Source organism: Taudactylus pleione, unplaced genomic scaffold (genome assembly GCF_031769625.1).
Source record: "Taudactylus pleione unplaced genomic scaffold, aTauple2 ptg000037l, whole genome shotgun sequence".
In the NCBI taxonomy this organism is placed as follows: Eukaryota; Metazoa; Chordata; class Amphibia; order Anura; family Myobatrachidae; genus Taudactylus; species Taudactylus pleione.
This window is the reverse complement of record NW_028284439.1, coordinates 5,554,242-5,626,330: the sequence shown is the minus strand read 5'-3', so window position 1 is coordinate 5,626,330 and position 72,089 is coordinate 5,554,242.

Below are 72,089 nucleotides of genomic sequence, written 5' to 3'. Positions count from 1 at the left end.
GACTTGATGGGCTGCATTCTCAAGACTATTGTTTTATTCCAAAACAAAAATGTTGGCTTTCAAATTATTAATTGAGGTATGAGAAGATGAGCCTGTGTTAAGACAATATCGGGCCTGATTCCAAGATTCCAAGATTTACGATATTGCAATCGCAGCTGAGATCTCTCACGGATTGCAATTGCGAAAATATGCTAATGATTTCCGTAGCTTCCCCGAGCATAAGAACACCCATTGCTGCCTTCTCATATCTGTCTGATGGCATACATCAGCGTAAACATCAATGCTGATCAGACAGCCACGCAGCTTCTGAGTGAAGTCTGACTTGTCTCAAACACTGCATTTTTCCTGACATGCTGCAAAAGGAGATCGCAATGGCTAAACAACATGCCTACGTATGTCTAGACACCACCTTTACCTCCCCCAAATGCTGACTACCCGTCACTCACTTTGTGAATGAATCTCCAGTGCGAGCATAATTACAAAACAATTGCTGCATGTGCGCAGTATGGTTTACAGGCATGCACAATGGCTAAAAATCGCTCAATGTACGTAAATATCGGCATCTGACTCAGGCCCATAATTAATATTAACAGTGTTATAAATACAGAATCTGTAAAAAATGTATATTGCACTATAATACTTCAAATGTGAAATGGAGGACTGTGCAGTATATTTACTAAGATCAATTTTAATCAATTTAACATTGATGAAAATTGATCAAAATCAGTCAACGTCGATGTTGATTTTCTGGGGCTAAATTACACATGTAAAAACAGACAATATTTGATTTTTTTTTTTTTTTTAAGGTATTAGTAAATATGTTATGTATGGGTCCATTTACTAAGCTTTGAATGGCGATATAGTGGGCGGAGATAAAGTGCAAACCAACCAGCTCCTATCATTTTTCAAATACAGCCTTTAACATGGCTTGTACTTTATCTCTGTTCACTTGATCTCCATCCAAGGTTTAGTACAGTAAATAGAGCCCCTTAGCCCCAGAAACACAACAATTGCGATCGATTTTCATCTATTTTAAATTGATTAAAATCGACCTACAATAAATATATCCCATGAGAAACATATTGTATGAAAACATAATCAGTACTGCTTCTAATGAACATATTACTTCAATAATGCATAAAGTCATTAAATGCTTATAACTTATACACATTGGCAGCTTCAGTATGAAACTGATTGCATCAAACCTACAGTATATGAAAAATGTATATATGTTTAGATATACAGGCTATGGGTCTCATTCAGACCCGCTTGCAAGCGCCGATGCGCTCGCAACCGGCTCGATGGTCCCCACAGAGCTTGCGCACGACAGAGCCGGCTCCGTCGTGCGCATGCGTGAGATCCGGGTAGCGACGGGCGCTCCATCGCTAGGGGTCTCATAGCGGACGGGGCGAGCTGTCCATGTTGAGTGACAGCTCGCCCCGTTTGTTGGGCGGGCCGGGGGCGTGCCCGGCCAAACAGAGGCGTTGGAACGCTTGCCGTTTGGGGGCGACCCCATTGACATCATTGATGATGTCAGTGGGGAACTTCCTGCTCAAACAGAGCAGGAAATTCCCTGGGGCTTACGAGTGCCCAGACCCAACCTTAGGGTCTGGTCGTAAGCCCCGATGGTTGCGATGGTGATGACCATCACCCTGATCGCAAGCTAAGCTGTGGGTGGTAACCCACAGCTTCGCTTGCGACCTGGAGGCAGCACTTCAAAGCAAGAAGTGCCCGCCCTCATTCAGAGTGAGCTATCTCTTCTTGCGATCGACTCTGAATGAGGGCCTATATGTGTAGATTACAATGCATTGAACTGAGAATTATGAATGCACAGAAATGTTGCATTTAGCAATCATACCACATTATTGGTAGCAATAAAAAAACATAAAATGGGAATGACGTACCCAAATAAATGTTCTTTCTTTGTTTGCCTTGCAACTTTGCTGTGCCAAGCGTCCCACCATATAGTAGTCTTTTTCACAAAATATGCATCTTATTCGCATCATGACAAAAAGTACAATGCATACTGACCATGGAAATTAGCAATTGTGTGCAAATCAGTTGCTAATTTTGGTAAACAGGCAAAAGAGGGAGGATAAATATGAGTTACCCATGCCATGCCTCGCACAATGTATGGTTATGCTGAAACTGCAACATTATACCAATTTTACAACAAAAGTATAGTACTATAATATGCCTATAAGTGACTTTGTATGTGGTTTCGATGCTAAGAAGATTCAAAATTTAGGAGAAAATATATGAAATTATGAGTACTCCTACCCTTGATGGAGTGACTAAGTTGTGCCAAGCGTCTCATTCCAGATGGTGCAAAAACAGTAAGTGAAAGAGGACACGTGTACAGTATATACAGGGAAAGTTGTCAATGGGAACTATGTGTGCCCTAGATTCCTGACTTCTGTGTGGTGGTACAGAAACTAACTGGCAACATTGTTTGTTAGAGTCCCTGTAAAAGGCGTATATAAGGTGTGTGATTTGCTAGTCTCAGTCTGTGACACTGTGATTACTGGCTGTAAGTACTGTGCTAATGCTGTCATTTTGTGAGATGGACATTAGGTTCCTTCACGCTGAGAGAGAGAATCATTTGTTTAGTTAGAGCTGGACAGGATAGGCTTTTCTGTTATGTTATATTTATCTGTATACTGCAAAATAAAACTCTGGCAACAAACACAAGAGCAGACGCAGTACCATCCACCTCTGGATCAGGCCCTTAGATGCAAATGTGTCTCATGGGAGTGAAGAGAGATGTCTACTCTGGGGGCCATTTAGGTAGACAGGTGCAAAGCGAAACTATATTGTGGTGTGCATCACTTCCTCTTTTAAAAGACCTCTGGTGTCAGAGCCAATGCAAACATCTGCAACAATTGCAGATTAAAATCAAAACAGTCAATGCATGGTGCGACTGAATGGTATTGCAATTGGAACTCAAGGAAATGGCAATGATGGCTATTATTTAGAGCAATCATTGAAGAGATAGCATCTGCACAAATGGTATTATTATTAAACACTTGTACGTCTGCCAAAGGATGATGTAATAAACCTGGTATTAGGGGAAAGACAGTTAAAGGGTTTGAACCAATCCTTTCCTGAAAAAGTTGATATTTGACATGATTGGCTGGGCGATACTCTGATACCACCTGACATTTCAGGCAGCAAGGGGCATTACTTGACTAAATTATGATCACATGACAGTTATATTCAGTCATGTGCCATACTCTTCAGCCCAACATCCCCATTGCTTCAGTTTAAGTATCTCATGGCTGATCTGCCATTTCAGGCTGGTGGGAGGTCAATCACTTAATATGTAGAAAAAAATCCTGACCCCAACGGATACAATAATATTATTAAAAAAACTTACATTTGAGTGCTAGATAAACATTTATTTTTGCACCAATTACAGAGGCAGGAGGGTGGTAGATAGAAAAGCTGGGCTCCAACTGAGAACTTAATACTATACATTCTCTACGCTTGGTGCAGGGTAAGGAGTATATTTATTAGCTTTCTCCCAAATCCCTGGCTAAACAGTCATTAGAGCTAAATCTAATATATAGCTATAGATGGTTTGCTGAAGGTTCCTCAGTGGTGACTGGAATTGATGTGAAGCCATGAAGACTGACAATCAATTTGATTGCACTACTGGCAGCGGTGTACCTCTGTTTTAATATCAATAACCTCCTATGGTTTGGATTCAATGTACAATACATCTAAGCAGAATGCATAAAATAGATTATACAGTACCTTATATACATTTTTTACTGCACCAGATTCAACAAGGTGTATAAAATAGAAATAATTGTACTTAAAAGTGCACAGTTTACTGTCATAAAATCCATTATCTGTTTTTTTTAATATCCATGGATGGTTAAGTAGACAGTGTTAAATTATATAAATGTAGCAAAATTAAATGAAAGCATATTGGGGCTCATTTAGAATAGGATTCATGTATGGTGCACGTAGAAAAAGACAAACACAAGAAAAGACATGAAACTTCAAAACCATACTACTCATGCATAAAACTCCAAAACGGTACTACTTGTGTCAAGCATAAGCTAGACATACCAGTGGGTGAATGCACACATGATTGAAGCATGGGATATGCAAGCATTAGAAGCATATGTTAGAATTAATTTATAAAACTAAATTATGAAATCAGTGTTTTACATTTGTGGCACTGAGTATAATTATAAAGCAGGTAGAGATGGAAATTGATGACAGATACACAGATTCATCATGGCCATAGCAAAAAAACAAAACAAAAACAAATCTAATATTGTGGCTTTCATAGTCATCTTCATTGTGGACTTGTGTAATCCACAGTTATATAATGCATACATTATGCCGCATATCCACTATGCAACATCACTGAGCAATTGCACGATTACGACATCGTAATCGTGCAATCGCTCAGTAATCGGGCACAAATCGTGCACATAAATGTCGGAAATGACCAGTGATGCGCGCTCCCGCTGGTTGTTTCCGACATCAATCATCGCCCGAACATGCTGGTCAATCTGATGATAACGTCATTTTGAGCATGTTAGGGGATGATTGATGTGCCTACACTGAACGACTGAACGTTCAGTGTAGGCACAGCACATGACTGTGAAATGACTGCACGATTACAATGTCGTAACCATGCAGTCGTTTCTATGTCTGCATGTGGATGTGCCCCTTTAGGGTCAAACAAACAATTACAGTATGAGAGAAAAGGGAAAACCTCATCTTACTGAAAGGGTTGGTGCAAATGTGATTTTAGGCAAAAGTTTAAAATATGTTGTTACTGTTCCTGACTATGCACATTTCAGTCACATTAAGCATCCAACAAAATATAATGCTAAAGATATGTGCAGATGCATCATGGCAATATGGAATGCGAGCATTCACCAATGTAGGAATACAAAATACTGCAGGTGTGACTGCTTATAAAATATCATTGTGTCATGGTTAAATAGTGGTAAAAACCAGACCCTATTCTCTGCCGGCAGAGCTGCTTTACCAGTTATGCGATATAGAAAAAGTCGACATGGTCACAAACTGGTGACAATCCAGTTATCAGGTATGCCTAAACTTAACCCTAACTCTAATGCTAACCCTAACCCCTAACTCTACCTCTAACCTTAACCCTAATGTCAACATATACACTATATTGACATGCAATATGTTGACATTTTCCAGATGCCGACATATTAACCATGTTGACATCTTTACTGTCAACATTCTGGTGGTGACATACATGTCGATGTTATGACTACATACCACAATAAATGGGTGATTAAGTCAAGTGGCCCTCAAGGGTCCGTCTGCTCTGCCAGCCATTTGACTTTTATTTTTCTGCTAAATGACAAATAACTTAGAGCAGGGGTTCCTAACCACGGTCCTCAAGGCACACTAACAGTCCAGGTTTTGATTATAGCAATACTGGAGCACAGGTGACTTAATTAGTACCTCAGTTATTTTTATTTAACCATCTGTGCTCAAGCCTGGATATCACCAAAACCAGGACTGTTAGTGTGCCTGGAGGACCGAGGTAGGGAATCACTGACTTAGACGCAAGTGAGGCCCAGATTCTGTGGGTGAAGAGGGAGGCGGGGTTGCATATACCATTAGGCTGCCACCTATAGGGTTAATGCCAGCTGTCTACTGACCCAACAGCTATTCTCAGGGCCGTAACTAGGGTAGTGTGACCTGTGCCATGGCACAGGGCACCGCAGGGCAGGGGGCACTGTTTGGGCATGTCAGCTATCCTGTTTATTACCATTCACACTTGTAGCTTCCTCTTCTTTTATCCCCAGCATCTCCTGGCCTCCCATATCTCTTCCCTGGCCCTTCCCCATGATTCCATGGCCCTTTTTCAGGTGCACTATCTTATGTCCCTATTTAAAAAATGGAGGGGGGGTGCCAATACCCTCTCTGGCACAGGGCACCAAAAAGTCTAGTTACAGCTCTGGCTATTCTAACAATGCAGCAGGGGAAGTTATTCCTGCTGTACCACCCTCATGCTGGGCACTGAATAGAGAAGCTCAAAACATGCTGATTGGAGAAGCCCTTGATTGAAGGAGTTGATCATATGCTGTTTGGAGGTGTAATTGATTGGAGGAGCTCAGCCTATTATCCTCTTACTCCTGGAATGGTTCAGGTGTACAGGCCTTGGTATTTTGCCTGTCTCCTCTATTTTGTATCACTATTGTACAGCTCTTTCCTCCTGTTTCTCCCTTCCTCTTCCCTCTCTGCCCAGCTTCAGCCAGTGGCACTGAAACAATTGTCCAAATGCTGCCTAATGTCATATAATAATAGAGTGAAACAACTCTGTTTAGACATTCTGCAACCTCTAACCCCCATATCTACTTTTCCGACACTGGGTGGATGGTTCCTCAACACCTCTCATCCTCCTGCTTTCTTCATTGTTCCACAAACTGAATTCTGGACTCCTCCCCATGTGTACATTTATCCATCTATCGACTCCATCTATATATCCCCCTTTATTTAGACAGCTCTGGCTTCAATTTTGAATGTATACATCTCAACCACCCAATGTTCCTCCTTTTCTGTGTGCCTGTACATCTGTCTCCTTTGTGTGTCTGTACCCATGCTTCCCCCTATGTGTGTCAGTCACTCATTTTGTATGTGCACCTTTGTTTCTATATGACCCCTCCCTGATCTCTGCAATGTGAATGTCTGCACTTTCTTTCTCCTCTTTGTGTATGTGTATCTCTATACCCTTTTTTCATATGTATTCCTCACCCTTATTCTACAATTTGTACCCAACATCCAAACACAAATTACTTTTCCTCTTGCTCTGCAACTTATCCTACCTCCCTTTATTGTTCTCCCTCCATCCCTTACCTTATTTCTCCACTTTTGTAAAGTTGATGGAGTGTGATTACTGCCTACTAGAAGTAACATGGATGAGCAGAGGCACGGCTGTGTCCAACAAAACATACTGTACCAACCTGGCAATGAATGGCAGATAAGCACAATCATTTGATTTTGAGAATTTATGTTAGGATACTGCATACGAACCTTTTGATGCATTATGGGTTGTAGTCATTAAGCTGAAACCCTAATATAAAATGTGCTAAATTAGTTTTGAGATCCTACTGGTCAGGGATTATTTTATTAAAGAGGTATGCGCTAAAAATGAATCAAATATTGTAAAGCTATATTTTCAAAGAAAAATCACAAAATCCAAGATACAGTATATAGTAGCTTTGGCGCTAAAAAGGAAAACATCTAAAGCTGGTGCACACGTAAAGATTTTCTGTACAACCATCCAACTAGTTGATTGGTTGGAATGAAAATCTGGTAAGGTATGAAAGCAAATGACAATCAGCAATTTGCTCCTAAATGCTGGAAAATGGACAAAAACTGTTGTTTGAACAAATTGTTTAGATCAAACATTTAACAAATTTGTCTGACGACCATTTTCATCTGTTTTCTGGCATTTAGGAGCAAATTGCTGATCATCATTTACTCCCATACGTTACCAGATTTTCATGCCAACCAATCAACTAGTTGGATGGCTGGACAGAAAATCTTTACGTGTGTATACAGCATTATTCAGTTTTTCAATTCATGCAGCTGTTTAAATGGTGGCAAACCAAAAAATAGGAAAAATTAGTACTTAGAAAACAGTTGCTACAGTTTAAATCTATTAAATTATTGCTACATATTTTTATTGTATTGACGTGATTCTAATTCATTGTGATGTCTTTTATGTATTGAATATTCATCATTAGAGTGTTGATATATGTTTTATTAAAATATATTTTTATTAAACTGCGGGTACATTTTCATATTTTCTAAGAAAACAGATTGAGGAGAGAGCGCCCCAAACCAGTACCTTGCCTATTGGAACATGAGTTATTAATCCAGCTCTGATGATCCTAGATGCATCTAGTCAATGCAAAGTCTTACCTAGCATTACATACAGAAAAATATGTCTCTGATTGCAATACAAACTTCACAGTAACATAAGATTATATTTTCATCAAAAGAGATTTTTGCTACACTTTATTATTAATTTATTGTCTAAATTTTATCTGCAACGTTTACAATATACATTTCTTGACTGTCTACTTTCCTTGTGTGTCTTTTAGCTGTTTCTATACAATCAGGGAGAATCCTATTTTTTATTTGCTCTTAATTAGATATAATTTCCCCAATGCACAGAGCATATAAGAGCTGTGTTGTTCCCAGGAAAACAAAAATAAACAAACACATAAGGAAGGTAGACAATGAAGGGTAAGATGGAAAAATAAATACCCCAACCACCACACCTTTGAAGAGTGCCAGCACTGCTTCTCATTGGTCGTCTTAATGCCCCAACATACTGTGTGATGTTGCAGAGCAGTGTGTAACTTACAGGCACAGAAGAGCTCAGGGACAAACTATTTCCACTTTGCTGATTCCATGGGTCCATTTAGGGAAAGCAGCAGGTATGTGAAAGTCTATCAAAGATTGAGCACGCTAAGCTGCCTTAAAGCAATGTATTGATATTGAGTAAATATACATGAGGTGAGAAGCAAGTACAAGCCAATAAATTAAATAGTAATTTGAAGGAGGAAAACCTCTTCAACAGATTTTATGGGTAGCTTGTTTTACAGCTAAAAGGAAAGCAGATTAATTTATTTTGTAAATCTTTTTATTTAAATTTACAATGAACAAAAAAACAGCCAATAGAGGTGTGAATATTCCACTGCAGATATGAGAGGCATAAATTTTACCTTTACAATGCACAATGAAAACCGTAGATAGAGTCACAACAATTCTGAAATGCCTACAGTTGTAGATAAACAGGGTAGAAACCAAAATATGGAACATTAAAATAACAAAAACATAGGGAAGAGGGACTAGCAAGTATCAAAAAGGACAGAGTGGTGTATCCACAACATGAGGGGTTGTCATTCACCTGAATTGCGCACACTCCCGTGAGATAAGCTCCCTCCAAGGGAAAGGAAAATAAGACCAACACATATTGCAGTTACAATAGAAGTTTGGAATTCCGGGTTTTCTGGGCTGCACAGCTCAAAGTGTAGATATAGAACTCTTTGTTTTCCAGGTCACCCAGTGCCAGCAGAAAGTCAGCAGCACAGGAAGGGTTTATAACTCTCACACACCTGTTGCTCTTTGCTACGGATGTTGTACAAACTGGCCAGGTGATAGGCTGGGGGTGGTAGTTAGCATTAGGGTGCCAGGACCCAGAGGGTCCATAGACATTAACACAAGGAGTGCTGAGACATTCACTTTTATGTTGTTTGCTTATTTTCTGTTGTGCACCTGTGTGTGTCCAGGCCTAACCTCACGTATGCTACAGTGCAGTGTCTGCTACCATTAAAAATACACTGCTTTACCGAGTACCTGACTGTCTGGACTCCTCATTTCAATACCCTGAGTTACTATATAAATATATATATATATATATATATATTATATATTATTAAACTGTATGAACTTAGTCCATTATTTTTCACCATTGGTAATCCAGCTTCATTAGGCAACTCTTCATCAGCATTAGCCTCCTAGCACAATCAAATTCAGCAGCCTTCAGGCTGATCCATAGTCACCCATATTCGGTGAAACTAGAAGTCTGAAAATTATATATAACTGTTCAAAGTACAACAATAGAACTAGGAGTGCAAATATGGAGCAGTACTACTAAGGGGCAGATGTACTAAGCTCTGGAAAGTGATAAATTGGAGAGTGATAAACTAATAACCAATCAGCTCCTAACTGTCATTTTTCAAACACAGCCTGTAACATGGCAGTTAGGAGCTTCCATGTTAGCGTGGCTGGTACATGCTCACCTTTTCAGAGCTTAGTACATCTCCCCCTAAGTGTATGGCTGCCACGGCCAGGTGAAGAGTCCGCCTGAAAGTAAAGACTAGAGAGTATAGTGTTATAATCCTTGGCAGTGGATCATCTTGGCTGCAGGTCTCGGCCATATTAGGTGACTTAGGCCCTCATTCAGAGCCGTACGCTCTGAGCAGAGCGCACGCTCTGAATGAGGACCGTCCTCCATAATTATGGAGCGTCCTCCTGGACGCTCGTATAGCTGTGGGTCACCACCCACAGCCTATACGAGCGTGCAGTTTGATGGCCGTGATGGTCTTGACCATCGCGACCATCGCCACTGCGAGCCGGAGCCTGCGGTTGAGTTTCTCAACCACAAGGCCCGGAGTGATTTTGGCTCTATCAGAGCCAAAATCACTCCCACTGACATCACTAGTGATGTCAGTGGGCCGGCTTCTGATGGTAGGCGTTCCCTTGGGAACGCCCGCGTCAGGGAGGCATGCCCCCGGCACGCCCACCAAAGGGGGCGTGCTGTCAATCAACATCGACAGCACGCCCCCATAGATCAGACACAACGAGCGAAGGAAAGTCCTTCGCTTGTCGCATCTGGCGCATGCGCACGACGGAGCTCCCGCCGTCGTGCGCATGCACAGTGCACACCATCGACCCACTTGCGAGCGGACAGCCGCTTGCGAGTGGGTCTGAATCAGGTCCTTTGATTCTAGTTCTGGCTGTTGCAGGAAGCTGGAACTCTGTCTGTGTCTTTGCAGCTCATGGTTGCATTCCTGCCTCTCAGTCTGTGTGCAGCTCAGCTGCAAACCATTCAGTGATTAGGGAGGCTCACTGAAGGGATTGCTCTCATTGGTCCCTGCTTCTGATAAGTTACAGCCAGCGCTACACTTCCTGCCGGTGGTAGTTCTCCATGGAACCTTGTCATTCAGTCCCTGTTCATGGTTGCTGTTCCTAAATCTCTGAAGGAATCACTCAGCTAAGTGTTTCACTACTGTGCATTAACCCTGCTGATATATACACCTTAGTATTCTGCTGTGTGCATGAATTATCTGCTGAGCAATCCACCTGTGTTTGCTGGAATCACTATTTTAAATATCATAGTTTTTCTATACTAGGAATGCTGTGCTATGCTGGTGCTGCTGCAATAATAGTGACTGTGTTTAACCATTACTACTGCATTGAGAACTGTGGTACAGATCTGAGTGTTCTTTTACTTGTATTTCACCTGTGAATAAATGCTGTGCCACACTATAAGGATTGCATTATTCTACATAATGTTCATATTCTCTGTCTACATATTATACCCTGCTACTGCCTGTTCCAGTTTACTGGACAAAAATAGTGTCAGTACTTCAGTTAACTGTGTCCTTGCCATATTACTGTTGCTTATGCATTATTACTCCAATTATTACCTAGTGATATCCTGTATGTTGCATAAGTGCCTACTGTTTGGAGGTATAAGACCTGGCAGCTGCCTAAGTACAAATGTGTGCATCTAACACTAAGGGAACAGTGGTTGGCTGTTATAGGCAGAAGACCCTCTATAGAGGGACTCTAGGGGTCTTATGCAATACTGCAGGATTTTCATAACATTCCCTCCATAGAGGGACTCTAGGGATTTTATGCAATAGTGCAGGAGTTTCATAAAATATAGAATGTGGGTAAAGGTGAATAAGAATTATTTAATGGTATAATAGAGTAAAAAATAGGACTACAGGAATAAGGGATGGGATATCCATCACATCTAGATGAGCTACAAAACCCACTGCAGTGGACAGTTAACACTTACTAATTTTTGAATAAGCATAGAAAGAGTGTTGAGGTCCAGAAGAAAAGGTAAAATGACAAGCACAGGGGAAAATAACAGTAGAAACATTGGTATTTATGATCATAGGTTAGGCATTACCTTATAGGATGCCGGGTAGTCAAACAGGAAAAAATTACAGTGTCCACAAGTATTGGGGAGAGAACTGCAGATAGGTGAGTTTGCATACATACAGTCAAGTGCATAAATATTGGGACATTGACAGAATTTTCATATTCTGGCCTCTATTCACCACCACAATGGCCTTGAAATGAAACAAACAAGATGTGCTTTAACTGCAGACTTTCAGATTTAATTTGAGGGTAATTACATCCAAATCAGGTGAACGGTGTAGGAATTACAATGGTTTCTATATGTGCCTCCCACTTTTTAAGGGGCCAAAAGTAATGGGACTATCAACTCAAGTTATTTCATGGACAGGTGTGGGCTGTTCCCTCATTATTTCATTATCAATTAAGCAGGTAAAAGGTCTGGAGTTGATTCTAGGTGTGACATTTGCATTTGGAATCAGTTGCTGTCAACTCTCAATATGAGTTTCAAAGAGCCGTCACTATCAGTGAAGCAAGCCATCATTAGGCTGAAAAATCAAAACAAACCCATCAGAGAGATTGCAAAAACATTAGGTGTGGCCAAATCAACTGTTTGGAACATTCTTAAAAAGAAAGAACACACCAAAAGACCTGGAAGACCACAGAAAACAACTGTGGTGGATGACAGAAGAATTATTTCCCTGGTGAAGAAAAACCCTTCACAACAGTTGGCCAAATCAAGAACACTCTCCAGGAAGTAGGTGTATATATGTGTCAAAGTCAACAATCAAGAGAAGACTTCACAAGAGTGAATATAGAGGGTTCACCACAAGATGTAAACCATTGGTGAGCCTCAAAAACTGGAAGACCCGGTTAGAGTTTGCCAAACAACATCTAAAAAAGCTATTACAGTTCTGGAACAACATCCTATGGACAGATGAGACAAAGATATCCTATGGACAGATGAGACAAAGAGTATGGAGAAGGAAAGGAACTGCTCATGATCCAAAACATACCACCTCATCAGTGAAGCATGGTGGTGGTAGTGTCATGGCGTGGGCATGTATGGCTGCCAATGGAACTGGTTCCCTTATATTTATTGATGATGTAACAGCTGACAAAAGCAGCAGAATGAATTCTGAAGTGTTTTGGGCAATATTATATGCTCATATTCAGTCAAATGCTTCAGAACTCATAGGAAGGTGCTTCACAGTGCAGCTGGACAATGACCCGAAGCATACTGCAAAAGCAACCAAACAGTTTTTTAAGGCTAAAAAGTGGAATGTTATGCAATGGCCAAGTCAATCCCCTGACCTGAATCCGATTGAGCATGCATTTCACTTGATGAAGACAAAACTGAAGGGAAAATGCCCCAAGAACAAGTAGGAACTGAACACATTTGCATTAGAGGCCTGGCAGAGCATCACCAGGGATGAAACCCAGCATCTGGTGATGTCTATGCGTTCCAGACTTCAGGCTGTAATTGCCTGCAAAGGATTTGCAACAAAGTATTAAAAAGTGAAAGTTTGATTTAGGATTGTTTAGTTTGTCCCATTACTTTTGGCCCCTTAAAAAGTGGGAGGCACATATAGAAACCATTATAATTCCTACACCGTTCACCTGATTTGGAGTAATTACCCTCAAATTAAATCTGACAGTCTGCATGTTTAGATTCCGATGATATTGCACCATTCTAGATATTCCAGTCCTCATTCTCATTACGTAGCTCAGTCAGTTCATTAGTGTTTTGGTCCATGTCTCTATTTGTTGAGCCTTTTGTATGCTGTCTTGATGAGACTCAAATTTAGAGGTTTGGAATGCCAAAGAAGATATGAACGATTTGATGAAGGTTACTGGCTTGTTAAGCTTTACTTCCAGAGACTTCATGAAGTCAATAATAAGAGACAAAAAAGCTAAAATATCTTCCTTAGTAGATGGGAGAGGAATCCAGGAGTTGTCCTGTTACAATTAAGGTTGTGCGTCGACCCACATGTTTTGGTTTTGGATCTGTATCTCCTTTCGGGTTTTGGATTTGGTTTTGCCAAAACCACCTGTGCGTGTTTTGGTTTTGGATCTGTATTTTTAAAAAAAAATTACTTAAAACTGCTAAAATCACATAATTTAGGGATGTTTGCCAACCCCATGTTTTGGTTCTGTATCTCCTTGTGTTTTGGATCTGGATTTTGTTTTGCCAAAACCTCCCCTTGCATGTTTTGGTTTTGGTAAAAACAGCTAAAATCACATATTTTTTTGTTCCTACAGTATTATTAACCTCAATACATTAAGTTTCATTCACTTCCAGTCAATTTTGACAACCTCACAGCTCACAATATTGTTTTCTTCCGGTTTAGGCCCTAATTTGCAGCAAGCTAGCTGGCTGACTAAGCTAAGAAGCAGCAGTGCAGTGGGTGGCACAAACATTTGGCAGTTCAACTTTCAACATGGCACATAAGGAAACATATGTTTTCAATAATCAAGAGGCCTGAGGGAGTTGGAGTATGTATGTAGTTGAAGGAAGGGACAGGAAGGGTTGATTGGTAGTAAATATAATTACATTTTTTGATTATGAAGCAAATTTATGAGGGAGGAGGGGAGAGCATGGGTGAACAATATGCCCCATGTTTTGCTCACAAAATCAACTTGGTGGTTCAGAATATTTTTTTTAAATGAAAGGGGCATGCAGGAGATGCTGTCTGTGGCCATAAATATTTTTGGACATTTTTGGCATTCAGCAACTGCATGTCAAAGATTGGCAGTTCAACTTCCAACAAGGCACATCAGGAAACAAATGTTTGGCCTGAAGGAGATGGAGAATATATGTAGTTGAAGGCAGGGAAAGGAAGATTTGATCTGTAGTAAATTTAATACAATTTCTTTGATTCTGAAGTAAATTTATGAGGGAGGAGGGGATGAGAGCATTTACAAAAACTTTTTTACTCATTCACATCAGTTCTTGCCCCAGATGAATCCTTGAGTGCTATGCCTGCTGCTGCTGGGAGTGCATTTTCTTCCCAGAATGGGACCAGGAATACTACTAGTAGTACTTTAAAAAACAATTGTCTGTTAAACAATCCTTTGCAAGGAGAGCAAGTAAGACAGCAGTCATCCAGTTGCATAGCAGATCACTGAAGCCATAACATCTATGCTGGTATTAGATGTGTGTCCTATATCCGCCAATAATTCATTGGGTTTTAGACAGTTAATTGAGGTCCTGTGTCCCCACTACCAAATCCCAGCAAGATTCCACTTCCCTAGAAAAGCAATTACCAAGCTGTACAGGGACATTAAAAAACCTTAAGTGGTAGCCCACCAAAATGCCATTGTACCCACTGTCCACTTAAACACAGATATGTGGACAATCTGAAAAGAGCAAATGCAAGATTTAAGATATAAGGTTTAAGTCATACATTGTGTTCTTCTTCCCAATGGACACATCTGAAGAGATGCAAAGAGCTATTGGTAAGCAAATTGTCAGCTCAAGTGGCACGTGATGCAGCGATGGCTTCTCCTTCAGTTTCTCCAGCAAGTGCATCTGCCAAGAAAAAAAAACTTTCCCAAAAGACCCACTGGTGATGCAGATGAGTCAACACAAACCACAATACATTTTGGATGGCTGTGCTGCAGATGACCTAACAAGGAGGACATTAATAAATCGTTAAGGTTCCTACCTCTACTTACTTTGGCTTTACAAAGGGTACAGATGACTTGACAATTGTTGTCTGGATTTGGGTAGAAATAATTCCACACATAAGAAGTGGATTTTTTTATCTTGTGCCCAGACATGACAATGGGCCTTTCCTTATCATGGACAATAACTGTTTCTTCCACTAGTGCCTGATTTACACAACTAACATCCTAATCAACAACATCCATATTAGAGTAAGCTACACAAATATCCTGTTCATCCTGGTGCATTTCCAGAGAATCATCCTCGATTTCTATGTCAGCATGTTCATTTGTGCTTACATCATCATAAGAGGCAGAACCACCAGTCATAAATAAAGGCCAAGACCTTAAGTTGGCCACACATCTAAAGATTATCTGTCCAACCAGCCAACTAGTTGATTGGTTTGAATGAAAATCTGGTAAGGAATACAATCAGCAATTTGCTCCCAAACTCTGGAAAATGGACCAAAACTGTTGTTTGAACAAATAGTTTAGATCAAACATTTAACAAACTTGCCTGAACAACCATTTTCATCTGTTTTCTGGCATTTAGGAGCAAATTGCTGATCATCAGTTACTCCTATACCTTACCAGATTTTCATTCCAACCAATCAACAAGTTGGCTGGTTGGATGTAAGTTGGTCTAGTGTGTGGCCAGCTTAAGCCTTTACTTTCCACTTCATGTGGTGAAAGGCATATTACAAATTTTATGTCTTTCTGCAGCTAACTTTTCCTTTGCTGTTTTCTTATTTACCACTGTAAAAGATTGGTTCTGGATTTTAGATGTCCTGACTTAAGCCCTGTATACCCTTGGGCATCAGCTTTAGTAAATGATGTAGATGGATTAGTATTTTCATGACTGGTGGCACTGACAGCAGCTCCAGCAGTGGTATGTGGTTACTGTTCTCCTCTCAACTGGTTGTTCTCCATATCAACAAACAAGAATGAAGTGGGGTACAGCATACACATCTATCTGTACCAAATTTAAATATTACACTGCAGTATCAATGACCTACAGTGTCACAATATTTTTTTATGAATAAGAAAATAATAACACAATGCACTACAACTTAGTGTCACAAGACTATTTATGAATAAGAATAACACACTGCGCTATCACTTACTGTGTCACAATATATTTTATGAATAAGAATAACACACTGCGCTATGACTTATAGTGTCACAATACATGGACAATAAACTGCGGTCTGGCCAGCAGTGTCACCAAATAATATTAGCGCAGCTAAGTTGCTAATGCACACACACACAAAAAGCACTTTTATTTTTTTTACACTGGTGAAGAGCATCCCTGAATGAGGCAATAACCCCTTGATGAACAACACAGACAGCACCCCTTTTTTATGGACAACAAAGCACCCATGCCAAGTGCAGACAGTCCACCTGCAGAGTCACAAATACATGTACGATAAACAGCAGCCATGTCACTGAACAATAATAGTGCAGTTAAGGTGCTGTGGAACACTTGTGGTGCCATATAAATAAATGATGATGACGATGATGATGATGATGATAATAATAATGCAATATTATTAGGTTTAGCATGGTTAGAGTGTGCACTTGCATTTCTTTCTCTTTTTCTCTTTGTAGCACTACTAGTCTCAGCAGGTAGCACCTCACATTGTGCTTAGGGTATGCAGTCTAGGGCCCCTCCCCCTATGCGCAGTATATATTAAACAGGACATGCGCAGTTTAACAAACTAATCACTTCAGTGACAGGGACTGCCAATTGTGGCTGAAGTCATTGGTTTGTTTGGGCTCCCACAATAAAAGCTACCAATGGGCAGCTAACATTGCTGGAAATTATCTCTATGTGCACAAATTGTCTTTACAGAGGCAAGATGTTGTCACCATAATCCGATTCCTCACCCTCATCAGTGTGTACAACTTCACACATTAATTCATCCCTGCTAAAATCCACTATTACAGCCTTAGGTGCCTCTGTAATTTTTGTATGTAATTGGCAGTAAAGGTCTTCCTCGTGAAATTTGTAGTTCATTTTGATGAACCCACATTTTGAGAAAGTCGCCTCCTAGGCCAATCGCTGACAAGGTTCCCAGCTGTGCTAAAAACTTTCTGAGTACACACTGGAGGGTGGACAGCTCAAGTAAAGCAAAGCCAGTTTGTGCAAGGGCCTCCAATTTGCCTTTTTTTAGTGCCAGTAGTCAAATGGACTGTCTGACATGCCTATTTGGATGCTATCATTAAAATAGTCCTTAACCATTCTTTGAATGGTGACCATGTCAAATGGAGTCACGGTAGAGGTCTCATTAATTGTAGGCAATTCTTTTAGACCCAACCAGATGTCAAAACTTTACTCATCTGCATCACAAGTGGGTGTATTAGGAAAGTTTAGTTTTTGTCTGGCATCCGCACTTGCTGGAGAAACTAAAGGAGGAGCCATTGCTGCATCACATGCCACTTGTGATAACAATTTGCTTACCAACCGATCTTTGCATCTCTTCAGATCTGTGTCCATTGTGAAGAAAGACACAACATATGACTTAAACCTAGGCTCGAGCACGGTTGCCAAAATGTATTGCTCTGATTGGAACCTCCTGACAACCCTAGTGAAGCAAATAAAGAACTTGATCTACAAGTCTGACATACTTGGATGGAATTGCTTCGTTTCAGCTCCATTTTCAGTTTCTCAAGCTGCTTTTCCAACAGTCTAATTAGGGGAATTAACTAACTCAAGCTGGCAGTGTCTGAACTCACTTCACAAGTGGCTACTTTGCACTATGCACAACATGGAAAGTATTTTCCACTGAGCTTGAGTAAGGTACATTCCCCCTCCTCTTCCTATGTCATAGTTCGTTGTGTAGCTGTGGATGGCTTTTTGCTGTTCCTCCATATGCTGAAGCATATTAAGGGTGGAGTTCCACCTCATAAATACCTCTTGCATCAGCTGGTGACAGGGCAAACTCAACATTTCTTGCAGGCACTGCAATATTTTACATGCACCTGCTGAATGGCAAAAATGCCCAGAAATGTTGCAGGCCACAGAGAACATCTTCTGCACAGCCCTGTCATTTTTTAAAAAAAATTGCACCACCAAGCTTATAGTGTGAGCAAACATGGGACCTGTTGGAATTCACCCAGCTGTAATGCTCTCATAATATTGGTGGCATTGTAAGAAGTCACAAATCATGAGTATAGTCCAAGCAGCGTAAGCCATTTTGCAATGACTTCCCTGAGGTTTTTTAAGAGGTTGTAAGCAGTATGCCTCTTAGTGAAACCGGTGATACACAGAGTAGCCTGCCTCTGAGTGAGCTGCATTTTCTTCGATTCTGCTGCTGCTGTTGGTGCCGCTGAAGTCAAAAGACCCAGCCAGTGGGCTGTTAGTCATGTTTTCTTGCATTTTCTCTGTTCCACTTGACCACATATCTGTGTTTAAATGGACAGTGGGTCCAATGGCATTTTGGGGGACACTAATAACTTTATTTTTAATGTCCCTGTACAGGCTGGAAATTGCTTTTCTAGTAAAGTGGAATCTAGATGGGATTTGGTTGCGGGGACACAGGACCTCAATTAACTGTCTAAAACCCACTGCACTAATGGTGGATATTAGATGCACATCTAATACCAGCACAGATGTTATGGCGTCAGTGATCTGCTGTGCAACTGGGTGACTGCTGTCATAGTTGCTTCCACTTGCAAAGGATTGTTTAACAGTCAATTGATTTTTTTAATTATTACTACTAGTAGTCTTCCTGGTCACCTTCTGGGATGATGATCCACTCCCAGCAGCAGCAGATGTAGCATCCAAGGATTCTTCTGAGGAATCCAGGATAGGTGAGGACTGAGTTAGCCTTATCAAATTGAATGCAGGACTACTTCAGATCATGATTGAGGATATTGTTGATGAATGTGTTAGTAGTGAAGATGGCAATTGCTTGGATCTAGCAGAGAGAAGAGAGCTAGCTGATGCTGGACTGCTTGTTGTTAATTTAGTCACCAAAAGTTTCAAACACTTTTGATGGATGCACTGTAGATGACGTAACAGGGAGGAGGTTCCTAGATGGTTATGGTCCCTACCTCTACTTACTCTTACATGACAATGGGTACAGATGGCTTGACAATTGTTGTCCAGATTTGGGTAGAAATTATTACACACATAAAAATTGGATTTTTTTGTCTTATGCCCAGGCATGACAATGGGCTTTCCCTTATAATGGGAAACCACTGTTTCTATTGGTGCCTTATATACACAAACAACATCCTCATCAACAACATCCTCAACATCCTTATTAGCACCAGCTACACAAATATCCTCCCCATTCAGGTGCACTTCCACAGGAGCATCCTCGATTTCTATGTCAGAATGTTGACTTGTGCTGCTCATCCCCACATTTGCAGAGGATGCACAAGTGGTGGAGGAAGGCTTTTTCGTGAGTACAGTATTGGAAATGCCAGGCTCACACATGGCACCCGCCAACACACAGACTCTATTTAGGGATTTGTGAAATTTCTGAGCACACAGTTGGTTCCTGTGCCTTAACGATTTTCATCTTTTTGAAACATCTACAGGGAGATGGCAGAACCACCAGTCCTAAATAAAGGCCAAGGCCTTAGCCTTTCCTTGCCACTTTGTGTGGTTTAAAGCATATTGCCAATTTTATGTCTTTCTGCAGCTAACTTTCCCTTTGATTTTTTTTCTTTACCACTGCCCTGACTTAAGCCCTGTATCCCTTGGGTATCTGCTTTAGTAGATGATGTAGACATACTAGTATCATCATGTGGCACTGGTGGCACTGATAGCATCTCCAGCACTAGTTTGTGGTTCCTGCCCTCCTCTCAACTGATCGTTCTCCATATCAACAAACACATACGAAGTGGAGTACAGCACGCACATCAATTTGTATCAATTTTAAATATTACTAAGATGGTATCAATGACCTAAAGCATTAGAATATTTTTTATGAATACTCTGCACTACCACTTACAGTGATGCACAATACATGTTGAATATTACACTGCATTTCCACTTAAAGTCACAATATTTTTTATGAATACACTGTGCTATAACTTGCAGTGTCACAATACATGTTCAATATTACACTGTTTTCATTTGGAATGTCACAATATTTTTTATGCATACACTGCTCTACCACTTACAGTGTCACTATTGTTTATGAATACACTGCACTACCTCTTACTGTGTCACAATATTTTTCATGAATACACTGCACTTCCATTTAGTGTCACAATATTTTTTGTGAATACACTGCGTTGCCACTTTTAGTGTGACAATATTTTTTATGAATACACTGCGCTACCACTTACAGTGTCACAATATGTGATGAATATTACACTTCATTTCCACTTAGTGTGACAATATTTTTTATGAATACACTGCGTTTCCACTTTGTTTCACAATATTTTTTTTATAAATCTATTGCGTTTCCACTTAGTGTCACAATATTTTTTATGAATACACTGCGCTACCACTTAGTGTCACAATACGTGTTGAATATTACACTTTTTCCACTTACAGTGTCACAAAATCTTTTATGGATACACTGCATTTCCACTTATTGTCACAATATTTTTTATGAATACACAATGCTACCACTTACAGTGTCCTAATACGTGTATGAATATTACACTGTGCTAAGACTTACAGTGTCACAATATGTAAAAATATTATTTTTAAAATTATATTATTAGCTGTTTTTCTTTACACAGTGCACCCCTGGATGGACAGAGTACCTCTGGTTGGACACAGTAGCCCCTGCCCTGGATGGACATAGCAGCTTCTGCCCTGGATAGACACAGCAACCCTTGGATGGACATAGCAGCCTTTGACCTTGATGGACACAGCACACCTGGATGGACACAGCAGCCCCTGCCCTGGATGGACACAGCATCCCCTGCCCTGGATGGACACTGAATCCAGTACCCCTAGATAGACTCAACAACTCCTGGATGGACACAGAAGCCCCTGCCCTAGATGGACACAGCAACTCCTGGATGGAACAGCAGAACCTGGATGGACACAACAGCCACTGCCCTTGGATGTACACAGCAACCCCTGGATGGACATGGCAGCCACTGCACCTGGATGGACATGGCAGCCACTGCCCCTGGATGGACACATCAACCCCTGATGGACACAGCAGCCCCTACCCTGGACAGATGACACAGCAGCCCCTGGATGAACACAGCACCCCTCTGCTCACTACACTCTCCAAAGCCGGAGTGAAATGGCACCGATGACCAGGTACCTTTATAGTATCCAAAACCCATGAGAATCCGACAGTAGGAAGATGACGTTTTGCCTCATTTTGGGTTCCGAGTCAGGTGGAAAAACCTGAGCCAGACACGAATCCCAGCCCGGATCGCAAAGTTTGGGTGGGTCTGGTTCTCAGGGAATCTGGACCTGCTCATCTCTAGTTACAATGAGGTGGGAGGAGGAAATGCAGGTTCTTGATTTGATGCAGGTTTGTCTGTTTTGTAGAAGTGGTGGGTGATGACATGTCCCAGTTGCTGTTTAGGCTTGGTGCTAGACCTCTGCATAATGAGGGGACCAGTGCCAAAAAAATTATCAAATAAAAAAGGGTGGTCAGGGACCTGTAGGTTGAGGAGGTTAGGAGGTTTGTGTCACAATATTCCTCTAAAGTAGACTCTAGCTGCAGGGGTCCATAATAAACACCTAGAAGGGTCAGGACACAACATTTAAACAGACATTGTGCAGTTAACATGCACAATCATGAATCAGAAGGCTGCACAGGAGAGGGTACATGGGAAGGATTGCACAACTTGTGCACAGGAGGGGAGAAAGGAAGGTTGCAATGTGGTGCATAGCATAAAAGCTGGGGCAGCAGCAGGTTCCTCCATTCTCAGTCAAGTAGCACTGCTGCAATAAATGAGCTGGAGAAGAATTAGGTAGGAAGGTAACCGAGGGTATGCCAGTGGATTGTAGGGAGTTGTTAAAGGTGCAAGCTGAATACAACAGTTATAACTGAAACAAGCTCAGCTCCATCATTGGTAATTGGTTTCAATGCAGGTTACTGTATGTGGGGCAGGAATTACCCACAACACTATGGAGAGCAAATCAGTTGTTTCAGGCACTGAGCTCGTGAAATGCCATGGATCTGGCATGCAGGCTAACAGGGTCCAGATTTCTGCAGCAGGGTGTCCACAGCACCACAATGCCAAGGGTGGCAGGGTAGCTAAGATGACTACCCTCCATCCTTGTTAAAAGTACTCAAGAGAGGCTAGGACCACAACAAAGGAGCATCTGGCTGAGTGCCAAGAGAAGGCAGTAATCCCCTCTACCTGTGGGGGGAAGCAAGAGTCCCCCCCTGTGCAACATAGTGATGGCCATGGCCACTGCTAGTTCCAGTCTGCTGCTTCTGGGAGCTGGATAGGCCCACATGGGAGATGGGTGCCTGGCTCCGGACTGCAGGAGAGGTGCCCCAAAGAATCAGGAGGCAGCAGAGGCACCCGCAAGCAGAAGTGCTGCAGGTACGGAAAAGGAGAGCCAATCCCACCTCATTTTTTAAACCCAGGATTCGGGATTGAAAAATCTCAATCCTGGGATTTCCTGGGAAACCTGGTATTGAGTTAATTAATTCATGGCCCAGCACAGGCCCATAGGAAAAAAAAGACTTTCATGGCCCCCAGCCCCCCACAGGAATAAAATAACTTTCATGGCCCCCAGCCAGCAGAGCACCACACTAAGAAATAAAACATTCAATTGACTTGCCTTCCACTCCTCTTCAGTCCAGACCATTTGAAGGAAGCAGGCAAGAACAGTGCAGCACACACACACAGCCGCCTCACTCACTTTTAGCCTTCAGCAATCCGTTCACTTACAGGGATTGAGTGAAAGAGAGGCCAGCTCAGGCACTCACTTCACTAGCTCAGCACAGCAGGAAGGGGGCCTGGACTGCACACCCTAGCTATTTATAATGGGATGTGCTACCCAGCTGATACTTAATTCTACAACATAGAAAAAAGGAGACCAGATGCACCATACAACTATTAATAATTATACATAACATGCAAGATTTTTGGCATAAATTTGGCCAAAACTATGATCATACCCGCATACCCACCAGCGTCAAGGTAACCCCATCGTGAAGTCCCTAACACTATGGGGGTTTATGTCTGGGGTGTGGGGCACCCCCAAACCATCCCAGTCAAACCACCACAGGGCACCACACAAAATAATATAAAAATTAGCAGTAAAGTGTTGTAGTGTTAGGTAAGTGAAAGTGGCTGCTTAGTGTTGAAAGTGTTAGAAAAATTACAAATAAATGTGTTAAATTTACATATATATTATTAATGGTTGTATGGTGCATCTGGTCTTTTTTTTTTTTTTTTTAATAAGTCTACTATGGCCACCCTCAGACTGTGTGTGACACAGTGACAGTGTCACTAACCAGTGTCACCACACACCATGGCACTTTGTTTAATCGCCTCACCATGCCGGCTCACCTCCACCTAAGCTGGCAGTTTATATTCCCCCTCTATGTCCACGTGGATAGTAGGGAATGACATTGGACAGTAACTGATTATGTCAGGGTACGCTCCGTGAAGAGAATCTAGACACTTTCTTGCTGTGAATGGGAAGGCTGGCATGGAGCTGTGAAATGTTACCTCTGATGTCACGCACTGCCGCACAGCCTGTCTGCCTGCCGGGCCGTGCGCTCTGAACTGAGTGCTCATCATTGCCCAGCTAAACTGTACAATGTGCGCATGCGCACTTCAATCCTTGAAATCTCTGGATTGGAAGTACCAGTCCTGGAATTCAATTCACTGCATTTTTTGCCCAAAATCCTGGGATACCACGGGATTGGCCTCCCTAGAACAGAGCAGTGAGGGGACGCAGGGAGGAAAGACAGAAGAGCTGCGGTGCCGCAAGACCACTCTCACCTGTCAAGTGGAAGTCTCTCTGGAAAGCAGGTCAATTCAATTTCCTTTCTCTCTCTATACATAAAGGGAATCGGTATGATTTACCACCAGACCCATGCCTGGCGGTTGGAATCCCGACAGCGGCATCCTGGCAGAGGAGGGATTCCGATCGTCAAAGGTAAGTATATACTAACCTATTTCTACACCCTAACCCTCCCTTAGGGGTGCCTAACCCTAACCTTCCCCCCCAGTGCCTAACCCTAATCCCCCCTCTAAGTGCCTAAACCTAACCCCCATTCCCCGCCGCCTAAACCTAAGTCCCCCGGGGGTTCCTAACTATAAACCCCCTTCCCCTAGCCTAAACCTAACCTCCCAGGGGGGTGCCTAACCCTAAGTCCCCCCCGGGAACCCTAAACCTAACCCGCCCCCCCCGTGGTTATCCGCGCTTGGCGCCCAGCATCCCTTCAATCGGGATGCCGGGTGTCGGGCTCCCGGTGTATGTCTAATGACAGGCGTCGGCATATCAACAGCTGTCTTTAGACCCTTGCCAGGATATGACAGTCGGGAAACCGGCTGTCAAGATTAGGTCCACTGGCTTCCCGACTGCATACCACATAAAGAAGGACATATCCTAAGGCAGTAACTAACAGGCCTGTGACTGTTTGAACCCTTTTTTTCCCTGAACTGTCACTTCTGCAACTGAAGCTTTTTGTGTTTCCTCTTCAGTCTGAAGATGTTTGACGCAGCTTTCACACTGAAACTATCTTCTGATACACAAAACATGACTTTATTTTTCATTTACATGAAATGTTTTGTCTGTTCACATGCTCCCTCTTTAGCTTTCTAACTTAACACAAAATTGAATCCGCACTAAAACATTCCTTTAAAGACTATAGTATATCTTTATTCAATTGTATTTATTGCCCTAGGCTAGAGTCTCCATTTCTCATGGGTCTCTGATTTAGTATAAGTTGGTGTTTCTGATCTTGGAAGTCCATCTTCATGTATCTTTGAGACCACAAACTACATATTTCTCTCTTAATACATAATTAATGTAGACTGATGTCCCTCAGGGGTACACACTTTGAAATATGAACATTCAACAAATATTCTGTTCATATTTCTTCACTGCAAAATAGTTTAGAAACTTTAAGATTTGGGACTTTTTTATTTAATAAAAAAAGTTACATGTAAAGCGATCAAGTGTATTTTGATGTTTTGCTGGGTATAAAGAAACAATGTTTAGAAAAATGTTTAACTAAATCTGATAGGGGCAATAATAAATGTTACCATGGGGGAGAAGTCTACATTCTACAAATCATTATTATCTGTTACCAATAATCAATGTATCATGATGCTACAGTCATATTTAGAAATGTCAGTAAGAATACGTCTTTAGCCTTACCTTGAATTGAAAATGCCTAAATAGAGCATTTTCATGCGTCTATTCTGGTGCAGCATTCACAATGAGTGCAGGTTTGCACCAGTTGTTTATGTGCCAGGTTTATGTCAGACATACATCACAAATACTTACACAAAGTGCTAGTTTTCAGCAGAAACAAGCAGGAATGCTGTTCCTGAACCTGTCCTGGGCCAAAATGCATTTGCTGCGGCAGCCTAGGGAGGTTGAAAAACACTTTATGACAATGGGTAAGCACCATACAGTGGGATCAGTGGGGACAGCAACAGTCCAGCTCTCAGATTGGCTGCCAGCCTGTCTCACACACAGTCATTATGACTGTGTGTGAGAGACCGGCTGGCAGCCAATCATAGGGCAGAATTGCCTCCTGGCTGCTCGCATAGCAGTGGGTGACCACCCACAGCTATAGCGAGTGGCCAGGAAGATGGTCGCGATGGTAAAGATCATCACGACCATCGGGCTTGCGACGAGACCCTTGTGGTAACAGAGCCGAAATCTCTCCCACTGACTTCACTCGTGATGTCAGTGGGGCCGGCCCCAAACGGAGGCGTTCACATGGGAACGCCTCTGTTTGGGCAGCCACTCCCCCAGCCTGCCCACCAAAGGGAGCGTGCTGTCACTCAACATCGACAGCACGCCCCCTTTGGTATGTGCACGACGGAGCCGGTTCCGTTGTGCACATGCGCTCTGGGCCACCATCGACCCGGTTGCAAGCGCTCAGCGATGTCAGTGGGAGTGCCTACGGGTTTGATAGAGCCGAAAGCACTCCAGGGCTTGCTGCAATGAGACACTACCACAAGGGTCTCCTCGCAAGCCTGATGGTCGCAATGGTCTTGACCATCGCAACCATCTTTTTGGGCGCTCGCTATAGCTGTGGGTGGTCACCCACAGCTATGTGAGCGGCCAGGAGGCCGCTCTAAAAAAGGACGGCCCTGATTCAGAGCGAACGCTCTATCAGAGCGTCCGGCTCTAAATCAGGGGCCAGAGTGAAAAGTGACAAGAAAGTGATAAGGTGCCACAAAATAAGCTCCCAACTGTAATTTTTCAAACACAACCTGTGAAATGACAGTTGGGAGCAGATTGGCTGGAATCTTATCACTTTCTTATCACTTTTCACTCTGTCTCCTAACACTGCTTTGTAAATAGACCCCTAGGGGTTTTGCACCAATTGTGCAGTGGACCTGGGAAAGAAGGACACAGTAAAGCTGGGTACACAACACACTGGCCGATATATTGTCCGATCAATTGATCGGCCAATATACTGTATCGTGCCTCCATCGGCCAGTGTGTACAGACGATATGTCTGTGAACAACGTCGTTCACAGACATATCGCGGCGGCTGTGCTGCACAGCCAATTAACAGATATACACATATCTGTCCATCAGCAGGTGTGTACCTGTGGTCAGCCAATCGTCCATGCGCAGGGGCGCCGAGAGGGGGGGGAGCCGCGAGCGGGTACTGCTTACCCGAGGCTGGCACAGCTCCCCATCCACTGCAGCCCAGCACACGCTGTTGTGTGCTGGGCTGCACTGGGAGACTGTCCGAGGATGCTAAAGCAGCAGCCCGAGCAGTCTCATATGCCAAAGGGGGGTTAATCACGCTGATCACGCCCCCATTGGCTGTGCGCCGGGCTGAGGTGAACACAGCGCCCCCCTCCCCAGCGCCGTAAATGTGTTTTTTTTTTTAAGGGGCTTAACCACTCCTTCCGCTATTATGCCACGCCCCCTACCCACTTCCCGGCCTCTGGGACCCACTGTAGCATGCAGATGATGGTCGTTCAGTGTGTATGAACGACCATCATCTGCAGATATATCTGCAGATCAGTGGATCTGCAGATATATCTGTCAGGTGTGTACCAACCTTTACTGATAGAAGAAAGAGCCATTGGGATACGATCTGCCTCCCCAGTGCCCTACTTGTTACTGAGCTTGTTCCATAAGATAAGTTTTATATATATTTATAATAGCTCCACCCCCACACCTGGTACTCCTACATCTATTCTTCCGATAAAACAGCACTGCTTCACCCACATTTTTAACAATGCTTTCACTAAAACGTTAAATCTTCTTTTATACAGCAAATGCAGCTGCACATTAAACAAAGAAAGCACCTATCAGCCTCAGACTGTACCACCAGCCAAATAGAAGCAGATAAGTATTGCTGGTGACAATTATCGTTATCATCATCATGTTTTTGCACTTGCCTTCGGCCATCAGCAAATGATCTAGCTTGTACAGGTGTATCACTTGCTAGAGGCTGGTTTGCATCTATTTGCAATTGAGCAATTTTTGTACACAGCCTAATGCGATATGGCGCATTGGGCTGACCTATCGGGCACATCGTCTTGTGTGTACATACTATTAGCACAGATGGTGTAATGGATATCATTACTGCCTCACAGCACTGCGGTTGTTGGTTCGATACCCTCTACGGCCTTAGCTGTGTGGAGTTTGTATATTCTCCCTGTGCTTGCATGGGTTTTTCTCCGGGCACTCCGGTTTCCTCCCACAGTCCAAAAATATACTGGTAGGTTAATTGGCTCCTAACAAAATTACCCCTAGTGTGTATGTGTGTGAGCATGTGGTAGGGAATATAGAGTGTAAGCTCCACTTGGGCAGGAACGGATGTGAATGGAAAAATATTCTCTGTAAAGCGCTGTGGAATATGTGTGCGCTATATAAATAACTGGTAATAATAACAATAATTAACAGTTCCCGTGGGTTGTTCATTGCATCTTTTGATAGGTCTGCAGTGAAGGGCAATCAGAAGATATCTTGCACCATGCTCCTGGATGTGGTCACTGAACAAGATATTGTACAGCTCACCAACATACTGTTTCATCGGTGGTGCCATCAGCCACGATCCAAGATCATGTAGTGTGTACCCAGCTTAAGTCTGCGTCTTACCTCTCCAAACTTAAGCAGGCACAAGTGCCAGCTTCATGCTAATCTGCATATGCATATTTGTGTGCAGTCACTTTGTTTTGTACAGTGCTAATCTAAGAGCTGGTGATCCTCCTGATCAGCAATATTATTTCTTAATTCCTAATGAATGAATATTTCCTTATGGAATGTACTGTATGACAATAACAACATTTGAATGTGCTAAGTACTGTAAAATGGAAAGAAGCTAATAATATCAAGGCTGCTATTTGTCCAATCTGGTTGATTTGTACAAACTGTTATTCATAATTCTGACTCAGTGGTTCTGATTAGGGTATAGATAACAGACAAGGGGTCTAGGCCTAAAAGGGGATGTAGTTAGCAGACCGGTGGATGGCATGCCGCCGGTCTGAATCCCGATGCTGGAAGGCTGACACAGGACTTAAGCTAGGTGTTGAAATACCTATGCCTATCTTAATACCGATGAAAGAAAACAGACAGAAGCCAGCCCTAACCAGGTAAGTCTGGGGCATCTTAGCTGTTAGACGCACAGGGGGAAAGGGTTAGGTTTAGGTACCATAGCTGGTTTATCGTTAAGTTTTGGGGGGGTTAGGGTTAGGCACCCTTAGGGGGGGGTTAGGCACCACTGGGGGGATTAGGGTTAGGCACTAAAGGGGGGTTAGGTTTAGGCACAGAGGGGGGAGACTTAGGTTTAGGCACTAACAGGGAGGGTTATGGTGCGGGCATTGGCGTAACTAGAATATTTAAAGCCCAGGTGAAATAAAAAAATGGAGCCCCACCTACCCTGTGTGCGCGCGCCATAGGTGCGCGCGTCAAAAATAATTGGCGTGGTCACTTAAAAATGGGATGTGTCAACATGACACACCCCTTTCTCATCACTCTGAACATTCCTTTCCATATGCACTTTAACCCCAGCAGTGCCCCTTATACAGTACCACCAATATACAATGTCCCCAGCAGTGGTCCCTCTTATGCAGGCCCCTAGTAGTGTCCCTTATACAGTACCCCCAGTAGTGGTCCCCCTTATGCAGCCCCCATTAGTTCTCCTTACAGAGTGCCCCCAGTAGTGGTCCCCCTTATGCAGTGCCCCTTCTATAGTGCCCCCAGTAGTGGTACCCCGTATGCATTGCCCTTTATATAGTGCCCACAGTAGTAGTCCCCCCCTATGCAGTGCCCCCAGTGGTGGTACCCCCTATGTAGTGCCCTTTATATAGTGCCCTCAGTAGTAGTGCCCCCAGTAGTGGTTCCCCTTATGCAGGCCCCCAGTAGTGATCCCCCTGTTCCAGTGCCCCTTATACAGTTCCCCCTGTAGTTGTCCAGGTACTCCCAATGTAGCGCCCCCAGTAGTGGTACCCCCAGTGCAGTGCCCCTAGTAGTAGGCCCCTTATATAGTCCCCCCATTAGTAGTCCCCCCAGTAGTAGTCCCTCCAGTAGAGGTCTCCCCTCCCAATGCAGTGCCCCAGTAGTAGTCCCCCGTCAGTAGTGCCTTCCAGTAGAGGTCCCCCCTCCAGAAGTAGTAGTAGTAGTAGTAGTAGTAGCAGCAGCCCCTCCTCTCTGATTAGTGCAGACAAATACAAGTAAAAAAAAATTACACGTACCAGAATCCATGCTCCGGCTACTGCTCCCGCCACACGTCAGTCTTCCCGGGCTGGCACTCTGCATTACCCACTGCAGGAGCTGGAAGGCGGAGCTTATGAGTGAGCTGCAGCCTGGCTCTTGCTGTGGCTGCAGCAGCCAATGAGAGTCTGTCTGACTCTCATTGGCTGCTGCTTAACACACACATCGCCGCCGCGCTGGCGGCGATGTGTGTAATAATGCACAGTCTGAGCCTGTGTCCCATCCTTCTCATGGCGCTATTGAGTAAGCACTCAGGGGGAGGGAAGGGGCTTGGCTGTGCAGCACAGGACCATCACAGGGAAGCCTAGCGCTGATCCTGTGTATAATGTGTAGTGCTGACTGCACTCACTGCAGTCGGCACAGCACTGGCTAACTAAGACAGGCTGGTACCATGGCCGGTGGTGCCCCCCACGCTGCCGGTCCTACAGCGCCCAGGGCACACGCCCTGCTCGACCCCCCTTAGTTACGCCACTGGGTGCGGGGAGGGTTAGGGTTAGGCTACAAGAAGGGAGGGTATGGGGGAGAAGGGTGAGGGTAAGTATATTTACTCGACTCCTGTCGGGATACCAACCATCAGGATGCTGCTATCAGTATTTTGACAGTAGGCATCCCGACTGCCAGCATTACATTCCGATTCCGCTAAGTATATGTGAGGGTGTAACCAAATTCTCCATTAAAATTGCTGAAGCCTGCGACATAAAAGACAAGATATAGGAGGGCATGGCAGGGATAAGGCATAATGTACAGTAAACTGTATAAAGATAACAGTACAGCGACAAGATGGTGTGATTGGCTAGTGGGTTAGGAAAAGGTTCTGAAGAGTAGGAAATTGTTATTAGACAGGCATTAATTTAATAATACCATAAAAGCTGGGATGCATATTATACAGTATATATATGTATTATACACTACTTACCAGATTGTATTGAATGCTGTTTTACAGTAGATGATGGGAATTTGGAGCTCTGTGGTATGAATGGTCTAAGGAGTATGAGTTGCAATGGGGGATTTAAGGAAACCTTGGGATAAATTTACTAAGATTCAAGATGGTCCAGATTTTCAAGTAGATCAATCTCGCTGGAACTTGCCAAAATTCAGGTGATTTAATCCCTTGTTTTTTACCAAATTTACCAACAGGCGATTTGAGGCTAAACGAGTTGACTGATGGTGAAACAGAGCGAGATATCTCTCCTGAGTATCTCGTTTTGCAGGAAATTACTCAGCCGAGATTGCAGTGTTTTCTCTCTGCAAATCTCTCCTGAGCTAGCAGCCTGCACATATCAGTGAGATATGTGTTGGCTGCTTGTGTGTTAAGACTTGTAAAAAAGGGTTAAATGTTTTTTTTTTTTAAATGACGTGAGGTTCCCCCACCCCCACATGACTAACCAGCCCCGGGCTTGCCAGCCTGTCTTAGTTCTTGAATTTACAGGGAAAAAAATGTGTAGGGTTCCACTATAAATTTACGAACCAGCACCAGGCAGCAGGGACAGATCTGGTTTAAATATATGGAGAAAAAAATGGTGTGAGGTTCCCTGTATATTTAAAACCAGCCCTGGACCCTTTCTAGCGGGGGAATGATGCCACAGCCAGGGGAACCCTTTCACCTGGCCCCCCCAGCCACAGCATCAGCCCTGACCACTAGTCAGCCCAGGCCAGGTTGAGTACCATTCCAATAAAGGAGTACCCCACTCCAGGGCACCCTTGGCCTAGGCTGACAGCCCGGGGCTACCACCAGCACCCTAGGGTGGTGGGTGTCGGGTTGATAGTGTATGTGTAATGTAAAAGAAATGGTTAAATATTGTGTTTAGTTGTGGAACAGCACATCCCAGCAGGCCTCCCCCGCATCCTGGTATTTGGAGAACCACAAATACCAGCATGTGGGGCATTACGGGCCCACTGGCACTTGTAGTCCCACAACCAAATCAATACATAAAAAACACAACATACACCGTGACAGTAAAATTTTATTATAACATACATGCACACTCACACTCACACATACTCACCTAGTATCCAAAGTAATCCATAGGGGTACTCACCTCTCCTATGCGTAGTTCACTTCCTCTTCTCCAAGTAGGCATCCAAAGAGTTAAAACAAAAAACTGGTGTTCCCGAATCCAAACGGACTGAGCAAAGCTATGTGTTTCCACATAGCTTTACTCCATGCGAATGACCGGGGCACACGTGGGCCCCTAATTGAAGGAGTCGCCAGCCAATCAGCGGGCATCTCCATCAGAGCAGTTTGCAAATTGGCTGTGTGTGGTCAGCGTGTCTCTCCATAGACTTCTATGGAGAGAATTTTCCTTTGAAGTCTATGCTGGGATCCGCAACATTGTATCTACTGCTGTAACCACAAGGTTAATTGAGGTCACCCTTGCGGTTACAACAGTAGATACAATGTCGCGGTTCCCAGCATAGACTTCAATGGAGAATTCTCCCCATAGAATTTTATGGGGAGACGCGCTGACCGCACATAGCCAATTAGCAAGCTGCTCCGACGGAGATGCCAGCTGATTGGCTGGCGTATTTGGCCCCATGGTGATTTGATTCGAGATTGCTATCTCACCCGAGTTTTACGAGTGAGATGAAAGAAATCGATCTCTAACTCACCCGACTTTACTTTTAGTACATTTGCAAACAGAAAAAAATAAATAAATCACCCAAGATGGTCATCTCGACCTATCTCGATTCTTAGTAAATTTACCCCCCTGGCTCAGAGTTTGTGCCCCGTAGCTAGGACTTTGCTCTTCCAACTCATAAGGCCAGTCTTAGACAAACATATATATATTTTAAAACAATGAAACAATCAAATAAAACAGACAAGGGATTTTTTGGGAAGTTCAGCACATGTATGTCAATATGTAAAAGTTATAGGATCTTGCTGATACCTGCATGTTACAGGCTATTATATTTCCTCCTGTAACTCTATGTCTGACCATGACTAAGATGACACCAGTTGCTTATTTTATATTTTCTCTGCTTTGCTTGCTAAATATTAATGAAGTGATATTAACAAATTAATCTTAAATGCATATGGCACTAATGCACTTGAGGCATCAGACAGTATATGCCTCATTATAATTCTTTAATTTGTCCATAAAGCAGTTTATAAAGAATTAATCCATGTTTGAAGTGAGCTACTGTAAACAACTTTCAAATGCAGCAAATGGTCTAATTTTATTTATGATAACAATAAAGAGTATTTAAAAAGAACATATTACTGAACACTTTTATAGAACGCCCAATATCTGCTCGATGCATTCTCATAAAAACACTATGCTACTGTCTCAGGTAATTAGGCCAAGATTCAACTAAAAAGATTATCGCTAATAAAGACATTCTACAACCCTTTAGTGACGCTGGAACTCAATAAAGAATTTCTAAATCAAACAACATATAAAGGATGGACCATGATTGAAATCCACAGCATTGAAATGTATGAATAAGTCCTTGCATCTAACACACAAAAGAGCTATTGTCACAATTCTTTGCCCATTGAAAGCTAAAAAATGTGCTTCTTACAAATAAAATCTCGATAATATAAGCTCTATTAAACTGTTTATGTAAGGCATTCTTCATGAACTAGTTTTGTTTGAGATTGGAGAATCTATAGAATATATTTTACCATGTACTTTAGTTAATAGTGTACATTCACAATGGGATACGGTCATAATACCAACAGTCGCGCTTAGAATGCCAGCGACAGAATCCCGATGCCTGTCAGAATCCCAGCGCTGGCATCCCGACTGCCGGCATTCTGGCGGTAAGTACTGGGGTTAAAGGGAGGGTAAGTGATTAGGATTAGGCACAAAAGGGAGGATTAGGGTTAGGAACTAAGGGGGGAGGGTTAAGTTTAGGGTGTAGTGGGGAGGGCTAGGTTTAGGCACTAGGGTGAGGTTAGGTTTAGGCTGTGGTTAGGAAGAGGGTTAGGATACTGACTGACAGGTGTTGGTATCCTAACCCTGTCGGGATTCTGACCATCGAAACCTGAGCGCTGGCATCCCGTACCCAACCCTTCACAATTATGCAGTTTATAATATACATACACACCATACCTTTTGAAAAATCTGCCAGGAAAGGCAGAGAAATGCATCAAGGCTGCATATATAACCTAAAAATGTGTAGGAGGGATAAACTAGTGCAATCACACCAGAAAGCAGCCCAAAAACAATTAATAGGTCTACCCCAGACCTAAAAGACAAAGAAAAAAGTTTTTGCTGGTGCTATCTGAGAGCTAGTGCAGAAAAGTGTAGAGCATATAAAGTATAAACGTGAGTGAAGTATCTCCTCTAATGAGGTGTCTCCTTATGAAAATGAGAAGTATCTAAATGTGTGGTCTATGTCACGTGTTCATTTATGCATGAATCAATATAACATACAAGTCAATATTGAAAAAGCATTCTAATTTATTACAACACAAAATAAATATCTACCAGGTGGCTATTTTACCAGATGATAGAAGTAAATGGGCTACCCATACCAGATTTCTAGAAGGAAGGGTACGCAGACTTCAGGAGACCAGGACTACCTACCTGCATTTAATACCAATGCCCATTTACTTCTATCATCTGGAAAAATAGTCACCTGGCAGATATTTATTTTTATCCTTTATGGAGTTTTGTGTGTCTATATGTTATTTTGTGTTGTAATAAATTAGCATGCTTTTTCAATATTGACTTGTATGTTATATTGATTCATGCTCTCACAATATTTGGGGCATTGTCAGAAGTCACAAATTCTGAGGAGAGTCCAAGTGGGCTAAGCCATGTTGTTATGACATACCTTGGTTTTTCTAAGAGGTTGTTAGTAGTATGCCTCTTAGTTTAGCCGGTGAAATACAGAGTAACCTGGCTCTGAATCTTATGTTTGTTAGATACTGCTGCTGCTAAAGATGAATAACCCACCCGGAGGACTGTCACAGTCATGTAATCTTTAGTTTACCCACTACCACTTGTCCACATATATATGGTTAGGTGGACATTGTTTTTTGTTTTACATCCTGGTACAGCCAAGGTACGGATGTACCTGGTTGTTATATTTGTCATATTTGCTTTCCCTTGCAAAGGTTTGTTTCACAGTAATTTTTTTCTCTAAATAGTAGTCTTCTTGGTAGCCTTCTGGAATGAAGATTTATCCCCAGCAAAAGCAGACCTAGCGCTGAAGCATTCTTCTGAAGAATCCTAGATAGGAGAGGAGTCACCTTATAAATTGTATGCAGGACTACCTCCGATCATTACTGTGAATGTTGAGGATGAAGGTGTTGGCGTTAGAGATTGCAGGTGCTGGGATCTAGTTGAACTTGAGAGATGGGAGCTAACTGATGATGGACTACTTTTTGTTCTATTTTTTCATACCAGTTACTGATGTTATCAAAAACTTTTCATGAGTTTGTTGCAAATTACGTAAAAGGTAGGAGGTTCCTAGATGGTTAACATCCCTGTCTATAATTACCGTGGTTTTGCAAACACTACAGATGGCTTGACAATTGTCAGAATTTGGGTAAAAATAAGTCCACAAATAAGAATCGCATTTGTTGATCTTATGCCCAGGCATGACGATGGCCTTCCTCTTATCATGGCCAAGAGCTGCTTAAACTGGTGCCTGACTTACACAAACAACATCCTCATCCTCATTAGTGCCAGCATCAGATACACAAATATCCCCCTCAACCTCTTGCGCTTCCTCTGTAGCATTCTCAATTTCTGTGTCATCATCCATATTGGTGTTGCTCATTCCCTTATGAGCAGAAATAGTGGAAGGTGGCTTCTCTGCAAGTACAACATTACCAGAAAGGTCAGGCTCACACATAGCACTCATGGACTCTCCTCAGGGATTTGTGACATTTCTGTTTCTTAATGCACAGTTTGTTCTACTGTCTTAGTGATTTCATTTTTTTTACACCTCTTCTACACTCTGAGTGAAAAGGTGTTGCATCATCATAAGATACAGAGGAAGATACCTCACTAACACTTGCAGAACCACCACTCATAAATACAGGTCAAAGCCTTAGTTGTTCCATGCCACTGCATGTGGTGAATGCCATGTTGGCAGTTTTATGTTTTTCTGCACCACACTTTCCCTTTATTAGATGTGTTTTTTTTATTTAGCACTGTATATTGTTGTTTTTTCTTATTTTAGATTCACTGACTTAGACCCTCTATGCCCTTGAGCATCGACTTTAGTAGATGACTTTGAAAGACTAGCATTGTCATCATAACTGGTGGCAGCAGCTGCATCGTCACTATTTGGTTGCTCATCTCTAAACAGAATGTTATCCATTTTTTAATGCGCAGATCGCTGCTTGGCTTATATATGCAAGTGAAGAAGGTGCACTAGGATAAAGCACACTATACAGTACAAACAATACAATTTAACTATCTATTTTTTTAATTTAGATTTTTGATGTTGCAGCTCAATTCAAACTGTGTGGAGTCACTGGGCTTATATATGCACATGAACATAGCACACTGGGGTAAAGCGCACCAAACAGTACAAACAATAGAATTTAACTACAGTATATACATTTTTTATTTTGTTGTTTTGATGTCGCAGCTCAATTCAAACTGCGTGGAATCACAGGGATTATATATGCACATGTCGTAAACAAATCACACTAGGGTAAAGTGCACCAAACAGTACAAACAATAGAACTTAACTATATATATATATATATATATATATATATATATATATATTTGATTTAGATTTTTTGAGGTCGCAGCTCAATTCAAACTGCGTGGAGTCATTGGGCTTACAGCAGAGTACAGCGCATCATACAGCAGTGTGTCCCCCCTGTATACATTGACTAAGAGCAGCATAGCCTCTTGTTAGTCTAGACAAAGCACAGCTTATACAGCAGAGTACAGCACAGCATACAGCAGTGTGCGTGTGTCTATACACATTGCCTAAGAGCAGCACAACCACTTGTGAGTCTGGGCACAGCACAACCTATATACAGCAGAGTACAGCACAGCATACAGCAGCATGCCCCCAATACACATTGACTAAGAGCAGAACAGTCACTTGTGAGTCTTGAAACTGCATAGCGTTTATACAGCAGAATACAGCACAGCATACATCAGCGTGCCCCCCCCTATAAACATTGACTAAGAGCAGCTCAGCCACTTGTGACTGAGTCTGGACACAGCACAGCTTATACAGCAGAGTACAACACAGCATACAGCAGCAAGCCTGACAGGGAAATGGTGCAGAGTTCTGTCTACGGCGCCTTATATATTTGTGCCCTCAGTTATAAAAATATGCCACACAGTGCTTGGTTCATATTATACTACATTGTAGTGCTCCCAGTTCACATAATGACACATTGTAGTGCAGTGTTCAGCTTCCGGCCACTGCTGAGAAGCCAGAATTTTGGTGTCACAACCTTGGAGGGTGACGCACAGTGTGGCCTGTACCCCGCTAGTGATGCCACTAGATATTAGTAATTATCTGAAAACTGGACACAAGTATATATTTTCATTTTTCAGTCTTACTTTAAGTAACTACAGTATACAATAAATGCTTAATACATAAATATTTTATAAATCCTGTAGCTATCATAAACATGAAATGTCTCTCTGTTTAATGTTAATGTATAATGGTGTGTTTTAGAAGCAATCCATGAGTTGTCAACTTCTATTTACTTGAGAGAAACTTATGATTTATTGCACATTAAAAGCTTGATACAATATTGAATAGGATACTAAATGCAATTTTTGTGGCACAAAGTACTTTCAGGTCCTTAAAATCCATCATGCTGGCAATTTATCTTTTGTAATTTAATTTGTGCATGAGATTTTCCCAGTTGACATTTGTACCTACTTAACAGCATGTTGTATGCCTCCTACTAAGCTAGGCTACCTTGAATTTATATACTGTAGTTGGCCTGAGTAAATTTACTAATTACACTAAGATTATAAAGCTGTCTTCTTTTCTTTATGCCGTCATTAGGCATGGATCTGTAAAATTACCATGTGTTGTTTTAACACAATGCAAGGAAACTCAGTTTACTTGATGTTGTCCATTTTATTGCCTTAAATTAGTAGACCATGAAAACACAAATGAAATAGGAGCTATGCAGTGCAGTCTACACAAGGTACTTTAAATTGCTGCAAGCATGTAAGTGTTTCCCTAACTTAAAGACTAGCATTTGTTAGATACATGACAAAAGAAATCAATGACAGAAATAGAAAATTTGCATCACAGAAAAAAACCTCACAATTAAATGGTAATGTATAAAATGTTTTACTAATATTTAATTGTTTTATTTAAGGTCTGGTATATGAGTAAATGCAGAGGTGTTTTTACATAGCATGATGTTTTTTCTTCAGTTATCTAGATTTGATTGAGGAATATTTGGCTTTGTGTGGAGTTTTATATATAATTTTATTTTATTTGATCTAATTGCCTATTCAAAAATATGATTGTATACCAAACCCACCAACAATTCCAATTTTGGATGGACATTTCTAGTTCCAAGGTCTGAAAGTGGTAGAGTTACAGTAGCTCATTTTAGAGATGGCATCTGTAGATTGAGCCTTATGAGTGCATGTACTGACCAGTATTGGAGTTTTAACTAATTTTCCCAATTATTTTTTTTTTTCCATTGGAATATTTCAAGTAGGCCAATAATGAGACAACATCTGTTTTTTGCTACTATTGTACATTTTGTGTTTCCTTTTAAGTAAATCAAGTACTTAGTCAGATACAAATCAAATTAATACTTGCTATATAGTCTCTGAGACAAAATTTTCATTTTTATGACTACACACAAGTACTGTATGATATTGTTTTGTTTTTTTAAAAAAAGATTACAACCTTTGGTGCATGTGTGTGTACTGTGGTTATTATAATAGTTTATGTACAGGTGCACTACAGGGCCAATATGTGTTTTTTTTTCCTTTAGGGGCCAATGTGTATTATTTTCTTCCTGCGATATCTAATGTGTGTGAATTTTTTTTTTCTGTTAGGGGTGCCGATGTGTTTTATTTTATTTTTGACTATGGGGCCAATGTGTGTGGTTTTTTTTGTAGGGGACAGTGTGTGTGCATTTTTCCCTGTGGGGGCCAATATATGTGTGTTTTTATTATTATTATTATTATTATTATTATTATTATTATTATTATTTAGTATTATACCAGTATTAATTCTGAATATATATATTTTGATTAGGGGGTGGGGGGTGGGGCACTCAAAAATTTCTAGCACAGGGTGCTAGTAGCCCAGGGCTGTCCTGTACAAACTCCACACAGATGGGCCATGGTGGAAATCGAACCCATGACCTCTGCCCCCTATGTGCAATGTCAATCGCAAAAGAGGGCAAAGGCAATGGGCAGCCAGAGTGCTCGTTATGATGCTGCAACCATGGGCATGTCTATTCATCCAGTGTGTCACAGCCACACCCATTATGCCAGCAATGAAACCTCTAAATTTATAAGGTATGGTTTAAAGTACAGTATGTGCAAATTAGATTATAAATGCATTTTAATGCACATGCACAGTTCAGTAGACCTCCAACATGACCCATTCCATTAGGTACAAAATGCTCTGCTCCTGGACTTCCTTCTTATGATATGATTGCAGCTACCTGTGTTGAAATTCCCTTCTCATCACTTACGTAGTTCAACACAGGTAACTGCAATCATTAATTAGGTGGGATGTCCAGGAGAAGAGCATTTTGTATCTGATGAAAGGGGTCACGTTGGAGGGTAGACAGTTGAGATGACAATGTACAGTATTGCCTATTTTAATCAGAAAGGGGATATGAAAGGGGTATTATGTCATGGGTAATTGGCACAGTGTAAATAAATTATACAACATTTTTGGACACCTATATATTGTGAATCATTACAGAGCTAATTAGCATGTAAAATAAACAAATTTGGTAAACCAGGAAATGATGCTATGTATAAAGTATGAAAAGAACAAAAATGATGTGGAAGATTAGAATAGCCAGTGATATTGAAGATTGGAATAGCCAGAGGTCATGCCACTTATTAGTGACAGCTTGTATCATAGGTCACAGTCAGATAATATGGCTTGGACAGACATCTTACCCTAGAAAAATCCTGGAGGAATGACTCGCAGAGGGGCTGTAAGATCATTGTACAAAACTATAGACATGTACTTTAACATATGATGATCTTTGTTGATTAACTTTTCTAAATTCTATACACTGTAATTGATTGACATGATTCTCCATTGATGTGTAATTATGAGTGTGAGCCCATGCACACATAGCTGAATAAATATCTGTACAGTAGGAGAGATGTCTGGAAAGTACCAGACCTCGCTGCATTATTACAATTTCTTAGAGAGTTACAGTGTTTTCTTGATCTGCCATGCCTTTAAAAATAATAATCAAAACATTTGCTTTAAATATTTGATGGAATTATAGATAAAGCACATTGTTATACACTGCTTCCAGATAATTGAATGAACTAATATCTGAGGATTTTGTCTCTTTACTATAAATCAGATAAAACAATAAATTATTAATGATTTGCAGTCTTTGTATATAGTCATTTTTATTTTACATTTTGTACTTGCAAGAGATGATTTAATGAAAAGCCTGGAGACAAATACTAACTATGGTCCAGTATATTTCCTTTTTAGCCTTTTTATATCAATTTAGTTTTTGATTTATATTTTATCAATCTCATTAAAATAAGATATGGTCACTTTATAAAGAAAATTCAGTTGTTGCAATAAAATAAGAAACACAATAATATTCATAAATCACGGTTGAGGTAACTACAAGGCAAAAAAAGGTGAAAAAAAAATTATTTTCGACCATGGGGAGAGTTAAAATATTGAGAAGTAAATTTATGCAAGAAAATGTCTAAAGAGTTTTAAAGGCTCTTGTTGTATGAAATTTGTATCTAAATCACAAATGCAAAAAGTGCCTGGTAAAAAGGAGCATATTTCTTGTTGAGCAGTCACATGCAGCAGGTGCAAGTTGGTGATTGGTTGGTATTTTATCTATCTACACTTTATCACTCTCCAAGCCTTGATAAATACTATCCATAGTGGCACTGCAGTTACAGACAAGATTACTAAACAATATGATCCTATAGAATGTTTTCATTTGTCAAGAACTAGATCAGAGGCCCAAGGCCAGCACAGGTAAATTGAGATGGACATAAAAGAAAAACAGGTACCCTCTGATTCGCAAAAACAAAGCTGCCTGAATTGTCTGATATATAAGAGTATCACCAATACTCGAATCAAATCAACAAATCCATAAATTATACCAGATAAAATGGTGCTTTGTAAAATTAAAAATGTACTCCCCTGTAAGGTAGGCTCTGTATCTCATATTTACAATTTTCCAGGATCCCACTGTAAAGAGAGGGAAAGAAAACAAATTACAATTGTGTGATATTGTTTAAACAGTGTATAACCATACTATCATCCATGCATTTCTGTATTAGCAATTCTTCCCAATTAGAACATATAAGTGTTTAATGGGGATGCCCCCACACATCCAACTCACAGCCAAAGGCTTGCAATCTAGTGTGTCGAGATCTTTATCACCATATAGATTACCAATGAGAATATAAAGATGCAGGGTTTTCCCCTCCTCATCACACTCACAAACTCAGCTTTGAAATCAGCGTCCAGACAACTTATTCATTAAAAAATCCAACTTGAATTTTATTGATCCTCAGGCAAAGGTTAAGAAGTTTAGATAATTTATTATTCTGGCAAAAACAATCTTACAGGTAAAGCACTTAAAAATCCATAGCATATGGAAAAATTTCTAATACTGGACAACAAAGATGTTCAGGGATCCCACTGAAGTCCAGATACGATATATCCTTCCTTTCTGCTGTATTAAAATCCACATTAGTCCGGTATTAGAATTTTTTTCTGCATGCTATGGATTTTTAAGTACTTTAAAAGTTAAATTGAGATGGAGTATTTAGTAGAAGCCAAGTTAAGGATTTATTGATTAATTGATTACTACAGAACTAATAACTATCAAGAAAAACAAATCGGAGACATGGAAAAAACTATTGAAAACAAGATTCCAAAATGCCAATGAGATTTTCAAATTATAAATTGAATCCAAAAAGCAAATCCAAGACCTCAGGACAGTATAACAGGTTAAAGGCATAGTAACAGCCTAGTCAAAGTCAATTATAATTATTATTATTATTATTATTATTATTATTATCATTTATTTATATGGTGCCACAACTGTTCCGCAGCACCTTACAGAGTACATAAACAAATAATTAACCAGTGACTTACAATACAATACAATACAATACAAAGGAGGACACGGACATGGATAATAAACATAGCTATATTAGCGACCTTTACACCCACATAAGCAGCCAAGTGTTAGTTTCCCTAATGGGGAGTAAGAGATAAATGAAAATACAGTAGGAAGAAGCACAAGAGGGTAGAGGGCCCTGCTTGAAAGAACACATTCTATGAATTACCTGATCTAATGATACTACTCTTTATTTATATGTGGGGAAGCTGCAGGAATGTGGTCTATTTGCCTGGATGAGAAGCTGGTGATGAATGGCATTGCAAGATAAAAAAAAACATGATAGCCATAGTAAAGTACAATAATATACACTTCAGGCCAAACACATACAATCTTGACAACGTCCATAATGAAATATGATGCATGATGGAATTCTCCATGGTCCCTACCTTACACCCTTATGTCGTATATTAAAAAGAACCAAACCAAGCAGTTCAGTGACACGGTCTGCCACTTTTGTGGCTGAAGTGCTTGGTTTCTTTGCCCCACCCAAACCAAGTTACCAATGGGCTTAAGGCAGCTAACAGTGTTGATAATCATCATCAAAGTTGGAATATCTGTATCAGTTGGAAAACAAGACATTATGTAGGACTTAAACCTAGGATCAAAAAATGTAGTGAGCCAATTGCACAATGTAGAAGGGATGTCCTGGTGAAGGGAATAAAGAACTTGATCTACAAGTCCAACATACTGTACTTAGCAGAAACACTTCATTTAATCTCCTCCTTCTATTTCTATAGCTGCTTGTTTTAGTAGTTTAATTAAAGGAATAACCTGACTCAGGCTAGCAATGTATGAACTTACTTCATTGGTTACAATTTTAAATGGGTTCAGGAACTTGCATAAAATTAAGATTATTCTCCATTTTGCTGAACTAAGGTAATATGCACCCCCTCTCCATATCTCAAGACTTGATATGTACTTTTAGATGGCTTGCTGCTGTTCCTCCAATTGCTGCAGCATTTAAAAGGGTGGAATTCCACTTTGTTACTAACTCTTGCTTCAGTTGGTGGCATGGCAAATTGAACTGTTATTGAAGCCCTGCAATCTTCTACATGTGGTTGCTGATTCCCAAAAATGTCTATACATTTTCTGGGCCAGTTGTTATCTCCTGATGATCAATGTTAGTGTATAGACTATTTACATCTAATGTCAATAGTAGGCAATTGGGGGGTGGCTAAAGAAAGATTTTTAATTTAATAAAAAAATCTGTAGTGTCCTTAATTGCTTTGCATTCCAGAACTTGATAAATCTATCAGCATTGTATCCCCCATAGAAAACTATTGGGGTTGTGGTGCCAGCAGAAATGGAGGGACAGCACCAGATATTAGAGATATTTGCTGTGATCCCTTTATAATACATGAGGGGAATACTTAATATTTGTGGCTATCCCTCCAAAATGGGTGTTTTTGGGGAATACAATGCGAATATATTAAATGATAAATTGGCCCCTTAGAGTATAGTGTGTATGGACAATTGTTTCAGCATTTCACAGATAAAATTGGTTCCTTTGATTTTCCATTCTAAAGATCAAGAACTAAAATGTCAGCCTCAGTCTCCCAATATGGAGCAGTGTGTGTGCATTCTTGATAATCTGCCCATATTTACTATGAATTTCTGATTACTGTTTATCTCATCATCCTTGTGGGCATACATATGCAATTCAATGTGAAAGAGTAACACTACATGTAAATAATGTACAGTAGAGCACCATATTGCAATCTGATCTGACTAATGTAAGTTTTTTATTTTAAAAACAGAGCTAATTCCTCCCCACCTATATTGTTGCCGGAAATAACAGTTCCCACATGGCCCACAAGGCCATTTTAGAGGGGGCTATCCTGAGTTAAAGTACATCAATGCTTACTATTACAGTATACAGTAGTGTACTACTTACAGTACATCATGTATATCAAGATTTTACATTATACTGTACAGCACTATATATTAGCATTGTGATGCCTTTTTCTTTATTTTTCCACAGAACACATTCTTCAGGTAAAAGCCCACTTTTGATTAATCGTCCACATGTTGCTGGACCATTTTTTTTACAGTTTATTTAATTATATTTTTATCTTTTCATACTTTAATTAATAAAAAAATATTGTTGTACACCCTGCTTTGTTTTTTCAATTTAACAGTATACAGTAGAGAAAAATATTGTACAGTAAATTTATTTTACATATTTAGAAAAAAATACCTTCACAAACACAGTTGGAGTCATGGGTGTAACTACCATAGGTGCAAGGGGAGCAACTGCTATTGGGCCCAAAGCTAAAGGGGACCCATCTTCCTTGCAAAGTTAAATATGTTATATCTATTTTTCACTATTGGGTGGTACATAGGGGCCCTTACAAATATTTTGCTATGGGACCTCAAAATACAGTAACCTATCATAGTTATGCCCCTGGCTGAAGGTTTAAAAAATGTGCACTCTTTAAGGAACTCGACAATGCTGAGTCTTCATACAGTTTTATGGTGCTGTAGAGGGTGTGCTGTAGATACTGTAATCTTTTTGGTCCAGTAATGCAATATGTGCAAATGAAATACACAGTGTCAGCTGAAACCTGTACTGTAGCTATTAGCATGAGTACAAATGATGGGTCTACCATAGTTTGTCTGAAAAAACAAGAACATATTATTGGAGTCCAGGGAGGATATGTGGCAGGTGTGCAAGTGAAGTACTGTATAGAAGATGATGAGAACAGGAGGGATGAAGGCCCTTTTCATGGAGCTTACAGTCTAAATGGAAGGTGGAGACAAACAGAAGATACTGTATAAGGAGTGAGCCAGTGAACAGTAATGGGAGCTAAGGGCAGAAAGCAGGAGTGAGAGAATTAGAGGTTGACAGGGGGTAAGGTAGATTGACATGGTTAAGTGGTGTGTGGATATGCTTTTATGAACAGGTGGGTATTTTGGTGCCGGCTTGAAGCAATGCAGGCTGGGGGATAGCCAGATGGAACCAGAAAGATCGTTCAAATGGTGGGGGGAAACTCGGGAGAAATACACAGTACAATGACTTCTCTTCAATGCATACTTTACTGACAGTACTGTACAGTACAATATGTCAGTCTTTCATACTCTGTCCTTAGGACACCTAACATTTCACGTGTTTCACAACATGTGTGGATCTATTAATTATTGTGAGACTAAAATACTGCAGACCTTAGCAACAGCTTGCATATCTGGAAAATGAGAACTGTTAGGGTTCATGGGGATTGAGTTTGAGAAACACTTTAGTATGCAATTTAACATTAATGTTATTTAATTTGTAACATTTACAGTACAATGAAGTGCTCAATTAACTGGAGTACCATTAAGTTGTCTGTGCTAAAGTATGGATAGCCTTTAAACCTGAACTGTAAGGGTGCCTTGAGGACCAAGTTTGGGAACCAATGGTTTATGCGGTAACCACATTAGAGTTCCCACCACAGTACCATACTCTATAGTTTCTATTGATGAGTTAAGTTAACTATGAGCTCCAGATCCTTCATCACATTGCATTCCTTTCAGGTCATGTGGATGCCACTGTATGGTGTTTCACCACTGGCCATCTGATTACCATCCTCCATGGCTGTTTTCTGGTTATCCATAGCAACCCATTGAATGTGTATGTGACTGTATCTTTATTAAATTAATTAACCCTTTCCAATCCGGAATATTGTCCAGCATCTTGTCAGGATATATACAGACATGGCCAAAAGTTAGATAATGACACAAGTATTGGTTTTCACAAAGTTTGCTACTTCAGTGTTTTTAGACCTCTTTGTCAGATGTTACTATGGTATACTGAAGTAAAATTACAAGCATTTCATAAGTGTCAAAGGCTTTTATTGACAAGTTTATGCAAACAGGCAATTTGCCCTGGCATGTCGTCAATAATATAAATATAAATAGGAGACTGATATTACAACTGGGACGCCAGTTGAACTAAAAATCTGCTTAATTATAACAATCGATCTGTTATTTTATGAGAATACTTGAATGGCAAACTATTCGTTACATGTTTTCTAACCAGGCATTTAACAACTGAGCGACGGACTTGCTTATACTGATACATCTACCCAGTCAGACCTGGACTTTAACTGTCAGCAGATAATAATAAGATTTCCAAGAGCTCTTGTTATATATTGTCCTTTTGTATGTATGTATATGTGTGTGAATATATATATATATATATATATATATTATACAGTATATATACATCATCTTCTCCACATTTTGTGGAAGCAGCCTCCTACGCCTTTTGCTGACAAGGTTCCCGGCTGCACTAAAAACTCTTTCGAAGTACATACTGCAAGGGGGGAAACTTAGGTAAAATAAAGCCAGTTTGTACAGGGGCCTCCAAATTGCCTCTTTTTCCTGCCAATATAGGTACGGACTGTCTGACATGCCTACTTGGATATTGTCACCAATGTAATCCTCCACCATTCTGTCAATGGTGACAATATCATATGCAGTGACATTACACATGTCAGAAATTGTCCTTCAGTTTGGACCAAATGTCCAAACTTGGTCCTGCCTGCTCTGCATCACTGCCAGCTGGTTTCTTAGAATATCTAAGTTGTTTCCTGGCAGCCCCAGTTGCGGGAGAAAATGAAGAAGAAGATGTTGATGTGTCATGTTCCGCTTCAGCTGACAGTGTTTTCAGCAGTAGGTTTTTGCACCTCTGCAGGCTTGTGTCCACCGGAAAAAGAGACACCACGTAGACTTTAAACCTAGGATCGAGCACGGTGGCCAAAATGTAGTGGTCTGATTTCAACAGATTGACCTCCCTCGAATCCTGGCAAAGTGAATGAAGGGCTTCATCCACAAGCAGAATCACTCCATCTTAGCTCCTCCTTCACTTTCTCCAGCTGCTTCTGCAAAAGCCTGATGAGGGGAATGACCTGACTCAAGCTGGCAGTGTCTGAACTGACTTCACATTTAGCAAATTCGAAGGGCTGGAGAAACTTGCACAACACAGAAATCATTCTCCACTGCACTTGAGTCAGGTGCATACCCCCTTCTTTTCCTACTTCATAGGTGGATGTATAGGCTTGAGTGGCCTTTTGCTGCTCCTCCATCCTCTGAAGCATATAGAGGGTTGAGTTCCACCGCATCACAACCTCTTGCTTCAGGTGATGGCAGGGCAGGTTCAAGAGGGTTTACTGGTGCTTCAGTCTTCGTCATGCAGTCACTGAATAGCAAAAGTGGGCAGAAATTTTTTGGGCCACCCAGCGTGTCTCCTGCACGCTCCTGTCATTTTTCAGAAAATTCTGCACCATGAAATTTATTGTGTGAGCAAAACAAGGTACATGCTGGCATTTGCCCAGATGTAATGCCCACACAATATTGGTGGTGTCAGATATCACAAATCCCCAGGAGAGTCTAAGTGGGGTAAGCCATTGGGCGATGATTTCCCTCTGTTTCTCTAAGAGATTGTTGACAGTGTGCCTCTTACTGAAATGGTGATACACAGCATAGCCTGCCTTGGAACGAGCTGGCATTTCTGAGATGCTGCTACTGGTGACGCTGCTGTTTTTGCTGCATAAGGTAATATATCTATCCAGTGGGCTGTCACAGTCATATAGTCCTTAGTCTGCCCTGTTCCACTTGTCCACATGTCCGTGGTTAAGTAGACCTTGGGTACAACCACATGTTTTAGGACACTGAGTACACTTTTTCTGACATCTCTGTACATTCTCGGTATTGCCTACCTAGTGAAGTGGAATCTAGATGGGATTTGGTACCGGGGACCCACTACCTCCATCAATTGTCTAAATCCCACTGCACTGATGGCAGATACCGGATGCATGTCTAACACTAACATAGCTGTCAAGGTCTCAGTTATCCACTTTGCTTCAGGATGACTGCTGTCATACTTCATCTTCCTCTCTGAGGACTGTTGGGGGGGTCAATTGCTTAGTAAAAGAAGTAGTGGTGTTCCTACTTCCTCTCTGGGAAGATGAATGACTCCCAGCAGCAACAGCAGCAGCAGTGGGCATAGCAATGCAGGATACTCCCGTGGAATCCCGGATAGGAGAGTCAGTCATGCCAGTGACATCACCTGCAGGACTACTCCCGATCCTGACTGAGGAGGCAATTGATGAGGAGGGAGTTGACGGTGTGGTTTGCAGGCGCTTGGATATTACATGACAAAGGGATTTAGGCGTCCCTGGACTGCTTACAGTCTTAGCCACAGTTTCTGAACTTGACAGTAACTTTTTATTGACGTACTGCAGGTGACGTATAAGGGAGGATGTTCCTATATGGTTAATGTCCCTACCCCTACTTATTTCACTTTTACATATGGCACATATGAAAAGACAGTTGTTGTCCGGATTCTAATAGAAATATTTCCAGACCAAAGAGGTGGAATGTTTGGTCTTCTGCCCAGGCATGACCATCATGGGCTTTTTCATCCCACGAACAACAACTTTCTCCCCCGGTGCCTGATTTAAACAAACCACCTCACCATCAGAATCCTCCTTGTCATCTTCCTCCTCAGCGCAAGTTACACCAATATCCTCATCCTGGTGTACTTCAACAGTGACAATTTTAATTTGAAAATCAGCAAGTGGACTGTGGGTGCTCCTTCCAGCACTTGCAGAGGGTATGCAAATGGTGGGAGGAGCCACCTCTTCCTGTCCAGTGTTGGGAAGGTCAGGCATCGCAACCGTCGCCACACTTGGACTCTCCATGGGGATTTGTGATCTTCTTAGAATTAGAAAGCACAGTTCTTTGCTGTGCTTTTGCCAGCTTAACTCATTTGAGGGCTTCCATTATCATGTGAAGCTGAACCACTAGTCATGAACATATGGGAGGACCATGTCGTAAATGGCATATTGGAAAGTTTACATTTTTCCCCAGACTATTTAAATTTATTTTTGAGGTCATTTTCCTGAACTTTGCCATTTGGGATTATACATGCCCTCTACTATGACATTGGGCATTGGCCTTGGCAGACAACGTTGATGGCATTTCATCGTCTATGTCATGACTAGTGGCAGCAGCTTCAGCACTAGGAGGAAGTGGTTCTTGACCTTTCCCTATTTTATTTTTTTTGACAAATTTTTGTCCTCCATTTATGTGATATTGGTGCACGTGCAGTTAAGGCGCACACAATCACAGAAAAATATATATATTTTTTTTTTTGGAGCGCACTTTGGGGTTACACATCCCTTTAACAGGCGAGCCAGCCAGCCCTTTACTTATGACACAGGCGCACGCTTGGCGCTACTTTGTTGATGCACGTGTGGCTACAGCGCACACAAACAGAAAAATGGTTTTGATGGACAGAGCACCCCCTGGACAACAATACAGCACCCCTTTAGGACTACAGCCTTTATGGGACACTGCACAACACAGCCCAGCCAGCCCCTATGGACTTTGGAGTGGACACAGCCCCTATGGACAACAGACTGCACAACACAGTCCAGCCAGCCCCTATGTACTTTGGAGTGGACACAGCCCCTATGGACAACAACAGCAGCACAACTCCCACCATCCCGTTTCACTGTCCACAGCCGGAGTGAAAAATGGTGCAGACGCGGGGACCTTTTATTGAATCCAAAACCCGCGTGAATCCGACAGCTGGATGATGATGTTTTGCCTCGATTTCAGATCCGAGTCAGGCGGGAAAACCTAAACCTGACCTGGATCCGGCTTGGATTGGGGGGGATCGGGGCGGGGGGGGTTTTGGATTTCAGAAATCCGAACCCGCTCATCCCTAATAAATATATATATATTATATATTATATATATATAATCTATACACACATGTTATATCCTTTTATATTTCAATATATTTTTGTTTGTATTCCTATCCTATATTGGGACATTATGGTCATTATGGCCCCTCCAACAAGCCTGAACCTGTATAATTAGTATCTGCCCCCCCCCCTCCCTTTGGCGCTCCTGGCTACGACATTCTACATTTTCACAAATACTTCCCATTGTTTAATTACTGTACTAATAAATGGTACGTTTTTCTGGAAAAAAGCCAAACAATTTCACACTAGTTGCTTTAGAGATTAAACAGCTTTACCAATGCTATATACCTTTCTCAGGGTCAAAATATTCCAGAAGCTATCAAATATGCACATTAGTATTTACATGAGTACAGGATATAAGTATATTATTTCAAGATTTTTATGCTTTTTTAATAGGAGGCATTTGGTTTATTTGATGCATTCTCTCTTTGAGCAAAATAGTAAAAATGATAAAATGGGATAACTAACACCAGTAACATTTTTCAACATGAATTCACATAATATTTTACAAAACTTTGTTTCCATTATAAAGATGTCTGTGCATAACTTTACAATGAGTTTACAGGGATAGTTTTCTAGAAATACATATTATTCACAACATCTGTCACAAAAGCTTAATGTTGTCTTTGGAAAACAAAATAATCAAAGTTTTGAACTGTCATTGAAAGTTAATGTGCAATACCCTTGATACTGAATGCAGTAATCTCTTTACTCTCTTAAATTAAGATGAAACACAAGGCAATTCAGTTCTGAGATGAAACTAGGTCACCCTGCTTCTTGTAGCGCACATTACTTTCAATGGATATATTCCTCACCAGCTATACCCTTACATGTAGGCATGCAAATTCTCTGTGTTTTAACATGTGTAAATGAATCATTAAAATAAAAGCAGAATGGAAAGTATAATTTCAGCTAGTGATAGAAAAAATTGTGTGACCTACAAAGGATTTTACAGGTGGACACATTTAAAAAAGAATGAAAGAAAATATTTGCAATTGAATAGAACTCCCATAAATTACTGCCTAATAGGACAAAGTAAAACTTGCTGCAAAATATAATATTTTACAGTTCAATATATATACCACAAAGTTTCCATCCTGTGCAACTACTAAAAGGCTTCCCTAACAACTAGCAAGTGCAACACAGATGTTGATATCCCTACAAAGGAATTCCATGCTTAAAAAAGAATATTCACCAATCAATTCAATAGTTCACAATTTATTATTATTGATTTTATTGATGCTCTCTGTAGAAAATAATAAACAGATTATCAATATTTCTAACCTATCTATTTGTGAGCTGGAGATTTATTTCATCATTATCAGGCAAGCATAGGGTGTTCTGCCTCCTTGTGAAGAGTAAGATGGCTATTTTTTTATGCTGTTCCCCTTATTTCCCTAGACTTTTTAATACCTCCAGTCACTGCACTCTGCAATAATTAATTGCAGGTAGAAAAGCAATGTGACACACCGGTCATTTGTGATTTCTTCTGTAATCACTGTATTAGGAGCTCAGTGCTTGGCACTGTGAGCAGAGCAGAGACTGTAGAGGAAAAACACTGGCTTTTTCTCCCCTGAATACAAATCTATTCACTGAGCTGCTAATAGTGAAAGCAGAAGAAATATGAGTGAGAACCATACGTGGTAAATTAAACACCAACATTTTTCATCTCTAATTGTCCTAGAATAGTTGGTAATTTTAGGTTTAATTTGTGGTTGCTGGGGAATTATGAATGTTAAATTAGCCAATAAGGTAGCAGGGGGCCAATAAGGTAGCAGGGGGCAGCCGGCGGTTCAAATCCCGCATGCACAGCAGGGTTGAAGATCCCGCATGTACAGCAGGGGTGAAGATCCCGCATGCACAGCAGGGGTGAAGATCCCGCATGCACAGCAGGGGTGAAGATCCCGACTGCTGCTAAAGGTAAGTACCACTAATCTTTAACCCCCCCTAACCGTAGCCCACCCTTAGGTGCACCTAACCCTAAACCCCCCCAGTGCCTATCCATAATCCCTCCTCTAAGTGCCTAAATCTAACCTCCCCTTCCCCGCTGCCTAAACCTAAGTCTCCCGGGGGGGGTGCCTAACCCTAACCTCCCCCCAGGAGTGCCTAACCTCCCTTTCCCTAGCATAAACCTAACCCTCCCGGTGGGGTGCCTAACCCTAAGTCCCCCCCCGGACCCTCTAACGTAACCCCCCTCTCCGCGGCTGTCCGCACCCGGCTTACCTTAGATCGGGATGCCGGGCGTCGGGCTCCTGGCATAAGTAAATTGACAGGCGCTGGGTTTTCGACGTCTGTCATTTGTACCTTGCCGGGATTAGACAGTCGGGAAACCGGCGATCGGGAATACGTCTGTCGGCTACTCGACTGCTTCCCCAAGGAGCGGTGTTTGTTATGGTTAAGGTTTAGGAGTGGCCTGAGGTGATCCTGTGTCCTGGAATTTTTGAGTTGCGCACCTACCCACCACCAAGTTGCTATATTGTATTGCATTATTATACACTGCTTCGCTGTTTGTGTTAACTTTTCCTTCCTATCAGACAAGGCACAGCAGGCAGTAAAGTCTGGGGCCATAGATGATGCAAGAGATAGTTGGAAGCACCACACCCTGTTTTATGCAGCTGTGATTTGATTTCACCAGTGTAGGAGTCCTGGGCATAACCCGTGTTGAGGTCTGGTACTGAGCAAAGGGAGTGGGTGGTGGTTTCTACTTAACACAAGTACACCAGATGTGGACAGCCACACCAGAATTGGTTAAGTGATTTTAGGCTAAAGCTGATTGCTGCTTCATGCTTTCATTTACCATCATTGTTAAAGAAAGAAAGCTGTGGCCTTTTATGCATAATTTATGTGTTTGTGTTTATATTCTTATGATGTTTTATGCTTATATGGGAGAATTGGGAGGATAAACTGCTAGGCCCTTTAAGTACTGGCAATTTGTTTGTCACCATTTAAGTACTGGCAATTGCTAGGTCATTTAATTCCTGAAATTTGTTTGTCACCATACAAATTTTCTTAAATGGCACATGGGTTTCCAAAGAGTGGGTTTAGTATTAAGGGCTTTTCTATTGTTACTTCTGACACTTTCAATTCATTATTATTATAATGATTATTATTATTATTGTTATCCTTTATTTATATGGTGCCACAAGTGTTTTGCAGCACCTCATAAAGTACATAAACAAATAATTTGACAAGCAACTAACGATACTGCCTCTGAACCTTATGAATACCCCTGCCTATACCTTCTAATATCCTTCCAATAAACCTCTAAGGATGACGCTATTGTGCGTACGCAGTCATACAGTAAATAAAGACTGCAGACCTAGAACCTGTGGTTCCAAAGCACAATGTATTATTCAAGTAAAAAGTACAGCAGTTACATGCTATGATCTTCATATAATCTTAGCGCAAAGAAATTATACAGACCCAAGTACAGTTATACATACGCAGCGCTCTCTGGTCCAGATGTAGGCATCAGCAAGAAACCCCTCGTCAATCAGCATTCAGCATGAAGACTAGGAACCCAGGGTCAGAGCACACATATTTATACCCCCCAGAAATAAACAACACAATAGAGAAGTTTGTTGATAATACCATTGGTCCTAAAGGAGAGGGCATATGTTACAAGGTATTTAACAGGTTGGTTCAAATAGACACAATCCAGCCTCTAACAACTGGTGGTCTCTGGTTTCCCGCCTCATGCAAATCCTAACAGTTGTTCATATAATGTACATTTTATTGCTTGAAGTCTCTGCAGTCCATAAGTTGAGAATGCATGTTGCGATCTCTCCATCGATATTACTGGAATACTGTTGAGAGAGTACGCATCAGTACAATACCAAACATGGCTTATTTATCATGTATAAAACCTTAGTTACGAAATAATCTTTATTTCCTAACACTTATAATAAATGTGCATACTTGAATCTTATACCTTAAAGCTTATGGTAACTTGTATGTGAATATATAATGTGTGAGTATGTGGGGTTTTATGTAAAGACGCTAGTTAACTTGGGGCAGATGTGTGTGCATGAAGCTAATATTTGGCATTTTCATACAGAATCTTATGCATTCGCTAATATGCGACTAGTTAACAGCGCTATTGTGCATATTAATGTGTGTATGAGAAATGGATGTAAGATGCAATTGCATGATGCTAATAGTAATATTGCTAAATGTACTAAAGTCTGAGTTTATCTAAAATGGTGCTTAGGCGGCCATTCACAAAATGGTGTCTTGCGATCTCATTTCCAAGATGGCGTCTTGAGGCCAGTCGCAAGATGGCGTCGATGCAATCCAATTTTAAACCGATCTTGTCTCAGCCAATTATCCAGCTTCGACATGACTTACAGTACAAAACAATATAGGACAAGGACATGGATAATATACATTGCTACATTAGTGACCATAACACTTAGATATGCAACAGAGCGTAAGCAACCAAGTGTTAGGTGCCCTGGTGGGGAGTAAGAAGTAGATGAAAGTAAAGTAAGGAGTAGCACAAGAGGGGAGAGGGCCCTGCTCATAAGAGCTTATATTCTAAAGGGGAGGGGCAGACAAACAGTTGTGACACAGATGGGGTAAACAAGGAGGAAGGAGCATGTAGCGGCAAGTTAGAATGGGAGCTGGAATGCTTTGATGAAGTAGTGGGTCTTGAGAGCCCATTTGAAGGATTGTAAAGAGGTAGAGAGTCTGATTGGGAGAGGAAGAAAGTTCCAAAGGTCGGGAGAAGCACGGGCAAAATCTTGGAGGCGGGAGTGGGATGAAGTTATCAGTTGGCATGACAGGCGGCATGCATTTGTTGAGCGAAGAGGGCGGACAGGAGAGTAAAGGGAGATGAGGTCAGATATGTAAATGGAAGAGGAATGGGTGAGGACTTTGTATGCAAGTGTGAAAACCTTGAATTGGGTTCTAATAGGGAAGGGGAGCCAGTGGAGGGCTTGTGGGAGAGGGAAGGCAGATGTAGAGTGTATGGAGAGGAAGATGAGTCAAGCAGAAGCATTGAGGACAAGCTGGAGAGGAGAGAGATGGGAGTTGGGAAGACCAGACAGGAGGAGGATACAGTAGTCCAATCTGGAGATGACCAGTGAGTGTATGAGGGTTTTACTAGCATCCTGGGTGAGAAAGGGTCTAGTCTTGGAAATATTTTTGAGATGGAAATGACAGGACTGTGAGAGGCTCTAAATATTTGGTTTGAAGGAGAGGGAGGAGTCCAGGATATCTCCAAGACAGCACACTTTGCGGCTAGAGCAGATAGTTATGCCATCAGTTGTTAAAAAAATAGTGGGGAGTGAGGTTATGTTGGAGGGTGGGAAAATTATCAGCTCAGTCTTAGACATATTAAGTTTAAGAAATTGCTGGGACATCCAGGAAGATATAGCAGAGAGACAGTTGGAGATACGAGTGAGGAGAGAGGAGGAGAGGTCAGTGGAGGAAAGGTAGATCTGAGTATCATCAGCATAGAGATGATGATGGAGGTCAAAAGGGCTGATGAGTTCATCTAGAGAGGATGTATAGAGGGAGTAGGTCTTCCCCAAGAGTAGAACCTTGGGGAACACCTACTGTAAGAGGCTGTGGCGGGGAAGATGAGCCATGAGAGGAGACAGAGAAGGATCAGTCAGAGAGGTAGGAGGAAAGACAGGAGAGGGCAGTGTCACGTAAACCAAGGGAATGAAGGATTTGCAGCAGGAGAGGGTGGTCCACAGTGTCGAAGGCAGCAGAGAAGTCAAGGAGAATGAGCAGAAAGTAGTGGCACTTGGATTTGGCAGCAAGTTGGTCATTGCTGACTTTTGTGAGGGCAGTTTCAGTGGAGTGGAGAGAACGGAAACCAGACTGAAAAGGGTCAAGGAGGTAGTGGGGGGAAAGGAAAGTGGTAATGCGGTTGTAGACAATACGCTCAAGGAGCTCGGAGGCAAAGGGAGGAAAGAGATGGGACAGTAGTTGGAGGGAGTGTTAGGATCAAGGATAGGTTTTTTAAGAATGGGGGAGACAAGGGCATGTTTTAATGCAGAAGGGACAGTGCCAGATGAGAGGGAGAGATTGAGGAGGTGGGCAAGTTGGGAACAGGAGAGGAGAGAGGTAGCGGAGGAGATGTGAAGGGATAGGGACAAGGGGGGATGTGGAAGGGGGGGGACCAGATGAGGGCCATGACTTCCTCTTCAGATACAGAGGAGAAGGATGTCTGAGTTGGTAAAATGGATGGGGATGGCTGATCCTGGAAAGGAGGAGGTGTAGAGCTGGGGAACTGGTGGGATATGTTGTCCTGATATATGGAATCAATTTTGGATGTAAAGTAGGTAGCAAAGTCAAGGGCAGTAATTGAGGAGGGGGTGGACAGAGGAGAGAGTTGAAGGTGGTGAAGAGACGCTGGGGTTTTGAGGACTGGGAGGAGATGAGGTTCTTGAAATAGAACTGTTTAGAGCGGGAAAGGGCAGCACTGTAGGATGACAGCATAAAATTGAAGTGGAGAAAATCTGCCTTAGAGCGTAATCTTCTGCACGGTCACTTGGTGGTTCTTGAACACTTTTGCAGATTTCTGGTGCATTTGGAATGCCAGGGTTGAGGTGTGGATCTGCAAGGGTGAGTAGTGATTGCCAGAGCAACAGAGTCCAGATCAGAAGTAAGGGAGGCATTGTATATGGAAGCAGCTTGTTCACGGCAGGAGAGAGAGAGGATAGGGGAGAGAAGTGAGTCAAGCAGGCAAGAAAAAGAAATGGTGTTGATAGCTTCAATGTTATGCTTAGTGATGGTGACCATAGGAGGTAGAGGAATAGAAGGAGAGAGGGATAGGTGGAAAGAGAGAAGATGATGGTCAGAGAGGGGGAATGGGGAGTTGGAATAATCAGAAATATTACAACGGTGAGTGAAGACTAGATCAAGCGAATGTCCACTCACATGGGAGGATGAGGAGGTCCATTGAGGGAGACCAAATGAAGATGTTAGGGTAAGGAGTTTGGAGGCAGAGGATTCTGTCGGGATATCAATTGGAATATTGAAGTCACCTAGGATAATGGAGGTAAGGTTAGAGGAGCGAAAGTGAGGGAGCCAGGAAACAAAGTTTTCAAGGAACTTAGCGGAAGGGCCAGGGGAATGGTAAAAGACAGCTACTCACAGGTGTACTGGTTGGAAGAGGCATATAGCATGATCTCAAATGTAGAGAATGTAAGGGATGGTTCAGAGGGTAGGAGTTGGTAGGAGTAACCTGGGTATAGAAGGACCCCCACACCACCATGGCAACCCCCAGGCCGGGGGGTGTGAGAGAAGATGAGGCCCCCAGAGGAGAGAGCTGCAGGGGAAGTGGTGTCAGAGGGTGAAATCCAGGTTTCAGTAATGGTTAGGAGATGCAAGTTTTTGGAAATGAGAAGGCCATGGATGGGAAAATGTTTATTACAGACTGATCTGGCATTCAAGAGGGCACAAGATAGAGGGACAGTGTTTATGGGAGAGATGTTAATGAGATTATCAGGGTTGCTGTAACGAGAAGGTGAGATTAATTTGGGTGACCGAGATGAATGTAGTGAAGAGATGGTGTGGGCACCAATACTGGGAAGGGAGCCTGAAATTGGTGGGCATAGAGGGAGTTTAATTAGAAGGATTAGAGGAAGGATTAGCAGTTGGGTAGTAGCAGCATATATTGAATATTATATAGTGTATGGTGCAATTATATATTCTGGACAACTCATGTTAGAGTATACAATATGCTGCTAATTTGAGTTGATAAAATATGTTGACTTTGTTGTTTATAGTAAATCAAACAAGCACTGAATTCAAACTGCCAATATGTGGGAGAAAATTAGAGCACTCATGCAAACACATGGAGAACATACAAACTCCTCACAGAAGCCTTGGTGGCAGTTGAATGCAAGACCTGAGTGATGTATAGGCAGTATTGCTAACCACTTTAGGATATCTTTTTCCTTGCGAAGGCTCTTACTTGCTGTAGTGCCAACTATCCTCTTAGCAAAATGTTTAAAGGTATAACATCCATACAGTTACAATGCTGGTAGTAGCATTACACCTGTATCTGAATCCTGGTATTGTGAGGATGACATTCTCACTGTGAACATAGTGAGTGTCGACCTACCGTACCAAACCTGCAGGAATGGACTGCCTGGTATCTAACCATCAATGCGTGTTTTAACATCCTCCATGCTGCGCTGTTTGGCCACCTGTAATCCTTCAGTTCACAGCTTGGACGTCAACAGTTAGCTGCTATTGCTGATATATACTGGGATCGGGAGTGACGTACCAGGACTCTTTCTCATAGGATCAGTGAGATTCATACTAAAGTACAATTACCACAAAGCCTCCCTCTCACAGTTTTAAATTAACTTAGTTAACTACCATTGCTATTCTGGTTTATGTTCTCCCCGGAGGGAATTAAATCTCACTATTGATTGAACTACAGTTTTGTTCAGGACTACAGGATGCTATGAGATCTTATTACATTCCCAGTGATAGAAACACCTTATGCCGGTGACAGAGCTTTCCTTCTTGGTGACAGTTACGATTGTGTTGTTACACTACTTTTTACATATGCATTTTTGTTGTATTGCATTTTATATTTTCAACATATTCTATTTCTATGTGACATGTGTGGAATTGATTCATATTTTTTTTATAAATTCTGAGAATGTATTTGGTAATTATAATAGTTGACTTATTAAAAATGTTCTCATTGTAATAGACTGGTCAATTTTTAAAATTTTGTTTATTTATACATTTTGGTATTTGTACCCAGTCCTATTATACCAAGTGCTGCATATAGTTTTTTCTCATATTGTTCACGGGGTACAGCACAATGCTTTGTTGGCTGCAGGTACTTATTAGCACCGGGTGTGGATAGATTCATATGCTGGATATCCATCAATTGTTTGTTTGTTGTTTCTTGTCTGAATAAAAATTGTAGGACCAAGAACCAAAGAATGAAAATATTAATTCTGCCATATTAATTATTTATTTAATACAAAAAAGAATTATTCTGCCAAGGAGCAGAATTACTTATTTAAGACAAAGAAAGTACAGTTATTTAATTAAAAAGGGGCACAATAAATTATTTTTTAATCCAAAGGAATCACATATTATTTATTTCATCTAAAGCGTACACAATTATTTATATAATCCAAAAGGAGCATACAGTATGTCATTCTTTATTTTATCCTAATATATATAATTCTTGACATAAATGAAATTACACTACGATTTATGCTGGTCCATGTAGATTTACCAGCACCAGCATGCGCTGTCATTGTATGCTGGTACTTGTAGTGCACTATTACTTTTACTAGATTTTATCCTTTTTCCCCCTGGTTCCCACAGCCAGCAGTATAAGAAAGGGGCCAATGCTAATCAGCTTTGGTCTAGTCAACTCTAGATGTGGGGCTCAATCGTTTGTTTAGTTATCTTATGTTGATGGTTATGATGAGTGGTGTCTCAAAATGCTGCTGCATCATGACACGCTGAAAGCATATCTTGATGTGATTTAAATTAGAGATGTGCACAGCCCCCTGTGTTTTGGTTTAAAATAATTGTCATGTTTTGGCAAAACAATCCTCAAGTGTTTTTAATTTGTTTTTGCTATTGGATCTGGATTTCTTAAAAAATATATAAAAACAGCTAAAAGCTTGTAATTTTGACCCTTTTTTGCTCCTATAGTATTATACCATCAATAACATTAATTTCCAGTCATTTCCAGTTAATTTTGACCATCTCACAATATTGTCTTCACCCATATTGGCCAAAGGCTGCAGTAAGTTGACTGGCTCAACTAAGTGACATGGCAGCATCACAAACAAATCGCAGTTTAAAAGAATATACAGTAGCACACTACTAACAAACATACACAAGAGCCTGTTTGCACTGGATTGCAGGTGCTGGCCATTCTCTGACAAACATGCAATATGAGATCCACACTTGGTGAGAAGACCCGCGTCAGTACTCTGTTCTATCCTTAACCCCAAAGTGATCTGAGCCAGGACTCAGTTCGATTCGGAACCCCAAAGTTCGAGTGTGTTCACTTTTCAGAAAAGTAAAAACGCTCATCTCTGCTTTAAATGCATCTTCTTATAGATGCCTTTAAATATTTATTTTGAATTGTCTGTATCGTAAGATATGAGCAACTTAAATAAACACATATTATTTCTCCCTACAGTAACATATTGTTTATCTACAGGAGGCACAAAATTGCACCTTCCATGTGGATTAACTTGTAATTCTAAATGATGCTCTATATGAGTAACCCATAATAGCCAGCTCCATGAGTGCTGTGGGTTTGTGAGCACCGTCAATATTTGTGTTGCAACTCTCCGTGTCTATGCATTACATTTTTCAGTTATATGGAGTGGCTCCCCCAATCTTTTTGAAAAGTTGTCTCTGATGGCATAACCACACCCATTAATCAAAGTGCAATCTTCATTTGGTTTTCTTCTTTAGTAATTGATTTGTATTTTTGTATTTGTAACCTTGTTTTTGAAAGCTGATATTTACCATACAGTACCACATCTAGAAATACCATACAGTACCACATCAATGCTTTCCAGCTCTCATCCTAACTTGCTACTACATGCTCCCTCCTCCCTGTCTTCCCCATCTGTATCATGCCCGTCTGTCTGCCCCTCCCCTTGAGAATGTAAGCTCTTGCGAGCAGGGCCCTCTACCCTCTTGTGCTTCTCCTTACTTTATGTTCATCTACTTCTTACTCACCACTAGGACACCTAACACTTGGTGCCTATGCTTTGTTGCTTAATTGGGTGTTATGGCCACCTATGTATCAATGTATTTTATCCATGTCCTTGTACTTCATTGTATTGTATTTTACTGTAAGTCACTTTTTGGTTATGTACCTTGTAAGGTGCTGCGGAACACTTGTGGCGCCATATAAATAAACAATAATAATAATAATAATAATAATAATAATTGTTTTCCAATATTTACAATCCTCTTCATCCGTTTGCATCTGGTCATACTATTAGCCTATCATCCAAAACATAATTTATTTCAGGTACTATGATTTCATCTAATTACTTTGCACATAAAAAAATAAATAATACAAAGTAGATCACACTGTGATTTGAATTATTCTATAGAATATGTGGTTTACTAAGGTGGGGACAGATCTCAAGGGACCAGCATGAAACTAATAAGATTTACTAATGGCTTGAGCTTTTGTAATTTGATGAGAAGTCTAACAGAAGAATAAAAATAGCCAGGGTTTTAATTGGATATTGATCTAAACAGATATTCTCTTCCTAAGTACCTGTGAGAATTAGTTATCTTAGAATCATTGGATGCATTATATTTATCATGATTTCCTTATAATTGTTTGTGCTTCATACTTCTATATGAATGCATTAACACTGTAATTATTTAATACATCAATGCAATTAAGTTATTTTCATTTCCAAAAGCACTTGAACGCTACTTTTGAGCAAATGTAAGATTATTAAAAATGTTTTAAATACCTTTAATGTTTATACTTATACTCTTACAGCTGTATTAGATGTATACAGTATGTATTTGTGCTGTGGATCAACAAGACATATTTAAAGCAATTAAGATAGATAGGGACCCCAATCCCTAATTTAGCCATGACTAGGACAGAGCCAATGACTCTACCAGAGCTGTAACTAGACTTTTTGGTGCCCTGTGCCAGAGAGAGCATTGGCGCCTCCTCCTCCCTATTTTTCAAATAGGGACATAAGACAAAATACCCCAAAAAAGGCCCATGGCCTCGTGGGGAAGGGCCAGGGAAGAGATAGGGGAGGCCAGGACATGCTGAGGATAAAGAAGAGGAAGCTACAAGTGAGAATGATAATAAACAGAAAATTGACAGGCCAAACAGCGCCCCCTGCCTGGCACAGGTTGCACTACCCTAGTTGCGGCCCTGGACTACACTGTATTGGCGTCACTGCTGTGATCAAGCAGATCCCCAGGCCCTGATGATGTGAGGGCAGAGTCGAATAGAATACTTATAATAAATATTCTATCAATCTGTCCGATATACCAAACACGTCTGATTACTGCAACCACCCTTGGAAAATAACAAGGAGTCAAAGGTCCCCTAACACTCTGATAATTGTGCAGGCTTGGCAACACAAACTACCACTCTTTTAGTTGATATATCCTGGATTCCAGCAATAAATAATAGTTATAGCGTAACCTTATCGATCTAAGGGGCCTATGTTTCATTTACATATTTATTTTGCAAAACAATCTGCCTACTATCACAAAGTGAACATGTTTTTTTATCGCTGGAATGTAAAGTGCAATGGAGTAAAATTGCAATGCGAAAACTAGTTAAACTAGTTCAGAGATGCGATGGGTATCATTTTAGCTTCTCTTAAATTTGTAGACTAACTCCCTGAAATCTGTTGCATTGCGCATGTGCTGGGAAGAAGTGCAGTCATCCAAACCACCATCTATAATTTCATATTGCCATTGCAATTAATAATAATTAAATATTCAATTGAAGTGGACTGTGATAAAGGCTCCTGCTCACTAGTGACAAGCCAAGGAAAAGGAGGAACTGCACTACATGGGAGGTCTTCCCATACATGGGAGGGCTCTCTGATTCCCCACTCCTACTGTACCTTCTTCTTCTACTTACTGTATGAAAGCTATTTCTATGACATCTGAGGCATGTGATACAAAGGATAAAAAAAAACAGATAAATATTTGTGATTTTTGAATGATACATATGAAAATATCTACATTTCTATTTTTCAATTGCAAAACAGCTGTTTTGTGATCTTCACTAAATAAAATTATTTCCGCGAAAATTGCTTAATGCATCTGACTGATACTACATTTTCACATAATTCATTTGATCAATTTTTTTGTAAAAATCCATTTTATTACATTGGCCACTAATAGCTTCCTTGATGACTGGTTCCGGGAGCATATATGAAAATAGACTAATAAAAGAACACTTTATTTAAAAAAGAAAGTATAATGCTTAGTTACAGAAATTGTATAAATAAAAAGTGTCATAGATTACATAGACAAATGTGTGTTGCAATTTAAGAATAAAAAGGAAAAACTTACATAGAATTTCAGTTGCCTTATTCTTGGCTGAGGGACATGGCCAGAAAATTCAGGTCCAGGCTTCAACTAGAATTGAGCTCCCACATCTGACATAGAGCAAAAGATCCCCATACCTTTTATGTACTATCCCCCCACCAAAGTACTGTCATGACCCAGTACCTGGTGACTTGCTAATTAGTCCAGAGTCCGTACTAGGACCCCCTATCTAATGTTTAACTCAAGTACAAGTAACTGTACATAATTTCCACTGTGTAATAACTATTTGAAATACGGTATGTTCATATTAATCTCTATTATGTAAGCCATCCAATGAGTGTAAGCAAGACTGATCTGAGATGAAACCTCATTTCTCCCACACCATAAGTCTTAGGGACTCTCAAATCATGTCAGCTCAGCGTACCAACTTCAGGCATATTTACGATTTCGGAAGTTCCTAGCTTTGGTAAAAATATACATTTTTGGTCAAGAACAGATAAATTGTGGTGGGAACTTTGATCTTTGCTTATATGCAGTCACACAATGGCTGTACAAATACCCTCTGCTGTGTTGGGTGCTGGGTAAGCATACTCAAGTCATCTATATGTATGCATACATAGACAAAAAGGCCTTCTTCACAAATCTCCACTCCAGTTACTGTATTTACCTTTCCTGCTCACAGGAAACCATTTTAGTAAAACTACACCAGACAACCTCCGTGTTTCCTCACTTATTTACATATTAATAAAATACACTCTATATGCACTACATTCACTAAAATTTTATATTTTTATGTCAGTGATAAATGCCACAGGCTACCAAAAATATAACAAAGGCATGCATGTACCCTGCCCTCAATTACCCTACTATAAAAAATATCAGATCATATATACAGTTATCATTTGAACAATACATTGAATTCTATTAATGTAATATATTTTCCTCTTTACAATGCCCTGACCATTACAAAGATCATTTAAAAAAGCATATAAAAATAAATTTACATGCATGTCATATTACTATATAATGTGATATTTACCTGAATTCATATATTTGTTTAATTGAAATAATTTGCTATGATTGAAAGCATGTTCGGTGGGTTTAGGGAGTGGGCTAGTTTACATTTTTAGTATATCATTGTGTGCCCCTTTCAGGTTTTTAACAGTCTTTGTAGACTTTTCAGTAGATATTGTATAATGGCTATTGTTACATGTCAGGAGGCTGCAAGCCGGTGAGGGGAGGTTTTGGCTAGGTTTGGGCAATTGCAGCTAGATTACATTTTTAGGTGTGGGAGAAGATTGGAGTGGCTAAAGGCTAAAGGCACTTAAAACCTGTGATTTGATGGGTATAAACATACAGTCAGGTGCATAAATATTGGGACACTGACAGCATTTTCATATTTTGGCCTGTATTCACCACCACAATGGCTTTGAAAGGAAACAAACAAGATGTGCTTTAACGGCAGACTTTCAGATTTAATTTGAGGGTAATTACATCTAAATCAGTTGAACGGTGTAGGAATTACAACGGTTTCTATACGTGCCTCCCACTTTTTAAGGGGCCAAAAGTAATGGGACTATCAACTCAAAAGCTATTTCATGGACAGGTGTGGGCTATTCCCTCGTTATTTCATTATCAATTAAGCAGGGAAAAGGTCTGGAGTTGATTCTAGGTGTGACATTTGCATTTGGAATCAGTTGCTGTCGACTCTCAATATGAGATCCAAAGAGCTGTCACTATCAGTGAAGCAAGCCATCATTAGGCTGAAAAATCAAAACAAACCCATCAGAGAGATAGCAAAAACATTAGGTGTGGCCAAATCAACTGTTTGGAACATTCTTAAAAAGAAAGAATGCATTGGAGGGCTCAGCAACACCAGAAGACCCGGAAGACCACGGAAAACAACTGTGGTGGATGACAGAAGAATTATTTCCCTGGTGAAGAAAAACCCCTTCACAACAGTTGGCCAAATAAAGAACACTCTCCAGGAGGTAGGTGTATATGTGTCAAAGTCAACAATCAAGAGAAGACTTCACAAGAGTGAATATAGAGGGTTCACCACAAGATGTAAAGCATTGGTGAGCCTCAAAAATAGGAAGACCAGATTAGAGTTTGCCAAACAACATCTAAAAAAGCCTTTACAGTTCTGGAACAACATCCTGTGGACAGATGAGACAAAGATCAACTTGTACCACAGTGATGGGAAGAGAAGAGTATGGAGAAGGAAAGGAACTGCTCCTGATCCAAAATATACCACCTCATTAGTGGTAGTGTCATGGTGTGGGCATGTATGGCTGCCAATGGAACTGGTTCCCTTGTATTTATTGATGATGTGACTGCTGACAAAAGCAGCAGAATGAATTCTGAAGTGTTTTGGGCAATATTATATGCTCATATTCAGTCAAATGCTTCTGAACTCATTGGACGGTGCTTCACAGTACAGATGGACAATGACCCGAAGCATACTGCAAAAGCAACCAAAGAGTTTTTTAAGGCTAAAAAGTGGAATGTTATGCAATGGCCAAGTCAATCCCCTGACCTGAATCCGATTGAGCATGCATTTCACTTGATGAAGACAAAACTGAAGGGAAAATGCCATAAGAACAAGCAGGAACTGAAGACATTTGCAGTAGAGGCCTGGCAGAGCATCACCAGAGATGAAACCCAGCGTCTGGTGATGTCTATGCGTTCCAGACTTCAGGCTGTAATTGCCTGCAAAGGATTTGCAACAAAGTATTAAAAAGTGAAAGTTAGATTTAGGATTGTTTAGTTTGTCCCATAACTTTTGGCCCCTTAAAAAGTGGGAGGCACATATAGAAACCGTTGTAATAGCTACACCGTTCACCTGATTTAGATGTAATTACCCTCAAATTAAATCTGAAAGTCTGCAGTTAAAGCACATCTTGTTTGTTTCATTTCAAAGCCATTGTGGTGGTGAATAGAGGCCAAAATATGAAAATTCTGTCAATGTCCCAATATTTATGCACCTGACTGTGTGTATGTGTGTATATATATGTGTATATATATATATATATATATATATATATATTTTTAGTCTGAAGTTTGGGGGCTTTGCATATCATAATTTTTATTAGTTTCTCTTTGTATGGATTAGTACCATCTTTTATTGCACTGAAGCACTTTGTGAGATGTGCTGGGCACTTTACCTGAGGACTGATATGTAGTTACATTATACTGATGTTAATGTTGACTTGTATGATCTACTTAGTTTACTAGCACTGCACTTTAATATTGAGATGTAGTTTTTTTACATGCATTTGTAAGTGTCGTTATGGTGCACATTTGATTTTGTATGTATGCATTTGCTTAATGATGATGTACACTATGGGCCTGATTCAGCAAGGAACGCAGTTGCTCATACACACGCAGTCAGTCGATTAATTTTGTGCATGAGCTGTGCGCTTGCGGTCAGAACTGCTTATGCAGAGGCAACACAGATGAATGACAGAGTGATTAACAGGAGTTGCCATTTGGTGACGGGGGGGTGGCCGTGCGAATGCAGCCGTGCCAGTGCATGTCAACGGCATTGCATGGGTGTGCATAAATTATCCACTATGATACCAGACACCTCCTGAGTACTCATAGTGTGTGCAGAAGTTAGCAATGCCTGAGTGATGTCTGTGTTTCCTAAACTCTGCATCTGGGTTCAATGTTGCTCGATGTTACTGATTGTTTCGCTATGTTGGGCAAGTGTATGGATGTGAGTAAGGGAAAGTGGGTGTCCTTATGTCAGGCTGCGTCCGCAATGCGAATGCAAACATTTAAATACACCGCTGATATTAGCAACGCATGCCAGGGACAAATTGAGGGACATATGGGCCTGGGGCTGATAATGACCAAGGGCCTATTGCAGGGTCATTTTAAGAGAGGAAAAAGCCCACGTGCAGACTCCTTGTGGGCCCCCTCCTCTCTGGCAGCACACTAAGCAGGAGCCAGAATCTACTGCGCATGCGCGGTCTCTGGAAAAGTGGCACCTGCGCCTTATTCTCTGGGACATCTTTACTGCACATGCATAAGTCACCAGGAAAATGTCCGTTGCCATTTTCCCTGTGATTTTTGCTGCTCTGCAACGCCTGTCCAGCACAGCAGCACACCAGTCTGAAGACTGCGGAGAGGTAAGTATAACCGTTGATGGGTGCAGGGTGTACAGTGTGGGCCCCCTTGGATCTAGAGGCCCATGTGCACCGCATACACGCCAGTGGCCTTTTGTGACAAGCAGAGGAGGTGGGACCAGTACTGTGTGGGTGTGTACACACCCGACACACTTAGCAAGAATGTCTCCCTAAATACATAAAAGAATAAAAATTGAATCTTATTGTGAGAAAATTAGAAAAACAATTGTAATACTTTCAATTTATGGCTGATCATGTGGCTTGCTGGCATCTGGTCAACATCATGCAGCTTGATGATGGGCCTCTTTTTATGTGATGGCCTGGAGCTGTAGCTCCATCCGCCCCATTGTTAATCTGGCCCTGTTGTGTGCGTATAATCAGAATAGCGTTCCTTGCTGAATCAGGCCCTATGTCTACAGATTTACCATGGTTCTGGGGCTGGACTGAATGACGTCACTTCCGGTGCGACGCTGCTGCCTTGGCCAGAATTGTCCTGACAGGAGGGATGGCCGCTGGGACACATGCTGGGGGATGGGGGTACATTTGTTTTTATTACCATACACTATTTATTTGTGTTTGTGTCACAATGTGTTTTTACTTGTCCCGAGGAAGAGGATATGGTCCCCGAAACATAGCTTGTCAATAAACACTCTGGTTTAGGGTACAATGGTTTTCAAGTCTCCGAGTGCCACCTCTTCCTTGGTAGATGTATTTTGGGGGTGCATACCCTCTAGCAAGGCACAGGAGCAAACTGTTTCAGTTGGCGACTAGAGTGCCGGGGCACAGTTTGGGATATATATATATATATATATATATATATATATATGGAAGTGGTGAAAGATACAGCGACAGGCGTCTCTAATAATAAAAGTGCGCAGTGCAATAAATATATAAAAACTAAAAACAATTTATTCAAAATTCATAAGGACATAATAACATAAATAAACAAATATAACACACAGAATAGTAAACACATACAAATTGATCATTTAAAAGTGTCAAGCTAGTTGGTATAAGATAAAGGAGCAAAGATAAAACTATTTAATCATATGCTATATTAAAAATACAGGTCAACAAGTCTCAGCACCATGATATTTGAATAAAGTGCAAATAGACAATAGTATATATTGCACAGGCCCAATAATATATAATAAAAGCAAATAAGCGGATAATTAGGTTCTAAAACAGCAGTAAATTAAAAGTGCTTATCTTGGTAACTCAAAGGCAAAAGTGCAGCTTTTCAACGCGTTTCATCCATTGAGACATTTTCAATGGATAATAGCTAGCAAACATATGTCCATATTTATACCAGGTTTAAACAGAACTAATTAATCCACCTTAGGTCAATTGATGACCTCATATCCGGACTAACGGTGGGATTTAACAAGGAAATTCAAAAACACTCCTATGTGGTAATGCATCATTTATAATATGAAAAAGGATTCCAGTAATGTCCAGATAATGCTAAAAATATATAAAAATAAGTGTTCAGCTTGGTGGTTACTTCCGCCCAAGAGAGGTGAATTTCCGCCCTTAGTACCAACATCCGCCCTCTTCCGGATCTAGACGGAGACACATGGCAACGAGGTCGACATCCACTTGATGCACGTAACTTCCACCCTCACTTTAGGCTCCACGCGACATCCATCCTCCTAGTAAGCGTCCGGGAATGGTAACGCGGGTGCTCAGCTCCCGTCCGGTCCACGTGACTTCCACCCTGGCTTGATTGTCCACCATCTCAGGGAGGACCACAGATCTCTAAGACTGCGTATGTGAAGTTATTGCAGCCAAGCGGCAGGCCAGGAGGTCATGTCCAGATATGCAGTCAGACAGGGAGGACCACAAGAGAGACATATGATTTTGTGGCAGACAAGCAAGGCCAGGAGGCCAGTGTTTTATACCCATGAGAGGCAGAACTAAAGACTGTGACTATAATACGTTTGCTGACTAGCTACCTATTATAGAGAGGGGCCAAGAAGTAAGCTAGTGCCATGTATGTGGGTGAGGCTTTTGTTATTTTGTTCCTATTTTCTGACAGTAAATCTCCATTTATTTCATTTAACCTAAAAGCTGTATTTGAACCTTTATTCTGAATTTAGATACTGCACCACTGACCCCTCTTCTGAGCTAAATTACCCCAGTATATCAGATATGGTGGAGTATGAGGGCATTTGTACCTAGACCCCAGTACTTCCAGTCCACTGATGTCACTTCTTGCATTCCAGCATGGAATGGAAACAAAAGCACTGAGCATGTGCAAAGTACCTCATCATTCTAATGTATATTTATTACAGCCAAAGTCATTAATTCCCTAGAAAATGCCATTATACCAATTACCCACTTAACTATGGATAAGTGAGAAAGCGGTACTGGTCAAACTAAAGACTGCATGCGTGTTATAAACCACTTGGTTGGTGCATTGTCTTCAGTGGCAGCAGCATGTGTTGCATCACCATAATCCTCTTCATCCTGACAGCATAGTAGTGATAGCAAACAACACCAGGTCAATCCTAGTCAACATACTTGAATCTGTTGAAGAACTCTGAAATGCCTTAGCAAGATGGCTCTCCCAAATAAGACTGCTCCATTTTCTTCAATAATGGTGAGAACATTTCATGGGCATTACAAATTAGCAAATCTAAACATATACCAATTAACTTTGAGGTACAAAATTTCAGAAAAATGCAGGAGATGCTGCCAGTGGCTCATAAAACTTCTCACCGTTTTCAGGATTCGATGATTGTATGTAGAACATTGCAGCAGCTGTAAAAAATCAAAACAATCTGCTATTTCACCAGTTGAAGCAAGATATACTGACAAGGTGTGATTGGTGTGAGTCAGAAGCAAAGTGGCTGTATTTCGGGAAAAGGGCCATCTCTTCCATTGGGCTTGTTGGGCAGTTGCCCAAGGGCCCGAAGCTTGTATGGGCCCACCAACCCGCCCCCCTGCAGCCGCGGCAAGTTGGTAAATTTGTGATATTGTTATAAGCCGGCTGCCGGTGCACTGTATTCTGTTCTAACTTCTGCCACCCCATCTCCCCCCCGGTGACGAGTACTCACTTCATCCGCCGGCTTCAAACAAGTCAGACAGAGACTCTCTGCATATGTGGGAGTTCTGATGGGCATGCAGGAGGGTTTAATTTTATTGACCATTCACATTTTTTACCATGGATGGGTGGGTAGGGGCCCCAATGCATTGCTTTTCCTAGGGCCCACACTGCTTTTAAGACAACCCTGTGCAGGATGCCACAGGAGTTAGATTTACTACCTTATCCTAAGTTGTGTTTCCATAGGGATAATGTGAAAAACTGTTTGGCTTCAAATGAGAAGCTGCAGAGTACAGTTTTACTGACCATGGCCACAAATGTCATCAGTAGTATTATCACTGGCATCCACCCTATCCTGGGGGCAAGAGATCAACCAGAAAAAGGCTTCCATTTGCTGCACATGCAACTCCGTGAGATGGATTTCTTGAGTGCAACAGTCCATTTCATACAAGGAGAAAAGCCAGGCAACATCTGCCCAACTCAGTATCTAACAGATTTGTAAAAATGTGTAAATTCACCTCTACACATCTGCAGTTCACTAAAATGCTGCAATTGTGGCCAGGGGTGGTTTAAGAGAGGAGGGGGGGGGGCTGTGTGCAACCTCCCTGTTGGTCCCTTCCTCTATGGAAGTGCAGTAGACTCTGGCTTTGTTTTTCACCCTGCACCTATAATAGATACATCCATGCTTGTGGCCATATACAGAGATGCATATGACTTTGATTCAAGCTATTGTATATGGTTCAGTGACTGGAGACACAGCATGAGATACAGATGTGTTCTCACAGGGCTGTAACTAGGATGGTGTAGCTGTTGCGTCCACACAGAGCGCTCATGCCATGTGCGCCTTAGCCCGCAATCATGGCCTATAGTATTCTACCACCCGCTACATGTATAATAGCAGCAATGTGCCTGGCTCCTCTGCTGCCGGGCACTCCGCTACAAATGCTAATAATACGATATGGTGTCTGCGCTCTGAGGTGCTTATTGTGTCATGTGTTGTTACTAAAATACGGGGTGTTTGTGGGATATATCTGTTGTAAAACGTGAGTGGGTTGTACGTGTTTTTTTAATGTCTATGTTTGATTTGAGAGCTCCCCAAATTTTGGGACTTTATATGGAATGTCCTGGTGTAATCCACCTCAAGGAAGCTGTTGGGTGGTAGTTCTTAAAAAACAGCAGTCCTGGTGGTGTTTACTGGTGGGCAAAAACTTTGGGCGGAATTTTCATCTGTGTATATACAAAGTTAATGTGAAATTGTTGTGATGGTTATTTTTGAAGTTCTTAGAATAATGGTGGGCGTGTGCGCGGTAGGTGTAACCTCCCCTTCTCCAAATGGTCTCTGTCCTGGATAACAGCCACTCCACCTCAGAAATTCACCAAAAAACAAACGCAGTATCAGGTGCTGGTGGACACTATGTTGCAGTGGTAAGTGAATATAGGGACTTACCTGGGTCCCGACGTACTTCTGCTGGTCCACCAGGTGTACCTCCTTCCGCGTAGTGAGAGGTGATGGGTGTAAAGGGCAAGAAGTGCTAGCCAATGTGTGCGGACAGATCACTGGATATATGGATGAGGGGAAGAAACGCGTTGGGACAATACTGATTGATATGCTATTGACCTTATTCCAGACTATATGCAGTACATGTTCTGATTACCTTAGTGTAATGTTATTTTACTATCTGACACCGATTGATGCCCTATT